Below are 72,089 nucleotides of genomic sequence, written 5' to 3' on the forward strand. Positions count from 1 at the left end.
CATTTTATAAATGCCAAAATTTTTATTACGATTACAATTTTTCTTTATAAATTTGAAAAAATTTAAAAATTAATAGAATCTTTCAGTCGGGGAACAAACTAGTTATGATGATATGTATATTGTGTAAACGTCGTGATCACATTTCTCCTTACGTTAAAGAGTTCCTCGGTTGTACCTTTGAAAGTTTTGTGAGTTTAAGGTCAATGTTGTTGTTCTATAAGGTATTTAAGTTGCAGACTCCTTCCTCTGTAGTTGATTTGTTTATGTTTTCTAGATCTGTTAGAAACATACAAATACTTGTTCCGCGTTTGTGTCCTTTATTGGAAAAAGCCTTTTTTGTACGAATTTCTAGAATTTTTAACACCTTACCGCCTTCTCTTAAAACATTTAACTCTTCCTTAAAATGTTATCGAACTCATTTATACGATTACTTCAACCTCAATTCATCTTAAATTCATAGGTTTTGCTTATTTGTTTGTGTTTTTATTGCATAACTGATTTCAACATTTAAATAAATTTAACTATAATATATTATATTTTTTTTTTATTGATAATTGTGATATAATAATAAGATATTTGAACCTGTAAATTTAATTTAGTGGTTGAGAGTAGATATAATATTGAAGTCCTTTGCCCTATGTGATAGGTCGCTGCATCAAATAATGGAATAATAATAATAAAAATGTTTTTGAAGTACAATGGTTCTGAAACCCTCCAACTGAATAGTCGTTAAGATAACATTAAGCTAATACACTGTTAGTTTTAAGCTTTTGGAGTAGTTTATATTTTGTTGTTTTTTGAATCGCTTTTGGCCCTTTGGGCTAGATTCTCGTTTATAAAATAAATTGAAATTGAAAAAGTAAACGAACAGATCTATTAACGATAGGATTGAAACCAACAAAAAATATCGAACTATCGATCGTTTTGCCATCACTAGTTGTTAGTTTTTGATAGAGTTGGGCAATCTAGTTCACGTAGCGGATCGATCATTCTCGTTTCTTTTTTAAAAAGGAACTAGTTCCTTAAAATTGTTCCTTTGAACTATGTAATTACTTCATAATTAAGAGTCGAACCACGAATGAGAGAGGGAACAACGCTCGTCTGTACATGGCATTAGACTTTTCAATACAAAAAGTCGATTAATCGAAAGTCGATTTACTTATCCCTAATCATAATTTGCCTAAACCTCATTCGTAAACAACACGGTTTCCATTTAGTCTCTATCCCACCTCATTCGTAAACTTTCGGTTATACCATTTTGAGTTCATCTTTATCGGCCATTTTGTCTTCTCCTCCCATTCGTTAGCAGGTGGAATGTTTTTCAATTTTTTCAGTCGTCGTTTTTATTTTAGCTCCGTTCCAGAACCTAAAAGAATCTACTAATTTTACAAGTTTTGCAACTTTTTACTCGAAAACCGTTCCTGAACCCATAAAACTGGTAAAGCATTGAATCAAATTTAAGAGAGCACAAAACAAAATGGCTTTCTCTTTGTAAACTTTTTGTTATGTTGATTTTGAAGTATTGGCATCTAATTTTGGCATATTTACTAGATTTGCGTTCCCGAACTTTTCAAATTATTTTGTACTCTGAGACTTGAAATGTTTCCCTTTTACTAGCTTTACTATTAAACAAGTGAAAAAGCGTTAAGTTCGGCCGGGCCGAACTTTGGATACCCTCCACCACAGGTATACTGACAGGTATTTGAAATGAAAAAGTGGACCGATATTTATAATTTTAAATAGAGATATTTGGTACCCAATATGAACCCACTGTACCAAATTTCAGCGAATTCGGTTGAAAATCGCGCGTAAGAACCTCAAAATACCGAAAATTTGGGATGCCCTTATATGGGGGCTACCAGAAAAAGTGGGCCGATATTTATAATTTTTAGTAGAGATATTTGGTACGCAATATGAACCCAATGCACAAAATTGCAGCGCATTTGGTTGAAAAGCGCGCTCAAGAACCCCAAAATACCGAAATTGGGGGGTACCCTTATATGGGGGATATCCGAAAAAATTGATCTATATTTAAATTTTTTTGTGGAGAGATTTGGTACCTGCTAAGAACTCAAAATACTAAATTACAGCCAATTCGGTGAAAAATACGATAAAAACCCAAAAAATACTGAAAATTAGGAGGTACCGTTATATGGGGGCTACAAGAAAAAGTGGACCTATATTTAAAAATTTTTTTGTGGATACATTTACTACAAATTCGCTTGAAAAACGCGCTCAAGAACCCCAAAATACCGAAAATTGGGGGGTACCCTTATATGGGAGCTATGCCTAAACGTGGACCGATATATCCCATCTTCGAACTTGACCTGCCTGCAGACAAAAGACAACCCTATGCAAAATTTCAGCACCCTATCCAAATTCCTTCAGAAGATAGCGTGATTACAACAGACGGACGGACATGGCTAGATCGTCTTAGAATTTTACCCTGATCAAGAATATATATACTTTATAGGGTCGGAAATGAATATTTCGATGAGTTACAAACGGAATGACAAAATTAATATACCCTCCATACTATGGTTGAGGGTATAAAAAGTACTGGAACAGACCATTTGTTGGCGAAGGTTTGCGTACGACGTCGCTTGAGTCTTGGCAGAACGACGATTAACAAGCGAATTTTACGAAGGCTGGAGTCTTGGAGGCTTCCCACTGTTCTTTTTGTTTTTTTGAATCTCTCTCTCTCTTTTATTATTTTTTTTTTCGTTTTTCCATATATAGTTCCTTTGCTCCATATAGTTCCTATGCTCCAAATAGTTCCTTTGCTCCATATAGTTCCTTTGCTCTTTATAGTTCCTTTGCTTCAAATAGTTCAAAAAAGGAACTGGATCAGAGAAAGGAATTATATTAATTAAAGAACTGGAACTAGTTCCGTTCGTTCCTTTCTCGGAATAGTTCCAATGAACTAGTTCGTTCCGGAACTACCCAACTCAGGTTTACCTGTTGATTTTATTTTTTGTTGTTGTGTAGTTTATGTAGTTTAGGCGTTTCTTATTTTTTTTTTCAATATTTTTGTTTGACTTAATCTCTTATTTTTATTATATACTGGGACTTTTTTGTGCCTATCCCGAAATATACCAACGAATTTGAAGCTATCTCTGCATCAGATGTTCGTGAGTTTTTCTGTTATTATTCGAAAAAGTGTTTTTCAAACATATTTACATATTTTTAGTTCATATTAAAATTAGTGCCATTTGACTTTCCCTTTTTTGACGTCTGCATTTACAGAGCGAATACGATTGACACACTTGTTCTGTAGACTAGACTGACTGCATGCATATTTGGAAGCTATTCAACCGATTTATTGGATTTTAAACCGACTTCCAATATATGTATCCCGAATAACCAATCTCTCTGAACCAAGAGAGATATCACTTAAGTATTCCAAAAATAATTTGTATTATTTGTGAGAAATTTGAAAATGGAAAAATCTTCTGGTGCATTCGATGATGATGAACAAGTTCCAAAAATTTCAAATAATTCCAACAATCGTTCCTGGTGGCTGGTGTTTGCAATTGTGGTTCTTCTAACATGTTGTACGAGATATTATAAAGTCACGGAACCGGATCATGTTTGCTGGGATGAGACTCATTTCGGAAAAATGGGCAGTTGGTATATAAATCGCACCTTCTTCTTTGACGTCCATCCACCGCTGGGAAAAATGCTAATCGCCCTGTCAGGCTACTTAACGGGCTACGATGGAACATTCCCCTTCGAAAAACCGGGTGATAAATACAATGGCACCCACTATGAAGGAATGCGTTATTTTTGCACCACCCTTGGTGCCCTAATTATACCAATGGCATATGACACGGTCCACGACTTGACACGATCCCTCGAAGCGGCAACATTATCCGCATTTTACATTTTATTCGATGTTGGTATGCTGACCCTGAACCAATATATTCTATTGGATCCAATTCTTTTGTTTTTTATGATGGCCTCCGTCTGGGGTATGGTGAAGATTTCCAAAGTTACCGCTGCCGGTCAGTCATACACCTTTAAGTGGTGGAGTTATTTGTTTTTCACCGGCACAGTGTTGGCCTGTACCATCAGTGTAAAATTTGTTGGTCTCTTTGTTGTGTTGCTGGTTGGTCTTCATACAATTACGGAACTTTGGTGCATCCTCGGAGATTTAAATAAGCCCATCAGGGAAACCCTTAAACAGTTGGGGTGTCGGGCAATGGGTCTGATCGTATGGCCTATTGCTTTGTACTTAACATTCTTCTATATACATTTGCAGTTGTTAAACCACAGTGGAAATGGTGATGGGTTTTACAGTTCGGCATTTCAATCTCGTCTTATTGGCAATTCACTGTACAATGCCAGTATGCCACGTGATGTGGCGTTCGGTAGTGTGGTCTCGATTAAGAACCACAAAACTGGAGGTGGCTATTTACACTCCCATTTACATTTATATCCCAAAGGAGTGGGTTCCCAGCAACAACAGATCACATCGTATACTCACAAAGATGAAAACAATGCCTGGCTCATTAAGCCTCACGACAGGGAGTCGACCGATAATTTGGTTTTGCTGAAAAATGGAGATCTATTACGTCTGGAACACGTACAGACCCGACGAAATCTTCATTCCCACGCTGAACCTGCACCCATTACGAAATCACAAATGCAGGTTACTGGCTATGGGGAGAAAGGTATGGGCGACATAAATGACATTTGGAAAATCATAATTATCGGAGGTAAACCAAATGAGGTCGTCAATACCGTTACAACACAATTTATACTGGTACACTATCTGCAAGGATGTGCCTTAAGTTCGTCGGGAAAACAATTGCCCAAGTGGGGATTTGAACAGCAGGAAATAACATGCAATTTGAATATTCGCGATTCGCATGCCAAATGGAATATTGAAGACAATAAGCATAGCGAACTGACTTCGGAAAGTGTGAGCGTGTATGCACCCGGTTTTATATCAAATTTCTTAGAATCACATGCTGTAATGTTCCAAGGTAATGCCGGCCTTAAACCGAAGGAAGGGGAATCAACAAGTCGACCCTGGCAATGGCCCATCAATTTCAGGGGACAATATTTTTCCGGCAGTGATTATCGCATATATTTGTTGGGCAATCCCATCATTTGGTGGAGCAATCTGGTGTTTTTGAACTTGTTTGTAATCGTATTCGTAACCAAGAAGATAAAAAAACGACGTCAGGAGGGTAAACTAAAGTTGCTGCTGCTGCAGAGTGCAACGAAGCAACAAAATATCGCAGAACAAAAAGATGACACGCAGGATCGTACCCTAATGTCGGCGGCAGTTTGGTTATACATTGGTTGGGCTATCCATTATTATCCCTTTTGGATAATGGGTCGGGTACTGTATTTCCATCATTACTTCCCGGCACTTGTCTTCAATTCAATGCTAACTGGGGTAATGTTTAATTATCTCATTAGGCGTTTGCCACAAAAGATACGTGGCGCGCTGCTTTTTATCGTTCTATCTATTGCGGCATATAGTTTTAAATTGTTTTCACCACTTGCCTACGGAATGACCGGACCACTGGCATCAAATTCGAATTCCTCAATGCACAGCTTGAGATGGTTATCAACATGGGAATTTTAAGATTTTTTTGAGATTGTCATCGATGTGCCTACTTATTAATATTAAAAAAACATTCCGTCCTTTTTTATAAAATATTAAAAAATTTATATTCTATTTATAAAATATCTAAACAAATAATTGTATTTTTTGTTGTATAATAAATAAAACAAAACAAATTAGTAAATTGCGTTTTATTGAATATTTTAATTTATTCAATCTTTTAACTAATCATGAATTTTTAGAGATTTTTTAACGAATATTTTTTTCAAAAATTCTCCTAGCAATAGACGTGGATTTTTATATATATTTTTTTCAAAAATTCTCTTAGCAATATACGTGGATTTTTTTGAAGAATATTTTTTTCAAAAATTCTGAGAAAAGGCGTGGATTTTTTAAAGAATATTTTTTTCAAAAATTCTAAGAGAAATAGGCGTGGATTTTTTAAAGAATATTTTTTTAAAAATTCTAAGAGAAATAGTTGTGGATTTTTTAAAGAATATTTTTTAATAAATTCTTCTAGGAAAAGGCGAGGATTTTTTTTAAGGATTTTTTTTCAAAAATTCTTTTTGATTTTTTAAAGATTTTTTTTTTTCAAAAATTCTTCTAAGGCGTGAATTTTTAAAGAATATATTTTTTTTTCAAAAATTATATGGGTAACATTTTTTTAAAATAGTAGTCACTAAAACAATACCTGCTTTTCATTAAAATACACAATCATAAAAATGTTTATTTAAAAAAAAGTAGTTTATAAAAATTATAACAAAAAACAATTATTGTAAAAGAGAAAAAAACGAATGTTTAACTATTCATACGCATACGATCGATGGGACGGCGAGGTTGAATACGAAAACGTTTCGAAGAAGTATTAAAACTTTCTGTTGGCGATGTGGCCTCAGAATTATGCAGTTGGGCCAAATAGGCCGAGGTTGATTGTTCGCTGGTTGTAAAGGTGCGTTTACGCTTCAAAGAACTTAATTCATTCTCATCAACCAATGGCTTAGAGCGGACCAAGGAACCTGAAATACAACACAAAACAATTTGTTGGCATTCATATGCGAATATAAAATACCTATGCAAGCCTTTACCTGCTATAGAAGCACATCGTTTAATAATCGAATTGGAATTTGCATCGGTGGTGGCCAGCATTGAAGATTCATTGTTTGGTGAACATTTCGACGGATTGGAGCCTTTGCGCGAAGGTAAACGCATAACCGAACTCATTATTGACCATATACCCGATTGATTTTGTTTACTCTTAATATCATCTGGAATTTGGTGGCTACTTTGTTTCTGTTTTACCACCGGCTCATCGGCAATAAATACCTCATCCTCAATATCATCATCATTGGCATCGAAGGTATCGGTTAAATTTTCAATGCGACTAAACGCCGTGCTGTGGGCACAATCTTTAAGGGATGTAGGTTTACGAATGGGTGGCGAAAAACGACCATTAAGATTTTGTGGAATTAAACGTTTACGATTACACATTTCCGGGGAGCTGCCATCTCGATCACGAGTTAAAGAAGATTTTCGTATGGGTGTGGCATTGGGCGTAAAGAACACATCACATGGTGAATTTTGAGAATCACGGGATTCACGCGACTCCAATTTCGGAGTTTCAAATTTAATTAGTTTCTTGTGTATGACGGCACCGGGAATCCGAGTAATCGGTGTGATTGGTGGTAGGGGATTGCTAATGACATTCTCCTCATCCACCGATTGTATTGCTTGTATTTGTTCGGTTGTGGCAGTTATTATTTCAACACTGCGGCAGGATTTGAATACTGAACCACTTGAGCTATTCGATCCAGCCGAATGGTATGAATTCGAACTGGAACTAGAAGAGGTGTGAGGTTTGATGGAATTTATACTGCCATTAGAGCTGGTGCCCGACGACGAGGAGGCCGAAGAAACGCTAGACATGTGTTCGGTACGTGTGATGACAATCGATTCGGTGGTTAGCTTTTGTGCTGACAATAGAATTTTACGTCTCATATTGGGTAAATCATTACGATGCATGCGATCTTCATCGGCAGCAGCATGCTGATAGTGTACAGAATCTTCTGATTCGCTATTTCTACGTCGTACCGCCGGCGAAAGGCGTAAATCAAGTGGTGGTGGTGCCGGTGATTGTGGCATCATAGCACCACCTCCGCTAGTGCCATCTAATCCTGGCGATGATGTGGTATCAAACATTTTCTTACGTTGAAAGGCAGCTGCCGAGCCTCGAACGGCAGTCGAAGCCGGTAGGCCATGTTCGGCAAAGGCTTTTTGTATACTTTTCGACATGACCTGTCGGAGGGGGGTTACAGCAGACATTCTAGGTCGTCCACTGCCTACTTTACGATAACGATTAAGGGGTTCAAGAGCTTGACTGTAATGAATTTAAATGATTCATGAACTTTAAGTTTGAATGGATTTGGATTTTTTTTTCAAATATCACAGCTATAGTCTTGAATTTTTTGAATATTTTTTTAGAAATTATCACAATGTGGATTTTTTACAGAATATTTTTTAAAAATTTTTACAGCTATAGGCGTGGAGTTTTCTAAAGAATATTTATTTAAAAATTATCTCAGCTATAGGCGTGGATTTTTTACAGAATAATTTTTTAACTCTGCTATGGGCTTTATAACTTGCGTAAAAAATATGTAACCTACCTGCTTGGTTGCGGCAATGCGGGGCTTATATCCGAATCACTATTATAAATGCTCGACATATGTCCCGCACCTGTAGCATTGAATGTCTGCTCTTTCGGCTTGGCAAAGACCATTTCCAGATGGACAGGTGTTGATGTGGAGCGAATAATTTTACCCTTTACTGCCGAAGCAACACCAACACTACGTCGTATTGAGGAATTACTTATCGATGATATATTCTTAATGGACGAAACACTATCACTAATAAATTCCTCATGCGCTTTACTTTTGGCCTTCCAACGCATATTGATGATCGATATCGGTGTCATGTGACTGTCATTGAAGTCATGACGACGCATTGGAGATATTTGGGTAGACTGAAGACCAGCTTTAGTAACGGTTACCTTTGAAGCTTCATCGGTGTAGCATGATTGATTAGCAGCAGTCGATTCCGCCGAATGGCATAATTCATTGGGACGCATACATTTGGTGAACTCCTTGAGATCTTCAATGTTATAGTACATTTTTGCACATTTCTCGCAGCGCAATGGCAAATGATGGGTTTCCAGATGGATTAACATTTCCGCATATATTTCACTTTGCAATGGCAATGGACGCTTTTCACAAATCGGACAAAACAAATAGATTTCTTCATAGGGTGGAGGTTTTTCCTGCTGCTGCTGTTGTTGATCGGTTCCTGTTACTGCACTTGCCTTATTGGCGGCCGCCTCACCACATTTAGCCAAGGACGAGGATACAATAGCAGCACCATGTTTATCGTAGTTTTCGTTGTTATTGTTAATCATAGCTGGTACCCGAACAACAATTGCGTGATTTTTTATCTCATGTTTATGACAGCACTTAGAGCAACAAAAAACAGCTTTACAAACGCGACAAATTGTCTGCAAAAAAGAAGAAAAATAGAAATTAAATTTTTAGTAGAATTTAATTTCAGTTGGACCGCATTTTACGTTCAAGAAAAAATGCAGCTTGTCCAGCAAAAATTGACTTGTTTTATATTCAACATCGGTAGTAATATTTCGGTAAAATCTTACATCTTCTGGTAAATGCATATTGTTAAGATAAACTATATATTTTTTACAACGTTTCCTTCAATTTATGTTAAAAATCATATTTCACACTTATTGCTGTGCTTCCTTCTTTCTTTTTTTTCGCATAACGGTTAATTCAACAACCATTTTAACACGATTGACATTCTGGCAAGAATTGCCGGCGACAGAGTTGTAAATAATGCGATCAAATTACAGCGTGCGGCGCATATGTCACACTGAAAGAAAAACAAGTAAACACGTCGTAAAGATCGACCGGCATGAAATTGTTTTTACCCTCCCAACCATGAGGTCTACAAGTCTAGTTTAGTGCTTGGTGGCGGATAATTTTTAAATTTGTAACATAGGTAGTTCTTGAGGCCCGTGCACAAAAAAAGGAGACCAGACGTTATCTGCCAACTATAGAGGAATAAGTTTCCTTCCCATCGCATATAAAGTGCTATCCAGCGTGCTGTGTGAACGACTGAAGCCAATGGTCAATGACATTTTGGACCATACCAATGCTACTTCAGGTCTGGCAAATCCACAATTGACCAAATTTTCACTCTGCGCCAGATATTGGAAAAACCCACGAAAAACACATCGACACACTCCACCTATTTTTCGACTATGAAACCATTCCTGCGTATGGCATTCAGCGTTCGAAAATAAACATTATGGTACCGTTCCATAGTGTTCTGTACCGTACCAAGGTGGATAGGTACACTAAAATAACGTACTGTACCGGTACACAAACACTAAAAATATTTTTAGCGTTACTGTTCCGGAGCACAACGAAAATCTTAGCGTACCTGCTGCGGTACACTAAAAAATCGTAGTGTACCGACAGCGGTACACTAAAAATCGTAGTGTACCGACTGCGGTACTGTGTTCCTCTGGACGGAACACTAAAAATGTTAGTGTTCCGCTTATCGAAACTCTAAAAATCTTAGTGTTCCACTTGCCGGAACACTAAAAATCGTAGTGTTCCGGCAGTGGTACACCAAAAATCGTAGTGTTCCACTGGTCGGAACAATACAAATCGTAGCGTTCCACGTCTGTTTTTTTTTTTTTTTTTTTTTTGAGGTTAAATGAGATCAAATAATAAAAAAAAATAATACTGAATATAAGTTTACTTGCAATAAAAAAAGTGAAAATGTCCATTTGAAATAGGTATTTTGGCCAGTTTTTGTGACAAAATTATACAGCTTAGGATAAAATTTTCATTTATTTACACAACGAACATATTTTCCATAATATTGGGAGATCTCCTTGTAAAATGCTAGTACGAAATTTTTTTTCTTAAAACAATTATACCTGCATCCATCTATGATTCATACTTTTAGGAAATTTTAGCAAAAATATTCAAAATTTGGTGATTGTCACACAATCAACATAATTATTACCTGTTTATTCATTAAAAGAAGTGTACAAATTACGCGGGTATGAAAAAAATATTTTTATGATTTTGGGATAAATGTTACAAAACCACATATTCTTTATGATTTTTGCACAGGTAGTCTTATGTAATACATTTTTCCGATCAGCGCAATCGATTATCAGCGAAAATGTAATCCAATGGAATTTTCAGTTGCGAGTTGGCATCAGATTGAATTTTCACTCGACGACCGTTTTTAGTTATAAAATATTTATTATGTTAAACTGTAGATGCTAATAAAATATTACTAATTTTTAATAAAATATAAACAAATACAAATTTAACAAGTTTTCTATTTATTAAATCTATTGAAAAAAATATATAAATTTTATTCATACAAAAAATAAAATATAATTAATACATCTTTTTGTGTTCCGACAAATGGAACACTACGATTTTTAGTGTTCCGGCCAGTGGAACACTACGATTTTTAGTGTTCCGGCAAGTGGAACACTACGATTTTTAGTGTTCCGTCCGCGGTACGCTACGGTTTTTTAGTGTTCCGACAGCGGTACACTACGATTTTTAGTGCACCGACCGCGGTACACTACGAATTTCGTTGTGCTCCGGAACAGTAACACTAAAATATTTTTTAATGTTTGTGTACCGGAACACTAACGCTAAAAATTTGTTAGTGTTTGTGTTCCTGGTACGGTACACTACGATAGTGTACCGTTTTTTTGCGAACACTGATGGCATTCCTGCAAAATTAATATGCTATGCAAAATAACTTTAACTGGTACAATGTCAGCAGTTAATGTAGGAAAGGACCTCTCGAAGCCCTTCAATACCGAACGAGCCTTCCGACAAGGTGACAGTTTGACATTGAATACAATGAATTGAATACAATGTCAAATAAATTCAAAGTATATTGAAATATATTCAAGTTCAATTGAAATAAAAATAAAGTTTTTAACACGTTCGTCTGGATGTAATTACTTTGTTATGGATGAAACAAACATTTTATGGTATTCCCTACTGTATTGTGGGAAGAAATCATAACCTTTCATTCATTTTTCGCGTTTTTAGTTTTGTGTTGAAAAATGTCGAATAATATCAAACACTTGTTGCGTATATTTATTTTATTTTTGGCAGAAGGGGCCACACGTGCATTGTTGCTTTTTTGTTATCACCTCAAGCTGCCCTACCTTGTTTTATTGTACCATGGGTACAGCCATAAACAAATCTGATAACATCAGCTTTGAGATCCGGAATAGAATAATGTTGGTCAACAGATGCTACTATGGTTTGAGTAATCAACTCAAAATCAAGGCCATCTCACGCCAGACCAAACCCACACTCTACAAGACGCTGCTATTGGCTGTGCTATTGTATGGATCTGAAGCATAGGTACTTGCGCAATCAGATGAGGCTGCTCTTGGAGTGTTTGATAGAAAAAATTCTTCGAAAGATCTAGGGGCCGATCTGCGTGGTGAATACCCCGTCGAATAAACCATGAGCTATACCATCTATTCTGGGACATCGACATAGTCAGACGGATCGAGCTGCAGTGACTACGTTGGCTAGGCCATCTTGTGAGAAGCGAGCCAAGTGATGGTTCACGCAGAAGGGTAATGCCACGAATCCGATGGAAAGATCAAGTTGAAGACAACATCTTGGAACATGGTATTTCAAATTGGATGAGATGCGCACAAGACCGACGCGCCTGGAAATCTTTTTTATGCTCAGCTTCTGTCATAAGCCAGCTAAGTAAGTAACTCATTCAAAGCCGATATTGGCCGTCGATGCAGATCGAAGAAGAATCTTTCTCTCAAACACTCCAAGATCTGCCTCACCTGCTTGCGCAAGTACACATGCTTCAGATCCATACACCAGGACGGGTAGCGTCTTGTATAGTGCAAAATTATCCTGTATAGCCGTATTAATTTTGAAGGGAAGTCGAACGCAGACATGGCTTTAAAGATCTCTAAGTGGATTGGGCTGTCGAATGCTGCTTTATAGTCAACGAATATGTGGAATGTGTCGATGTGCTTTTCGTGGGTCTTTTCCAGGATTTGGCGCAGTGTGGAAATCTGGTCTATAGTAGATTTGCCAGGTCTGAAGACGCATTGATAAAATCCTTTTTTTATTTGTTATTAAAATTCATTTTTTATCGTATTATAGGGCTAAGCAGAATGCTCGCGTTGAGCCTTCCGTTGCGTTATGTGTTATCGAAAATACAACAACCACAAGGAAACGATAACACAAACGCTCGAAGTAGTTGTGCGCTACGCTTCGGAGTTAAATATATTTTAACTTTTTGCGTGCGTTAATGCGATAACAAAAAACGCTCAACGCGAACATTCTGTTTAGCCCTTAAAAATTAGTAGATTGTTGCAGTACGTATATATTTCAAATATTTCCTTATTCATGTCATCAGAGTTTATTTTTTCAAACATTTGTTCCTTGTTTTACTTGGATCTAAATAGAAAAAAAACATCTTTCTCTTGACTATGGCAAGAACCCATATTTATTTTTATTTCATCTTTCTCAGTTTTTCTAAATATGTTGTTGATTTTAATACATTTTTTATATTTTCTCTATTGATATGTTACATATGTTTGGACTGATTGAATACAAATTATTCAGTTTCATTTTTGTACTGATATTCGGTCTGTTGCCGTACTGCAAGATTCTACTACTTTTTTCTACGATAACTAATTCTCCTTTATGATATCGACAAAAATAATAAAAACTAGTAGATTCCTGCAGTAAGGGAACAGACCAATTTTAATTACAAGTTTTGTTCTTGGCGCCCCGATAGGTTGCCCACAAAATGTAGTTATCGATTTTTCCCCTTATTTATCGATTGTCGACTTGTATATCCCTTGCTCTGCTACAGAAACCCGATTATTCAAAAGTCGACCTATGTATACCTATCACTGATGCCGTGTAAATCTGCAAGAAAAACAAGAAATTTGGGCGAACTTACATTAGGGACTTATATAGACATAGGAAACCGAAAACATTTCATAGCGGTCGTTCAAATTCAATGAATTACAATATGGATATTTTGTGTAATTGCCGAATTTGTTTACAAGCGATTGGTCATGAACCCATAAAAATGACACGATCTATCGTGAAATATATGGAACAGGAGTTACAATTGAAAAACATCGCACAAAAACAAAAACCTACAGACCCCACAAATCTTTGCGCCGCTTGCTTTAATAAACTTGCTGAGCTGCAGGATTTTCATGAACAGTGCAAGGATGCCGATGAGTATTGGAAAAATCAGTTTACCAAAGGATGTGGTGGCGATAACCCAATGGTTGTGGTGAATGCCAATAACATACCGAGTGTACAGAACGATAGTAAAAACATTTGCGTTGCTGATGTATCTTCAACAAGAGAACCCATGGAGCAGATGCAGTTGGATGGTGGGCTACATCAAACCAAACAGGAGGAGGAGGACGAAGAGGATGAACTGCTCCTAACATTACCCATTAATGACAATGATTATGCAACAGTATCTGTCCAAGGAACGCAGCAACGTGAACAGAATTCAGAGGATAACGTTATGGTAGATGAAGGTGATTACAATAATCGTATGGATGCTTCCGAGACATGGTCACAAGCAAATGATGACGATAATGATGGTGGTGTTGATCCCACGGCATTAATCATGGAGAAGAATAGCAAATATATCGACGATGAACAAGAGATACTAAATTATGAATATGAAGGAAATGGCGAGCAAACTGAATATCAATCCGAGTCGAATGCGCTGGAGGATGCAAATACTGAAAATGAAACATACGTATTTGAAGAAGAAGAAGCTGAAGAGGAGGGTGATGATAATGATAATGCTGATGAAGATGATGAGGATATTTATAAGCTTATACAAGAATCTATAAAAGAAGAAATGCGTACCTCATCATCAACTTCCTCCACCTCAAAATCGACATCGGGACAAAAAACTCGCAGCAGTACTACAAATTCTGGACCCTCCACAAACACATATGTAGTTACAACTGTTCTGGATGAAAATGGCAAAGTGAAAAAGTCATATCAGTGTCAGCATTGCGGTATGTAATATAATTGGTATGGGATTTTCCAAAAAGAGGTGTTATTTTGAGTTAAATGGTATTTCGCGAGCGAGCTGTCGCTTTTAACAAGTTAGAACCAGTAATAGGATAAATAGGGAACGAAAATGTTTAGATACATTTTAAGCAAATACAAATTAAGCAAAATAACATCTATTATTGCAAAACTCCGTACATTTAATTCAGACTTGATATCACAATCGCTCTTTTGCAGATCGAGCCTTTGATCGCATATACGATATTGAATCACATTACAACATACACAGCGATATTAAACCATTCAAATGTGAGGTATGCGGAAAATCATTTCGCCAAAAGAACATACTCACCACCCATCAGGCGCTGCATTTTGGCAAAAAAGTCGAATGCTCTGAATGTGGTAAAAAATTTGCCCGCCGTTCACAACTCATCTTGCATTTTCGTATGCATCGCGACGAGAAGCCTTTTGTATGCGAATATGAAGATTGTAATGCAGCGTTTCGTCAACGTCAACACCTAGTCGATCACACATTTATACACACAGGAGAGAAACAATTTGAATGTTCGACCTGTTCGAAAGCATTTCAGACACGTAAACGTTTACAGGATCACCTGTACAAGGTACATTCTAGTCATCGCTATAATTGTGATCGTTGTGAAAAGTCATTCCTCAAACCACACCTGTAAGTATTGACATGGATATAACGTATGTTTTATTATCTCATGTTTTTCTTTTTTCATTTTCAGTCTTAAAAATCATCTTTTTTCTGCACATAAAGTTGGAATTGACGATGTCTCACATTTAAAAATTAAATTATCACCATTGGATCAATTGAAACGCCAAAAGAAATAAAGTATAACTTTGTTGTAATTCGTAGTAAAAAAACTTACTAAAAGTATTTGGATGGATATTTTTTTGTTGCAACTCTAGATAATTTTTAGTTAGAGGTCATATATACAAAACTATGAATTTTGACTAGTAATAATCGAAATTATCTAAAAGGCTCATTGCGACTTGTTCTATAAAATCAACTCGATTTTTTAATTTGACGGATATTCATTTTTCCCGCTATAACAAAATGTGGAATTATAGGAACAACTCTTATATCTGATATATACGTTTGTTATACTTAGTCAGCTTGAAATTCTATGTCAAAATCCTCTTGGAACATTTTGAGTGCTATTTATGGATAACACCTACATTACGACCCCTCCTGATTTTACATTAAATTTATTTTTTTAATATTTTGATGGTTATTTGTAATTTGACTTTGAGGAATATAACTGAGAAAAAATAGGGGAGAAAAGAGAATTGAGAAGCATTCAAGGAAGTGTGAGAAGGTAAGTATGAGATAGTATCGATGGCTATAGAGATCGTACAGAAAATATATTACCTGTCAAGGCTGCTTTTTCCCAACCACTTTAGGTTTCAAATTATGCTGGAAAGTGATGTAAAGTGAGCACCCACTAGTCTGTGCCGTCTGTAGGCCAGGGCTGGGCAGCGACACAGGAGATGCTTAATTGTCTCCGTCTCTTCCTCGTCAATGCAGAGTTTACAGTAATCAGTAACATCATGGTCCTATTTACTGGTAATGGTCCTGATATTGAAATGACCAGTAATGATTCCTGTCATTACTCTTATTTCAGCTTTGCTCAGGTTCAGCAGTGAGTGTGTCCTTTTAGTAGACAGAATCGACCAAATATATCATGACACATTGCATCTGGGTTCGTCGTCTTTCGTCGAAGAACGCCTCGAAGTTCCGATAAAGATCACATATGGGTGGTTTGATTGAGCGATCAATTGCTAGATCTGTAGATTGAGATTCTCGTCTAGCTAATTCGTCTACTCTTTCATTGCCCATGATATCGCGGTGTCTTGGTACCCAACACAGCCGATAGCTGTTCCAAAACTGTTATACACTTGACGACGGCTTCAGATTTGATGTAAGAGGATTTGATGGCTTTAAGAGCCGCTTGACTATCCACAAAGATAGTCACCGGTTCAATGATCTCTCCATCCGCTGCCTTCCAAATCGCATAGATTTCAGATTGGAAAACACTACAGTTGCTATCCAGCTTGTAGGCAAGCTCGAGGACTAGCCTTTCACAGTAGACGCCAGCCCCATGTTCGCTCGATTTCTATTAAATTGTGCACAAAATAGATTTTTATCCGATTGAGATGTTTTGCACATGCTGTGCTGCAGAATACCGAATGCCGTCGGTCGGTTTTGTTTTAAATAGATCTTATATAATTACAATAATAAATATTCATTTTTATAAAAACAACAAACTGGGACATCATATGTTTTCCGATTTCATATACATAAATGGAACACAAAAATCTCTATGTCAACATGCTACGAACATGCTACATCTTGGCGTCTAAAAATGTTTTATATTTCCCAACTCAAAAATGCCTTATTTAAACATTGTGTTATTTCATTGTAATTACCAAATACCCGATGTCACATTACCAATGTTGTCAACCCCTTAAATACCCACCATTCCAGCGATTTTTAACACTCAATAACAAAATATTGTACAATTTCATAAAGTTGACAACATTGTCGAAACGTCAAACGTTTGTTGCTGCTTCATGGAAAGCAGGAGAAAACTACTTATTTACATCGGGAGACCAGGAAACATTCGATTGTTTAGTAGTTAGTAGTTGTTAAAAAATAAAAATGAGCGTGCAACCGGCTAGTACCTCCCAGACGGCAACAACATCACAGGACGCTTGCTATATCTCACTGCTGGGTTTGGCGGAATATTTCCGCACCTCTGAACCACCGAACATTAAGAAGTGTATACAATGTCTACAAGCTTTGTTTACGTTCAATCCTCCGTCAAAAGTGGAGGCTCGCACACATCTACAAATGGGCCAAATACTTATAACCTACACAAACAACACTGACATGGCCCGGGAACATTTGGAAACGGCCTGGAGGTTATCCGAGCCACTGCTAAATTTCGATGATGTGAAATTCGATACGGCATCGATGTTGGCGGAATTGTACAAACAAAACGATCAGATGGCCCTGGCCAAGGCAATGTTGCGAAAGGCCATCGAATTGTCACAAAACAATGTCTACTGGCATTGCAAGTTGCTACTGCAATTGGCCCAGCTGCATGCAAATGACAAGGAATATACTCTAGCTTCAGAGCTGCTTGCAGTGGGGGCCGAGTCGGCGGACGAATCAAGTGCTACATATTTAAAGGTGCTATTTCTGCTATCACGAGCCATGATACTGATGATAGAGCGGAAGACAAACGATGTGCTGGCGTTGTTAAATTCGGCGGGAGCAATAATCGATAATAGCATTTCGAATCCACATCAGAAGGAATATTTGAAAGTGTTCTTTTTGGTGCTACAGGTGTGCTATTATTTGGCCCTCGGCCAGGTGAAAACGGTGAAGCCCAGTTTAAAGCAATTACAAATGTCAATACAAACCATTATGGCACCAAATTGGCCAGCCGATGAAGGTGAGTCGACGAAGAAGAATTTTCTAAAAAATTCGCTTATTTTTTGTTTGCTTCCTTTGTTTTCCAGTGATTTTTGGACAAAACCCCATGGACATGTTTGTATGGCTACCCAAGGAACAACTTTACGTGCTGGTCTATTTGGTAACGGTGTCACATTCAATGATGGCCGGTTACATGGACAAGGCACAAAAGTACACCGAAAAGGCCCTAACCCAAATTGAAAAACTCAAAGCCCAAGATGACAAACCCATTTTGTCCGTTTTCAAGGTGATATTGTTGGAGCACATTGTCATGTGCCGCCTGGTTATGGGTAATCGGGAATTGGCCATTCGTGAAATAGCCATATGTCGTGATGTGTGTATGTCTTCCGGTCCCAAGGGTCAATTAATGCGTAGACATTCGGCGCAGCTGCATTGCTTGGTCGGTCTCTATTCCATGTCGACGAGTTTTTTCGAACATGCCGAACGACAATTTTTGAAATGTGTTAACGAAACGAGTGAGCGGGATTTGAAGCTATTCGCAAATCTAAATTTGGCTATAATATACTTAAGGACAAAACGTGATCAAGATTTGAAACAGATATTGGATGCCGTCTCAACGGAAAATACTCATACGTATAGTTCGCAGGCGTTGATGGGTGGATTCTACTATGTGCAGGGGCTGCATGCCTTTCACAAAGCCAGTTTTCATGAGGCCAAGTGAGTTCAAATGCATTGGTGGATATATTCAGAAAACTTATTTTGAAATTCTCATTACTTTTTTACAGGCGATTCTTGAGGGAGACCCTAAAAATGGCCAATGCCGAAGATTTAAATCGTCTAACGTCCTGTTCATTGGTATTGCTGTCTCATGTTTTCCTTAGTATTGGCAACTCCAAAGAAAGTATGAACATGGTAACACCCGCCATGCAGTTGGCCTCCAAAATTCCCGATATACATGTCCAATTATGGGGATCGGCCATCCTTAAGGATTTACATCGAATGTCCAAAGATGTTCTACACGAAAAAGAGGCCTATGCCAATCATGTAAAATATTCGGAAAATCTTATTGCTGATCAGTTGAGATGTGTTCAGAGTCCACATCATGCGTTAATCGATTGGTTGGACGGTCCACCCAATACAACATTGGCAATTACATCGGGCAAAGAGCAACAACATTTACCTCAAAATGTATTGCCAGCGACCACATCGACAACATCTGCAGTAGCAGCAACAACAATCACCGCGCCAGTGCAACAAATTCCCACGCAACATATACCACAAACGATGCAATTACCAAGTGCAACAGCAGCAACATCAGCTATACAATACGCCGCCGCTGCACCTGCCGCTAATATACCACAACCGACACCAACACAACCACATCAGTCACATATGCAACAATCCGTTATTGTTCCAAGCGTTGCTGCAGCCCATCCCATTCCATCAACATCTAACCAAATTCCACAAAACTTCCATAACATACAACAGGCAGTGGGGCCACAAGTCCATCAGCTGCCACCACAACAATATGGCCAATACTATTAGGTTATGTCATAATACATCATATAGTCATAGGTTAAAAAACTGTTTTTAAAATACAGGTTATTTTTTCGGTTAGATTCGAAATAAAGAAACGAAATGAAATCACTCCTTTTTGTAAAAAAAATATTTTTTTTTATTTCGGATGTGATAGAGCGAAAAAATCTCCATACATTGGTATATATCAAGCTCAACAGGATCTTCTTTTTCCCCTTATTATTCTAAGCCCGTTCCCTTAGCAGTGAACGATACGGATTACCTTTTGCTTTGCGTTTTTATACCCTCACCACACAGTAGTACTACAGGGTATCATGAGAATATGCATAAAACCAATTTCTGAGTCGATTCCGTCCGTCCGTCTGTATGTTAAATTGTAAACAAAGTACAGGTCGCATTTATGATCCGAATTGAATGAAATTTTGCACAGCTCATTAACTTGATCCAGGGACGAACCCTATTGAAATTTGGAAAAATCGGTTCAGATTTATATAGCTCCCATTTATTTCTTCGCCCGATTTAATGTAAGTTGTGCACCAAAGTCTTTCGATTTGGACGAAATTTGGTATAGCGTTCTGAATTGAGCCTAGAATGATGTGTGTTAAGTTTCGTGAAAATCGGTCTAGATATTAATATTGCTCCCATATAAATTTCCGGCGATTTTATGTTAATTGAGCACCAACGACCCTATATATCTTTCGATTTGCATGAAATTTCGCATAGCGTACTGAATTGAGTCTAAAATGATGTGTGTTGAGTTTCGTAAAAGTCGGTTCAGATTTAGATATAGCTCCCATATATATTTTCGTACGATTTTAGGTTAATGGAGCACCAAGCCTCTACATTTCTTTCGATTTGCACGAAATTTGGCATAGCGTACTGAATTAAGCCTGGAATGATGTGTGTTAAGTTTCGTGAAAATCGGGTCAGATTTAGATATAGCTCCCATATATAATTTCGTCCGATTTTAGGTTAATGGAGCTCCAAGGCCTCTAAATTTCATTCGATTTGCACGCAATTTGGCATAGCGTACTGTAATGAGTCTAAAATGATGTGTGTTAAGTTTAGTGAAAATCGGTTTAGATTTAGATATAGCTCTCGTATATATTTTCGTACGATTTTATGTTAATGGAGCACCAAAGCCTCTAAATTTATTTCGATTTGCACGAAATTTCGCATAGCGTACTGAATTGAGTCTAGAATTGTGTGTGCTAAATTTCGTGAAAATCGGTTCAGATTAAGATATAGCTTCTATATATTTATTTCTCCGATTTGATGTTAATGGAGCACCAAAGCCCCTATATTTCTTTCGATTTGCACGAAATTTGGCATAGCGTATGGAAATAAGTGTAGGATTATGTCTGTTAAGTTTCGTGAAAATCGGTTCAGATTTAGATATAGCTCTCATATATTTTTTCGTCCGATTTTATGTAAATAGTGGAACAAAGTCTCTATATTTCATTCGATTTGCACGAAATTTAGCATAGCGTACTGAAATGAGTCTAGAATGATGTGAGTTAAGTTTCATGAAAATCGATTCAAATTTAGATATGGCTCCCATATATATTTTCGTACGATTTTATGTAAATACAATTTTATTTTTTATATTAAAAAATAAACATTTTTATTTCTATTTTTTTTAAATAAAAAAGAGGGAAACAAAACAAATAATTCATATATTTATATGGTATAGTTAAAAAATTCAATTTTTACATATCTAAGGAACATAAAAAGTTTCAATATCTATTCATTTATTTTTTAGATTGAAAAAGGATCATAATCGTCGGCATTTGTATCGATGGGATTAAACGTTTGATAGCGATCTTTTTCACTGTCATCCGAATCTAGTTCATCGAATATGCGAGATTCATCAATATTTGGTGCATTCTCTAATATCGCCTGTAAACGTTGCTGCGGCATTATGTGCTCCAATTCCGATCCAGCAATTGCATTGTAATTAAATTTTAACCAAGAATATTTCGTGGATTCTTGGAGTAGACGGGGCCATGTTACAAATACATTTTTAACTAAACGTATTATGACATTTAAGCCCTTAATTTCATGCGATACTTGTTGGGGATCAATTGAGCCGAGTAAGTTGAGGAATACAACATATTCTTCGTCTTGTATAATGGTGTTGAAAAATACCGATTTTTGTGTTATTTCCAAGTTGTATTCGGTAATGTCAGGGGCATATATTGATATGATAATTAAGCAATCGGTTTCATACCATGTTGTCATTGGGCGTTTATAGAGGGCTTTTAATATTGGCGGTGGGGTTACAATGTAGGAACCATCATCATTTGATGAGCTAATGGAAATCGAGGATGATTTCTTATTATCCGAATCGTCTTCAGTTGTTGTACAATGGTCTTCATCGTCGTCATAATTTGGCAATTTCTTGGTGATTTCAGATTTCTTGGTTAATTCATTTGGGGTTTGCTCTGTTATATTTTTTACTTTATTTTTCTTACCCGCCTCCTCTTCTTTAGTGTTTTCTTTGATTTCTTCAATCACTGTTTTGGCCTCATCCAATAAATTATTATCAAGTTTATCTAATTCATGAGATTTTTCAATACACTCCAATAATTGTTCGAATGTATAAACATCACTAATATCACTTCCACTGGTAGAAGAATTCATTTGAACAATGCCAGATGCTGGCTGTTGAGCTTTAACATCCTCACTGGAATTATCATCATCATCGTCTAAACATAATTTATATTTTAAATAATGTTTATTATCCTCATCCACTGAGGTTATACCCTTGTCGACAAGGGTGCGATTAAACATTTCAGCATGCCGAAAATCACCCGATTTTTCACATTCATACAAAAGGATTTTGTACGAATAAATCGGAAGATTATTTAAACTTAATGACTGTTTTTCCTCCGCCGATCTTTGCTCCACTGCACATGCATACAGATATTCTTTGGTAACTTTATATCGCTTGGCAAAACGATCCATTTGTATGCCAGCCAATGTACAGTGCACAGCCTGATAGGGTATAAACTGGACAATTTCTTCGGTGGTTTCATATAGAAAATCATTATAAAGTTCACTGGATTTGGCATTGGTAAAACAGGCATAGTCACAAAGGAAAAATCGATATAGTCGTTTTTTAACACTATTACCAAATACGCCATGGACCTTGGCTCTCAAATACATATTATCATATTTGACAATACAATTGTGTAGTGGTTCAAAATCGTAAATACGCTTGGGGGGCTCCTTTTCGGCTATGGTCTTTAAATTGGCCACATGACGATTGATTAATTCGTTGAGGTCATCAAACATGGCCATATGCTTTTTATCGATGATTTGTAGGAAAATATTTTCCCAATTGCCATTTTCACTTTCGTCACCAATTTCGACTTTGGTCAGATCATTTAATGGCAACTGGGACCAAAGCTCCTCTCCTTTCGCTTTGTGTTCATTCTGATTGTTGGTGGATGGAGTTGTTAGGGGTAAATAAATCTGAGGAGAATAGAAAAAATTGAAATTAAATTACCATAAGGTGGGTAGTCTTCAAAATATCTAAAATGAGTGTGGAACCTTGCATAGACCTATGTTAAACATGTATCTATATTGAAACTGTTCCAACAATAGGAATTTTATTTTTCGAAAACTCGAAATGTTTACTTTCAAGTTTTTGATAATTACCGGGAAAATCCAACAGATTATGAAAGAGGGCCTAAAAAGGCGGTGTAATATTTCACCTTTTCAAGAATTTTGATAATTTTCGAATTATGATTTCTTGAAATCCTTGTATTTTGGTATATAGTGTCTTCGGCAATATTACTGATAAAATATCGAGGAATATTTTAGTATGCAACTTTAACCCTCAACTGACACATTGAAGGGGTCTTTTCCGTCCCCTTTTCCAAAAGTGATTGAAAACTCATTAAAAACGGTGTTAAAGCTGCTCAGAATATTCTACAGAAATGTTCGCCATAAAGTTTTACTATAAGTCTCAGAATGGACTAAAACTCAAACATCAGCGTAAGTGTGTACTCATGTATACGAAAAGTACTTAGCTGTACTAAATTTGGTACAGTTTGAATTTGGAGGTACGGATGGAGCTGGAAGCCTGAAATTTGAAACTAACATTATTGTCAGAGTGTAGGATAGCGATATGTAGGTAGTTTTGGAAATTTATACCTATGTGTACGAAAAGTACTAAATGGTATTACTTTTGGTACAATTTGGATTTTGGATTTTGAAATGAGGGTCACTGATGGAGTGTAGAATAGATGTAGTATCGGAAAAGTACTAAAGTGTACAAAATTTTGTACAATTTCGTAGCATGTGAATGGATAGAGCTAAAAACTTGAAAGTTGAAATGCGAATTAAGGTTGATAAGTAGAGTCGATATAAGGAGGTGGTTTCGGAAGTGTGTAAACATGTATACGAAAAGTACTTAACTGCACTAAATTTGGTACAATTTGAATTTGGAAGAATTGAGGTATATAAATAGTTTTGGAAATTCGTACTTATGTCTACTAAATGGTACTAAATTTGGTACAATACCGATAGGTCTGGAATCCTGAAATTGAGAAATAATTTCTATTGGATTGTATGATGTAGGTAGTAATGGAAATTTGTACTGTTACTAAATTTCGACATGGCTAAATTGATATAGTATTTTATTCTGATAATGAATAATTTGGTCTATATGGGGTTTTCGAAAAAGATTTCAAGATGTTGCAAACGGAATGACAAATTTAATATATTCTTCACCTTATAGTGGAGGATATAAAAATATATTTGAATAACGAATTTACCTCTCCACGTTCTTTGCCCTCAATTGGGTCCTCGCATTGTAACTCATCCCAATTTTCTTCGTTGTCAAACGATTCCTTTGTTGCACTTTTTGTGGCCTTATACTCCTTTGTATCCAAACTCAGCTTCTCATTTTGATTCCCCTTCGACACACTGCTGCTTTCCTCTTTCTTTTTATACAAATTTTGGTTGTAATTTTGATTTTCTTTCGCAATTCCTCCGCCGCCGCTGCTTCCCATCTCTTTCTCTTGTTTTGTTAGAGAATCATTTGTTACCGAATCAATACTGGTATTTGTCATAGCATCCCCCGTGGAGGATGAGAATTTTATTAAATCACTATGACACGACTCGTAATCTTCCAGGGTGGTATCAATAAGATTGGTAGCCTCACAGCTCATCATGACACTGCTGGCATTGGTCTTTAATAAACCATATTCCATGGCAATATCACGTACATGTTTTCGTTCACCTCCTTTACTGGCCAAGGCAAAGTTTCGTTTTAATAGCGACAACTTCAAATTAACATATGGCCTATAGGTGCCAAGGGTCGACAACTTTTCCATTACCACCAAATTGTTAACCCATATGGTTTGGGCAAAGGCAAATGTCACACCCACCTGGACCACATGATTTGCTTTGATTTCATCCATAATCCAATTTTGTACCTGCTTCGTTGTTTTCGAATCCCAGGTACGTTCATTATCGAATGGCACCACATTCATAAGTCGAATATCGATGGCTTGATAGGGGAATTCTTTGAATTTTTCATCACAAATGAATAGTTCACTACATTTGACGGAATTTATCACAATTCCAACATCGACTAATTTTAGGGTAACTTTTAAATTGGCCTGGACAATATTAAGGTTTTTACCAGCCAAATCGGGAGCTTCAAGGATGCGAGCTCTACGGAAATTATCACCATATTTGTACATACACAAATCATTGATGTATGGTGGCCAATGTAGCGATAGATTATCTTCGTTACGATAATGCTGATCCATTTGTACAGAATATGTTAAATTTTCCCCAGAGCGACGAATTTCCTGCCATTGTGTCGAGTTAGGTGCTTTGTGTAGTAAAAGGCGAGCAGCATAGTGGGTGGGGGAAAATACCTAAAAGAAAAAGAGATAAACATTTAAAAGAAATTTCAAATAAAATACCAAAAACGACGACTGGGCCAGAACTTTTTATAACCTGACACTAAAATCGGTGGACATTCTATATTTTTTAATATATAAAAGAGCTTAGTTATAAGTCAGTGACTGACAGATCATTGACCACGTGAAACGGCTGAAGCTTGAGTGTGGGTTGTTGTTGGTTTGTAGGCGTGAGATAAGGAAATTTTTGGAAATTCGAACCAGAAGGTTACGAAAAGTACTGTAGGTATTTGATAAAACATATATTATTGGACTTCTGATCACATTTGAATCTACATAATGGAAATAAGGAAGAGATTTCGAAAATAAATGCTTGTGAGTATGAATAGTACATGGTGACCTCAATCCCTCACCAAAATCATTTTCTATGGAGCCGAATTTCATTGGACGAGACAGTAACTACATCACGGAAAAGGAGTTCCTTTTGATCAAGAGGAACCACAAATTCATTTGAAGTTTTCTAGGAACTATCCGAATGATATTGCGAGGAATTTCTTGATTGAAAGGACTTGTTGTAGACGTCTAAGCCCTCAGTACCTCCCAAGAGTACTGAGACGTCTCAGACACCAACATCCACGAAGACGGAGGGTAAGGGACTGTCGAAGTAAGCCCGACGGAGAGCCCGTAAAAAGGCCTCCCCTTCTTAAAACTCACCCTCTGCCGAATTGTCGAATCCGATATCTAAGGTTGTAACAATTGGGCAGTTGTTGGTGGATGCGCCAAAGGTAGCGACCCGGGAGCCGAATCTCGATCACGGCCTGCTGCTAAGAGATCCACAAAGTCGAGTTTGCGTCGGTAGTAGTGTCGAAGGAGAAACCTGCTAAGAGCGGTGAGGGTGTGGTGAAAGCCAAACACGCTGCCTAGAAGCAGGTAGTCCAGAAACATATAACGGCGCCTAGCGACTCTGCTGCTCGGCAGGAGGTACTGGATGATCGGCCATTAGCAATCATGGATCGAGCTGACCCTGACGGGGTTGCAAGTCGTCAGTTATTTGAAGGACCTTTTCCTATGTTCAATTGTTTCTAGCTCTTCTTCGTCCTCACATAGACGACAGTAATCCTCTCCGCTGGAGTCCCATTTCGAAGTGAGAGATTGAATCCTGCAGTGACCTGTTATTATCCCCACAATGATTTTTATCTCTCTCTCTCTCTTATTATGTGAAGAAGTTCTTCGTCGAGAGAATTCAGGCCAGATAGCTTTAGAGATTCTGCAACTAGGTTCTCTCGACCATCTGTTACCGACTACCTCGCCGTAGAACAAGAGGATTTTGCCAGATCTCTCAATCGGAAGATTGGACAATTGCGCGCCCCCTCGAACAAGCTCGTCGGCTATCTCGTTTTCTTCTACTACTATGTCCTGGAACCCAACATAAATAAACTCTCCGTCGTATATCATGCAGAGCGGACTTGCAATCAAGTGAGGGGATCCCGTTAGAAGTGAGGGGATACCTGAGCTAACGAGAGCGGAATGGATGGTCTCTAGCTTTACATTGCTGAAAGCTCCCTGAATATCGAGGAACGCTGCCAAGGTGTAGCCAGAGGACTCTATATTCTTCTCAATGCGTTCAAACACCTCATTTAAAGTCATATCCACTGATTTACCTTTGATGTATGCATGCTGGGAGTTGTTAATATAGCTTTGATCAATAGTATTTCTAATTTCTGAGTCTAGTAACCTTTCTAAAGTCTTGAGTAGAAAGGAAGATTACCGGTTGCATACAGGGCAGGCAATCCTAGTCCCATACTGCGTATGTCTTGTGGTGACATCAATTTATGACCGATAGAAATTAAAGCGGATGTAATTTATTTGAAGCCCGTTCTTCTAATATCAACGGAAATATGTCAGATACATTAATATACACAAATCATGGCAATGGTGAGAAGAAAAAGACAAAATCATGGACCTCGTACTTACCTTTAAAATATGTATTCTCAATTCACCATCTGATGGTATATCATCACGATCATCAATTATATCGAAACGTGTCAATTCATGACGTTTATCACAGCGTGTATCATCACATTCGCCAAATTCGAGTAGCTGAGGACATAGCAAAATTCCCTTACACAAGCGTGATTCCTCACGTTCGATAAGAACACGTTTCGACACAGCCAATATGTCCGAATGTACCGATTGATTATGTTTACGTAAAAAGTCAACTAAACGCGGTAGCTGTAAACTATTATCTTCGTCTAGTAATATCATTGAGTGGGCCGAAGAGGTCGCATCTAGTGATCGTGGCGATGTAGCGGCTATTAGTGGCTGTGGCGGTTGTTCTTCGAATTTTTTTGATACAAAATTATCATAGGTTTGTGCCAATGCTGAGAAACGTGTTGTAAATTGTGTCCATGATGTTGGCATTGAATAGTGTATTAAATTGTAGACATTTTGTATTTTCAATTCGGGAAATCGGGCATCGGTGCAGACGAGAATTTGTGAGGAAACCTGTTGAATGAAGAGAAATGAAATAGAGGGAATTCAAATTCATATTAAAGGAAACTTTTTTGTATATATTCCAATTATTATTTATCCATGTATCCTACTTCCATACTCACTTTCTTCTTCCATTCATCCACGGTGGCTTGTTCGCTATCGGTTGAACGATTATAATAGGGCAAACAAGGATAACCACACTCCGTAATAAATTGCACAACATTGCGTACATCTTCATCACTATTGCACATAATAAGCATACGGCCATGTTCCAAATCTCCCTGTAGACTTTCCGTGCATTTCTTTATGAAACGTAAAATGGTATCATTTTTCTCCTGACTAGATTTCAATTTCACCGATAGTGCAGCTCGTCCATAGACAGCTGCCTCTAAGAAGTCACCAATCAACAGCAAGGGTTGATTTGATTTACGTATTAAACGTATCATAACACCATCCCAATCCCGCGATGTAACAATCAATTGTGGCTGCAACGTTTTAATTTTCGATTTTTTCGACAATTTAAAAACAATACGAACAGCAGACTCAAAATCTTCATGGGAACGTGATAACATAATATCCATATCATCAATGACAATATGTTGTAGGCGTTCACTGTCAAATAGAGGTTCATTGGCATTATCACGCAACAGCCGCAACAGGGATGAAGGTGTTGTGATTAATATACCACACCCATTGAGCAATTGCACCTTGGTATCGATAAAATTACGCATACCATATGAGGGTACACAACTGGGGGCGTCGGCTTTGAGGCCGCTCATTAAACGACGACAATAACCGTTAACCGATTCAACATGTTTCGAAGAGGCCACCAAAATGATGGCAACTGGACCATATGACTCTTTGACACGTTGATAACGACAACAGACTAAGCTACACAGTGCCGGTAGATATGACCATGTTTTACCACTTCTTGCCGGATTTACCACAAACAATGAGTTACCCCGCAAGACATGAGACCACGAGTACACCTGAATGCGATAGACCTTGTTGACGCGCATATTTCGCATTTCTTCATAAATCTCTGGCAGAAATGGGGCCTCTGTCACATTTTCTATTGGTTCCAATGGTACACTGGAATGGGCCAATACCAAATGATCAATGAATTTGGTTTGCATTGCAATTTCACCCTCGATTATGGGCAGATGTTCGGTACGTTTCACTTCCAAAAGAGTATTATAGTTGTACATATTTTTCATATGTTTATTTTCTGGTGATTTTCCGGCTGGTAGGAGAATTTTCTCATCGCTATTGGTAGATGATTTGGAACGTGTCTCGCTATCCGTGAAATCATTTGATGATAGCGAATTGTTGTTATGTGGCGTTCGTTCTATTCGTGTGTATGATACAGCAGATGTTTGAGATCGTTGTGGGCTGGTTATGCTATTCTTTAAATCTAGAATATTTGTATTACCACGTTCCTTTTCCAGCAGATGTTGTTGTAAAATTTCATCAATTTTGGAAATTTGCATTGATGGAGATTTCAATTGTCGATGCTGATGATGTTTTCGCTGTAAATGTTTTTCACTATTTGGCGTTGAGTTTGTTGTGGAGGAACTAATTTTAGGGAAGATAAGAGGAAAATAATAAAAATTGATGTGCGAAATGGGCTAAATGAGATGTGAAAAGTTGTAATCAAATGAAGGACTTAAAAAAAAATAAAAAATGCAGGTTTTCAAATAGACCTTGAAAATATTTAATATTTATTTTTTTATACCCTCCAGCAAAGTATGTAGGTATATTAATTTCGATTTTCCGTTTGTAACACATCGAAATAATCGTATGAAAGTATGGAGATATATTAATTTCGATTTTCCGTTTGTAACACATCGAAATAATCGTTTCCGACCCTATAAAGATCAGCGTAAAATTCTATGACGATCTAAGCTCGTCCATCTGTCTGTTGTAATCACTCTAGAGTCTAAACGATTTGAGATACATCGCCAAAATTGTGCATAAAGTCATCTTTTGTCTGCAGGCAGGTCATGTTCGAAGATGGGCTATATCGGCCCACGTTTAGGCATAGCTCCCATATAAGGGTACCCACCAATTTCTTGAGCGCGTTTTTCAACCGAATTTACTGAAATTTGGTACAACTAAAAATTATAAATATCGGTCCACTTTTTCTGGTAGCCCTTATATAACAGTACCCCCAAATTTTCTGTATTTTGGTTTTGATCGCATTTTTCGACCGAATTGGTTGTAATTTAGTACTTTGAGTTCTTATTCGCTGTAATTTGGTATTTTGTAGTCGTATATGGCAACAAATCTCCCTACCAAAAATTTTTAATATTCACTCCCTCTTACGGTAGTCCCCATTATTTGAATATCCGGTTCAAAAATTATAAAAAACCGGTTCTTTCTTCCTCGATTTTTTGTTTGCTTATTTGATCTAACTATATAGTTTTTAGCAAATAATTCTGACGGATCCGACAGTTCTTCATATTTACTGAATATTGATTTAATTTTTTTACTGAATATTGATTAAATGACACCTGTCATTACTCTAATTTCAGCATTGCTCAGGTTCAACAGTGAGTGTGTCCTTTTGGTTGACAGAGTCGTTGTGTCAGAGTTCATTGGCTCGTTCGTCGAAGAACGCCTCAAAGTTCGAAAAAGATGACAGATGAGTGGTTTGATTGAGCCCTCGATTTCTAGATCTGTAGATTGAGATCATCGTCTGCCTAATTCGTCTGCTCTTTCATTACCCATAATGTCACGGTGTTCTGGTACCCAACACAGCCCATAGCTGTGAGTGTTTCCAAAACTGTTCTACACTCGAGAACGACCTTAGATTTGATATTACAGGATTTGATACCTTTAAGAGCCGCCTGACTATCCACAATTCCAGACTTTTTATCAATTCCGCAGCCTTTTAAATAGCGAAGATTTCAGCTTGATAAACACTACAGTTGCTATCCAGCTTGTAGGTAAGCTCAATACCTAGCCTTTCACAGTAGACGCCAGCCCTTGTACTTTCTTCCATCTTGGATCGATCTGTATAAAAAAACCAGACCGTCCAGGGGAGGGTTGCTACGGTTCCAGTCGTCTCTACTAGTGATAACGACATCTATATCGTCAAATGGCCCACTGTCATACCTAGTTCGTTCAGCATACATCCATGCCCGTAGGTACAATTTCGCCATAGATTTTGTTCATGCAGCCTTAGGGCACTACGCGCGGCATGACACTTAATGCTGAGACACAGAGGCCTTAAGTTCAGCGGCTCTTTGTACCTTGTCTAGTTAGCTGGGTGTCGACTTGTGGCCAAAGCAGTGCAACCAAACAAGGGAACCATAGAAAGGATGGGCTTCACAACCGTGTTATACAACCAGTGTATAGTCGATGATTTTAGCCTCAACTTTTCCCAATGGAGTTCTTGCATGCATAGAGTGCAATCAGCCCTCTTTTCGCTTGTTCCTTAGCGTTCCTATTTAATCGTAATTGACAGTCCAGATTGTGCCAAAGTATTTTACTTCGGGCGACAGATGAAGCTGCACTCCTTCCAGTGTTGGTGGAGCAAAAACGTCGAGCTTACGTTTTCTAGTGAACATTACTAGTTCTGTCTTTGTTGGAGTTACTCCAATGCGGTATCCCCCACATTTGAATTTATAATTCTTCAAATTGGCATTTTATTTATCCAGCAAGTAAGGGTTTCAGGAATGATAACTTTTTTAAGTGAGTGGTTTTCCGACTCAAGTTTAACGTCATTGAAAGCTTCTTCTATATGCGTGCTGCGAATTGCTAACAGAGGTGGTGTCTACATGACGACTCCTAATCTCCAGGTCGATTAATCTTTCGAGAGTCTTGAGGAGAAAGGATGATAGGCTAATGGGGTCTATAGTCCTTTGGTGCAGAGTGACTTGGTATAGATCTTCTCAAGGATCAGATATATACTTGGCAAGGCAAATTGAAGCATCGCCGGTCTGATACCATCTGGACCTGGTTATTTATATGTTTTGAATATGTTGACTGCCCAGCGTATATTATTTCTGCTAACCAACCACCTTGCCAATGAGATCCAAATCAATAGACGCAAGAGGTAGAGTGTCATCACATTCAATGTTGATGGTATGCACATCTTTTCAACCTGGGAAATGAGTCTGAGCTAGGATATTAAGAGTCTCATAACCGGAATTCGCCCACGTTCCATCTTGTTTCTTTATACTCCCGATGGATTTCGGATCTTTGGATAGTAATCTTCGAATTCTAACAGCGTCGTTGACATCTTCTATCGACTCACAGAAATTTATCCAAGACTTTTTCTTTGCACGCTTAATCTCACTCTTGTATTTGTTGAAACTAGCTCTATAGAGGAGTTCCAGTCAATATTGAGTTTTGATTTATGCGCCCTATTGTACAGTCGTCTGGTCGCTTTCCTCAGTTCACCAAGTTCCCTATTCCACCACAATGGTTGAGATTTTTTCCCAGGGTATATAAGAGGACAGGATTCCTTATGGCCAACTGAGAAGGACGTCCGTTAGATTGTTGACGGCCCCATTGAGTACCACATCTGTTTCTAAGTTTGTATTAAGAGTCAGCTGGGAGTTCGTTAGATTCGTGTATTTCTCCCAGTTTGTTCTCCTCGGATTTCGATAAGGCTTTTGTTTACCGCCGTCAAAAGAGACCTCGAAGAAAATCTTTAAATGACCCGAAAATGAACATTCATCAAATACTCTCCAATTGCTAATGCTAGATTTGAGAGGGTTAATGCAATTACCTTCTCTCTATCCCTAATTTTAAATGTCGGATCGCTACCTCTATTACATATACGTAAATTATAGGATAGAATAAAATTGAAAACAGACTCACTTCGTTTCACGATAACGGGTGGTCAATATATGTCACTGTTCGCATCTACTTAATTTAAAATTTAAAAGTGAAGTTGGGATTCATTCATATTAATTAATTAAAATAATTATTAATTAATAAAAAAATAATTTATAAAAATTAAAAATAAATACTGATTCCACACATCCAATCATCAGTGGATTTCTTTTCATCTTCTTTTGGCACGTGCCTTTTATTTCAAATGAAGAAGAAAACATTTTCAATTTCCCCATACCAAGGACACAAATTGCAAACAATAATCACAACAACATTTAAAATAAAAGGCACATTTAAAAGATTCGGTTATGAAATGAAATATTTATTCATAAAAAATAAAGCAATAAGGAACATTGGTATTCAATACCACACAAAACAAAAATTATGAAAAAAAATCAAATATAAAATACTTCAAGCTAAATGCATACAAAACTAAAATGGAATTCACTTTTTTTTTATAGAAAATAGTGTTTATATATAAAATATATATATTAAAAAAATACATTATGAATACTGAAGATTTTTGTAGTAAGACTTTGACTTACGTCGAAATTTCACTGCTATAATTATTGACATCATAGGTGGCCGCCGCTTTGTTAAAGCTATTCTTTATTTTCGGAACTTTCACTTCCCGTTGCTGAGAAGAGTATTTAAGTGGTTGTATTACATTATCGGTATCAGGTATACTGGGTATAGATTGATCAAGGATAGTTTTAATGCTGCCATCTACATTTGGATTTTCGTTTTCTTTACGTTGCATACCAGCCAGTGGGCGAGGAGCTAGACGTTTTGAATTGTGTTTCTGTTTTATAGCTGGTGGTTTTATTTGAAAGAAATCAGATGAGGAACCACTTTCATCATGTTTTGTACTCCTGCCATCATTGGGTATTAAAAATTCTTCCGATGATGATACAGCAGTCTGGTCATCATGCGGCAAATTTTCATGGCGTGTTGTCTTTTTACGATGCCAGTGATTTTCTTCATCACGATATTTTTGTAAACGTGTTATATCAAAACCGGCCGGTACTAATGTCAAACCATCATAGGCACTTTGAGATTCCTGCGTTGGAAAGCGAAACAATATTAGCAAAATATATTTACCACAAAACATCTAATTCTATATTTTACCTTGTCACTACTATTTACAGAATTCTTTGGTTTAGTTTCAAAATCAATTGCCTTGAATATATCAAAAGTATTTCTTGTTTCTTCTTTGGTTGGATTTTCATTAATCTAAAAATAATATATAAATTATTACGTTTTTGCAAAATAGTCAGGCTTAATCCCAGTTTGTTGTTTTTATACAAAAAAAAATATTTCACAAAATTTAAAATTTGGTTTTGAAATAAATTACCTTGAAGCTAGACATTGCCCCAATCAATGAGTTATCGGTGGCGCTACTAATTGTAGATGATAACAATTTACGTCCCATTTCACTGAATTGTTTGCTACAATTATTTCCCACCGACGAATCCTGAGTATCCTTTCGAAAGAAACGACATATTTTATTGGTATTATGTATGGAATTTTGATTTTTGTACTTACTTGTGTTTTATCGAAATTGGAATCATCAATGCCGGTGGCTGTAGATTGCTCCAACCGTTCATATGGATTAAGGGTTGATGGACTTTCTATGGAATGTGGTGTTGTATCGTGCAGTTGATACTGAAATGAATAACAAAACATATATTTTATTAAACAGAAATCGACTCTTTGGTGCAACATAAGCTAAAAATCGGACGAAAATATATATGGGAACTATATCTAAATCTGAAGCGATTTCAATAAAACTTGGTACATGTTAGGCCATCCTTACTTCAGTACGTTGTGCAAAATTTCGTACCAATCGGCCTAAAATTGACTCTTTGGTGCACAAATGGTTAAAAATCGGACGAAAATATGTATGGGAGCTATATCTAAATCTGAACCGATTTCAATAAAACTTGGCACAAGTTTGGCTATCCCAACCTAAATTTGACTCTTTGGGGCACCATTTACTAAAAATCGGACGAAAATATATATGGGAGCTATATCTAAATCTGAACCGATTTCAATACAACTTGGCACACGTTAGGCTATCTCAACTTCAGTATGTTGTGCAAAATTTCGTAACAATCGACCTAATTTTTGACTCTTTGTTGCACCATTTTCTAAAAATCCGAAGAAAATATATATATTTAAATCTGAACCGATTTCAATAAAACTTGGTACATGTTAGGCTATCGTAACTTCAGTACGTTGTGCAAAATTTCATAACAATTTTCCGAAGAAAATATATATGGGAGCTATATCTAAATCAGAACCGGTTTCAATAAAACTTCAGTCTTTGGTGCATAATTTGCTAAAAATCCGAAGAAAATATATATGGGAGCTAAATCTAAATCTGAACCGATTTTAATAAAACTCTATTTTTTATTTTACAGTTTTGTAAATTAATTTAAATCTTACCTTCTGTCGCATGCCAAGTAAACGTTGGGTGCGGGAACTAATCGGAGTACGTGTGCCACCTGAAGGCAAATTCACTTGAGCAGCAGCAGCAGGGACATTTGAAGTAACATTATATGTCTCATCGGAAAATGATTTAGATTCTCGATCTTTTTGCGAATATTTTTTACGTAAATCAATTAAACGTTGCTGGCGCATTGAAATTATACTATCGCCATCGGTGCTACCACCTCCACCGGCTGATACAACAGAAGTGGTTCCGGCATTAGAATTTACCAAATCACGTGGATTTTGTTTCTGACGTTGTTGCTGCTGCTGTTTTCTGGCCTGTTCCAGACGTACATCCGCCAATTTACGTATACGAGAGGAAACATTTGTGGAATTCGTCGATGTGGTAGAAATTATGGTTGGTGCCGCCGGCATGGAAACTTTTGGCTTCGGGGGATTCAGCTGAAACATGTCATTATCATCACCCTGATCTTGCGTGTTCATATTAAATGCAGTTGATTGGGCTCGTGGTGGTAAATTTTGTTTCGAATATTTTTGCTGTTTGATTTTAGTTAATTTACCCGCTTTGCCTAAATAGTTAAGCGGTAGTTCATCGGGATCTTCCTTACGTTTATGTTCATGATGATGATGATGTTGAGCTGGATATTTGGAATCCTTTCTATTCTTTTCATGCACCACGGATACAGAATCATCAAATGTTATATCATCAATGTGATGATCGTGACCACTCTCGGTTCCAGAAGATTCTAAATTTTCCGAGGACGAAGCAATATCAGCAGCAGCATGTTGAGCCATGGCATTTCGGGCACACCAATCTTCAACCTTACGTTTGGCACATTCATCAATAATGGCCGAAGTCATTTTATTATTATGCTCAGCCATGTTGTGTTTAATAGAATTGATTTTGAATTTCGTATTGCGATTATTCGATAGCCAAGGGGCAATATTGGTTGTCTTCAATTTGACACACATTTTAGGGAATAGTTGCGGGTCCACATCGATGGCAAATTTGGCCGCTTGTAAATAGGAGTGAGCATTAAATTTGTTGCCTTTGTGATTGGTTATAAATAGATCGCCCCAATGGTGATCGTCGGCCGTTTGAAACTGATCAACAAAAACAATGCACGAAGCATCGGATAATAGTTTTTCCATCATATCACACGACCGCTGTATCCATTCATCCTGTTTTGCCAGAACAATATTACTTTGGATATGATCATATTCCAGCACAGCTGGTTGTATATTGGCCACGCCGCCACGATATACATGACCGATTCGATTGGCCAAGGCCTCAGGTAAATAACGTAAATGCTGACGTTTGGTTAGCAACGGAAAACCGTAGTCTATGGCCCACACGATATACTCTTCTTGTTGCAGTTCGGCAATTTGTAAAATTTCAGCGCGTATGTATTTATTCCAGACGACGAAATTCACGGCGACTATATCGCCCACGACAAGGCGACAACGGTCTGTGGCCGGTTTACCGCGATAGAGAATTTGAAGTCTCTCCTCCATTGTGGACAGGGCATGAAAATTGTCATCTGGTCCGCCAATTTTACGATACCAAAAAAGGTGAGGATTAATGAAATGGGTTATAGCAACCGTATGGTCACCATTTTCAATATTCGTTGTGTCCATCTTCAGATATTTCTTCACTTGGGGGTTTATCCCAAGAGGAATGGCTAGAAAAAAATATTTACGATATAAAATTAAGTATGTATGTAGTTAGGTTAGGTTTGGAGATGAGTAGTCACTAATGTGGGTGCAGCACTCTGAGACCGTCAGGTCCATTGTGATCATTCACGAAAAGAAAAATATATGGAGAGATCTATGGGAAGAGAAGAGAGATGAGAAGCTTACAAGGAAGTGTGAGAAGGTAAGTATCAGATAGCATCGATGGCTATAGAGTTCGGACAAAAAATGTTTACCACAGTAAATGTTTTAATTCTGTGGCCACCACTGTATGTAGTTAGGTTAGGTTTGGGGATGTGCAGTCACTAATGTGGCTGCTCTGAGACCGTCAGGTCCATTGTGATCATCCACAAAAAGAAGAAAGAAGAAAAGAAAGAAAAATATATGGAGAGATCTATGGGAAGAGAGAGAGATGAGAAGCTTCTGTGAGAAGGTAAGATGATATATTACGTGCCAAGGTTGCACTTTCCCAACCACTTTAGGTTTCTACTGATGCTGTAGATTAGAGCAGGTTACGTTGTTGAGAAGAAACTAAGACTCGGTGGAAAGTGAGCAACCACTAGTTTGTGCCGTCTGTAGGCCAGGACGGGGTAGCGACATAGGATATGCTCAATTGTCTCCGTCTCCTCCTCGTCAACGCAGAGTCTACAGTAACATCATGGTCCCATTTACTGGTAAATGCCATGGTATTGCAATGACCTGTAATAATTTCTGTCATTACTCTTATTTCAGCTTTGCTCAGGTTTAACAGTGATTGTGTGTCCTTTTGGTAGACACAGTCGGCCAAATAGATATTGATACATTGCACTTAGGTTCGTTGTGCCAAAGTTTATAGGCTCTTTCGTCGAAGAGCGCATCAATGTTCCGATAAAGATAACAGATGGGTGGTTTTATTGAGCCTCGTCTAACTAATTCGTCTGCCCTTTCATTACCCATGATGTCACGGTGTCCTGGTACCCAACACAGCCGATAGCTGTAAGTAAGTAATCGGACGAAAATGTGGCGCAAGCATTGTCACCAAACAAGAGAACCATTGGAGAGGTGGGCCTTACCACGGTGTTATACAACCAGTGTGCAGTCGATGATTTTAGCCCCCAACATTTCCCAATGGAATTTTTACATGCATAGAGTGCAATCAGCCCCCTCTTCGCCCGTTCCTCAGCGTTCCTGTTCCATCGTAATTGACAGTCCAGTATTGTGCCAAGGTACTTTGCTTCGGGTGAAAGATGAAGCTGCACTCCATCTAGTGTTATTGGAGCAAAGAAGCCGCGATTACGAGCTTCATTGTTAACATTACCAGTTCCGTCTTTGTTGGGTTTACACCAAGGCCGTTAGCCTTGGCGCAACATATTAGCGTCAATAAGGCTCTTTGCATAAACTCCGAGATTGTTGCGCACCAGACAGAGGGACGAACATTTGAAAATCGAATACAATATAATCGTGTTTGGCAATGTCCGCTATATTTACTGCGAAAAAGCCGGCAGATGGTTTAAGCAGCCTGGGTGCAGAAATTCAATATCCAATTGGCTAACCAGTAATAAAGTCGGACTGGGCCGACTATATGATGTCGTTCATCATTTTGGGTACATTGTACATAGTCTCCTAACAGACGTCGCCTTTTCGAAAGAACACTGACATGAAATTGAACGAAATATATATAACAACGTTGGCGCGCCATTTACATAAAATCGGACGAAAATATCTATAGGAGCTACATCTAAATCTGAACGATTTTCACGAAACTTAGCACACATCATTATAGACTCAATTCAATACGCTATGCCAAATTTCGTGCATATCGAAAGATTTTTAGGAACTTTGGCGAACCATTTACTTTAAATCGGACGAAAATATATATGGGAGCTATATCTAAATCTGAACCGATATTCAAGAAAATTAGCACATTATTATTGACTCAATTCAATACGCTATGCCAAATTTCGTGTATATCGAAAGATATTTAGGAACTTTGGCGCACCATCGGACGAAAATCTATATGGGAGCTATATCTAAATCTTACCCGATTTCCTCGAAACTTAGCACATATCATTATAGACTCAATTCAATACGCTATGCCAATTTTGTGGATGTCGAAAGATATTTAGGAACTTTGGTGCACCATTTACTTTAAATCGGACGAAAATATATATGGGAGCTATATCTAAATCTGAACCGATATTTACGAAACTTAACACACATCATTTTAGACTTAATTTAGTGCGCTGCACCAAATTTCGTGCATATCGAAAGATATATAGGGATTTTGGTGCACCATTTACCTTAAATCGGACGAAATTATATATGGGACCTATATCTAAATCTGAATCGATTTTTCCGAATTTCGATAGGGTTCGTCCATGGACCAAATAAATGACCTGTGCAAAATTTCGTTCAAATCGGATGATAAATGCGACATGTACTTTGTTTACAATTTAACATCAACAGACGGGCGGTCATGCACAAATCGACTCAGAAAGAGAAAAGAAAATCGAATACAATATAATCGTGTTTGGCAATGTCCGCTATATTTACTGCGAAAAAGCCGGCAGATGGTTTAAGCAGCCTGGGTGCAGAAATTCAATATCCAATTGGCTAACCAGTAATAAAGTCGGACTGGGCCGACTATATGATGTCGTTCATCATTTTGGGTACATTGTACATAGTCTCCTAACAGACGTCGCCTTTTCGAAAGAACACTGACATGAAATTGAACGAAATATATATAACAACGTTGGCGCGCCATTTACATAAAATCGGACGAAAATATCTATAGGAGCTACATCTAAATCTGAACGATTTTCACGAAACTTAGCACACATCATTATAGACTCAATTCAATACGCTATGCCAAATTTCGTGCATATCGAAAGATTTTTAGGAACTTTGGCGAACCATTTACTTTAAATCGGACGAAAATATATATGGGAGCTATATCTAAATCTGAACCGATATTCAAGAAAATTAGCACATTATTATTGACTCAATTCAATACGCTATGCCAAATTTCGTGTATATCGAAAGATATTTAGGAACTTTGGCGCACCATCGGACGAAAATCTATATGGGAGCTATATCTAAATCTTACCCGATTTCCTCGAAACTTAGCACATATCATTATAGACTCAATTCAATACGCTATGCCAATTTTGTGGATGTCGAAAGATATTTAGGAACTTTGGTGCACCATTTACTTTAAATCGGACGAAAATATATATGGGAGCTATATCTAAATCTGAACCGATATTTACGAAACTTAACACACATCATTTTAGACTTAATTTAGTGCGCTGCACCAAATTTCGTGCATATCGAAAGATATATAGGGATTTTGGTGCACCATTTACCTTAAATCGGACGAAATTATATATGGGACCTATATCTAAATCTGAATCGATTTTTCCGAATTTCGATAGGGTTCGTCCATGGACCAAATAAATGACCTGTGCAAAATTTCGTTCAAATCGGATGATAAATGCGACATGTACTTTGTTTACAATTTAACATCAACAGACGGGCGGTCATGCACAAATCGACTCAGAAAGAGATTCTATGCATATTCTCAAAAGGAACCATGGGTCTGTCTTGTTTCCTTTTGCCTGTTACAAACATGTGCACAAAGACATAATACCCTACAAATGGAATCTCAATATTCGGAATTGATAAAAAGTCTGGATGCAGAGATCGTTGAACCGGTGACTATCTTTGTGGATAGCCAAGCGGCTCTGAAGTGTCGATGAAGAATTTTACACTTATTTATTATATACTTTATACGATCTTCGACCAATGTTATGGTGGAGGTCTTCAAATAAAATGTACTTTTAATTTGAGTCCCTAGATTTTTCTTGTACTTCCCCGAATGTTACTGGTTGTCAGCAATTTGAAATCTGCAATGGAAACCTAATCTATACAATATTTGCAATAAGTAGAATAGCAATTGATTCTTATAGATATATACAGTATATATATATATACTGTATATATTAACGTATGTATGTAATTGGATAACATATGAATCAATCCAGTTGATATAACTGCACATACAGCACGTGTGGCCACCACCACATTCCTGTGAATTGACCGGCAATTGCTAGCGACGGTTTAGAAAATAATGTACAATTGCCGGTATAGAGACCAATGGGACGGACGTTATTTTCCCGTTTAATTGCAAAGTTCTAATATTCAAACAATTATTATTACAAGATGTCTTCTTGTGTGCTTGATACTACATATATCAAAACATTGAAGGATAATTAATCAAAGAATACAATTACAACCGCCAAAACTTGCTTGCAGAAATCTAAATACATTCTATATAAAAATTATTTAAAACAATATACATATATAAATTTAATTGAATTATATTACCTTTGATTCTTATTGGAAAAATTTGTTGATATTTTCAATACTTTTGGCACAAAATTCAATCAAACAATCGATTCAATTAAAAACCAATCAAAATCAAGCGAAGTTGGCCGTGATGCTTCGAATATTTTTGTGAACCAAGCGCATTTAAAAACGTTCCACATGCTGTGAATAAGGTGTAGGCGGCAAGGAATAAGAGATAAATAAAGATAAAGAAGAAACTCAAAACAAAATGCTGTTGTGTTTACGAATGAGTGTCATACATAATGACCGATATTTGGTAGAGAAAGATGTTAATGGAACGTGAAAAGTGGAAATCAGCTGTTAAAAAATTACAGAAAATTGTAGTGTTTGGCAACACTTGTAATTTGTATTGCCAACGTGTTTTTACAGTGGCTTGGTAACACATTATAAACCGACCTTTAAAATTAGGGATAGAGGTCATTGACTTAATCCTCTCATATCTAGATGATTCTGTCATCAGCAATTGGAGATTATCTGATGAATATTCCTTTTCCTTAATATAACCGTACCCCAATTTTCTGAATTTTGAGAAATTCCCACATGTTTTCAGCCGTGAGTGTTTGTGTCCTGATCGATGTGAGATTTTTGAATCCGATTGAACTAAACGACTTTTTAATTTGTTTGGGCTAATTAATTTCCCATTCCATATGACATTAGCTCTGTCTCTTTACTTGATATTTGGTAACAATTGTTACTAAATGTTGTCTGTTTACCAAAAAACCCAGTAAAAGACAGTCAAGTCAGAGAGCAAGTTTGACAGTTGAACAACAACAAACTTACTGGAGTTTACTGAAAGAATTTTATTCAGTAAGATTTTGCAAACTCAGCCAATTTCGGATCAGCTGTTTTGTGACCAAACACAAAAATTATTCAAAACATTTTTAATTTGCAAAGTCCAATTTCAAGTTAAGTTCTATAAAAATTACAGAAGATGAAAGAAAATTTGTAAGTAATGCAAAGTTTCATTAAATTAGAAAGTAATTCCTTATATATTTTAGGCAAGATGGCTATGTATTGATGTAGAAGGCTTCAATGTTCCCGGGAACATACCAAATCAATTTTCCTTTATTGTTTATTTTATTTTTAATAATAAATTCAATACAAATAATTGTGTTCGTCCTTTGTTTTTTGGTTATTTTGACGCAAATAAAATGTTTTCTTGAATCAGCTGTTTATTTGCTAAATCTTAGTCTGCTTTTCCACAGGCAAATTTTTATTTGGCAAATACTGAGTTTGTAGGCGAGAGGAAGAAAAACAAAAATTTGCCTGTTCAGAATTTGCCGTACACGCAAATTCTGATTTGCTCTGTTCGTTGAAACAATTTTGTTGACATTTCCTTTTCAACCTATTCGCTTTACTGACACACAGTCGGCTTTTGTTTACAAACCTGTTGCTTTAATTTTTGCAAGTGAAATTTAATTTTTAATTTTTGCAATTTATATAATAAAATATATAAAAAATAAATAAAATATTAAAAAATCTTTAAAATGCAAACACTTTTGACGTTTTTTTCTTTCTTTTGTATTTTGATTCGCAAATTTGGCAAAGAAAAATTTGCTAATGGAAAAGCAAGCGAAAATTTCAAAAGAGAAAACAAAAAATTTGCCAAATAAAAATCTGCCTGTGGAAAAGCGGACTTACTAAATGTTGCTGTTTACTTTTTTCTGTATTGTCGCAAAAGAGAGTAAAAACGGCTTACTCTCTGAACTAGAACTTACTGAATAAATGTTACTGGAAAAGTAACCAGACACACCTATTGTTTGAAACGGCAACTCTCTCACTCTTTCTCTCTAATGACAATAAGCTTTGCGTTACGTCCTCCACTAATTCCATGTAATTGTACAATCAGCTGTTCTATTTGACAACATTACGATACGTGCGTCACTGATCCATTGAATTTGCAATTCTACGCTAATTAAAACGGGTAAAACACTGAGTGTCGGAGTGAAAATTGTGAAAAAATTGTAAAAATCGTGGTTTAATCTAAACCAATTCAATTAAAATTGCTATAAAAATGAAGATAACATAGCAGAGTATGGAATTCTTTAAAAAATATAACAGAAATTCGATTATTTTGCTTGGAAAATTCACATTTAATTCGTGGACTTTATGATGACAACGACGGAATAGATTTGTCGACGTATCGACGTCTGAGAATGTTAATTGAAAAAATGAAATACCAATGAATATTCGTGGCAATTGTCATAGGAAATGCTGCGATTTATAAGAAGAAATGAATTTGAAATTATTTTGTATAAATTAAATATTTTATTGACCGAAATTTAATTGAGAAAAATTATGATTTGTGGGGCTTGTCACAACAGAAGAGGAGGGTCAGCGAAAAAATCTATAAATCTAAAGTGGAGCAGCAGCAGAACAGCAGAGAAAAACAAGTGAAAAATTGAGACCGACCCCCACACACGCATAGCAGGGTAGTGAGAGTGATACACAATGGAATAATGGTAGCAAAACAAAAACGACAAAATTAGAAAATAAACAAAAAAAGGCCTGCGAAACAAATAAATAAAAACAACAAAAAGAAAATGTATGAAAAAGGAAAATAATGACCGGCAAAGTGTTAATAAATAGACTATTTTTAATGTTATTGTAGTAGTGAAAAATTAAATTGCACGACGGGACATGCATGGATGAACAAACGTGTCATTGTTGTGTGGTTGTAGTATGGACGACTGTCACAGAGAAATCGTAGAAATGGCTGAAGGTGGTGGTGGAGATACTGTTGGTGGCGTTGGCCATCAATTTCCGCCACCGGCAACAAGTGGTGATGACGAATTTCCAGACAACAACACAGAAGCCAATGAAAACAACAAACATCAACAACAACAGCAAAGCATGCAAAAGAGCAATGACAGTAGCAATGCCGTGGCAGCAGCAACTGCGCAATCATACAGTAGCAGCAATATTAAACAGCAACAACAACCAATTCATGTAAACAAAGAAACAAGAACAACCACAACGCCATCCTCGTCATCGCAAAACTCTTCGCCTTTGAAAATCAATAATTTTTTCATTAATAAAAATGAAATTAATAACAAAAACCTAAAAGAAGAAGAAAATATTTATTTAGATGCTGCGGACTCGAATATTATTGCTGTCAATACTAATGACCACGATGGCGATGACGATGGCGAAGATGAGAATAATCAAACATTTTATGAAGCTACCGGTGGTGAACCGGAACTTGTTTTGACATTTGATGGGAATACAATGAAAATAGTGAATGATGTCATGACAACAGAAGCTACAGCACAACAACAACAAAAACTAGAAACAACAAATTATGCTGCTGATGGTGCTGGTGGCGCAGCTTCAATACATATTGAAGGCGGCGAATATGATGAAGATACCACCAAACAACTGCCACATAGCATGGATGTGAAAAAACTCAATACTCAACAACACAGTTTACCATCACGAGCCAATGCTATTGTTTTGGATGAGGATGAGTGTGAAGGAGCTGTTGGTCTATCCACATCCAACATTCTTAATGATGTAAATGTGGGCTATTCATCCCCATTGTCATCGTCGCCGTTCGACAATGATCTCATTAGGGTTCAAAAGGTTCAACAACCAGAGCAGGAGTTTCGTATCGAGGGTGGTGACGAGGAGCCGTTAGTAGTTTTACGCAAAAAACGAGGAAGAAGTAAGTTTTTTATTGTAATTAATAATAATCCGAATTTTTATTGTTCTTTCTTTGTTGTGTTAATTTTAGTTTCTTATTATCGTCGGTTGGTCTGTCATGTTGGTAGTAGTTGTCAATAAAATAAAGATAATTTGGATAGGATTTAAGAAAAATTTTTTGACTAGGAAAGTTATGTTCTAAGAAGATAAGCTGTACTTTACTTAGCTGTCTTGTGCGCATCTCATCCAATTTGAAAGGCCATTTTCGTAGATGTTGTATTATATTTGATTTTTCCATCTTATTCGTGGCCTTCCCCTTCTGCGTGATCCATCAACAGGTTCGCTTTTATATGCCTTTTCGGCTGGGCATCTTCATCCATTCTCACAACATGACCTAGCCAACGTAGTCGCTGCAGTTCAATACGTCTAACAATGACGATGTCCGAGAATAGCTGGTACAAATCATGGTTCATTCGATGGCCATATTCACCGTCAACGCAGATTGGCCCTTAGATCTTCCGGAAATTTTTTCTCTCAAACACTCCAAGAGCTGCCTCAGCTGCTTGCGCAAGTACCCATGCTTCAGATCCATACAACAGCATGGGTAATATCAGCGTCTTGTAATGAGTTTGGTCTGGCGAGAGGTGGTTTTGCTTTTGAGTTTGCTAACTAAGATTATAGTAGCATCTGTTGGCCAACACTATTCTCCTCCGGATTTCAAAACTGATGTTATTTGTTTTATTTATAGCGGTACCGAGGTATATAAAATTGTGTGTTGATACCATCAGCTTGGTCTTTTCGCCATTTACTACCAGTCCCACTTTGGCAGACTGTTACCGATCGCAATGTTCGGCCCATTATGTCGATGTCGTCGGAGTAGGCGAGTAGCATGAGTTGTTTGGTGTACAGAGTACCATTTCTGTTCACATTTGCATCTCGTATGACCTTTTCCAGCAGGATGTTAAACAGGTCACACGACCAACTGTCACTTTGTCTGAATCCTCGTTCGGTATTGAAGGGCTCTGAGGGGTCCTTTCCTAATTTAATTGCTGACATTTATATACGCTCTATACCGTAAATACTTATTGGTTCTGGGGTATCTTCTTCACTGCCACTATCGGATGTTTCTACATAGAGGCTGAATTTTCAGACGGTGGGACCAAACATATTTTCCCTTCCGATTTTTGCATTAAATCTCCTAGCAGAATTTTAATGTCATGGCCAGGGCATTGGTAATATACCGTTTTATAGGCGCTCGTAAAATATGTCTTTGGTCTGTTTATCTTTATATTCGGTCGGAGCATTGGCGCAAATGAGACAGATGTGACAGTGGGCAACCAAACCCGACTTCCAAAATCTAGTCGTGGTTTTTAAGAGGTCAAATTTTTAAAACTGGAAGTATTCCGTGAAGAAATTCTACAGGAATTTTGGAATGACCTTTAAGCTTTTGACAGCCTTTAGAGATTTATCACGGTATTGTGTCAATAGTAAGAAGCCAGAATGTGAGCTCTACAACATTACTTCCTACAGAAAAAATCGAAATCGACCCTAATAACATGATGTGGGCTCATAGCTAATTAAATGTCAGATTCTTTAAAATAGAGGTATTCTATGAAGACCATCCATAAGTGCCTCTTCTAGATAAAAGTCCTACATTTTACCATTCTGTATTACTGTGTCTTCAGAAAGATATCTAGGTATTCTAACGAAGGCCAGGAACTAGAAGAGGGGATTTGCCTATTGATTTTTTTTTCAAATCGTCTTTAATAACATGTTGTGGATATTTAGCTAATATAAATGTCAAAAAATTATTAAAAAGATATTTTGTTATATTCCGAGTTTCGAAATCTTCAAGATGTCTTCTTAAATATTATAAGTTAGCAACAGTTGAATATTTCTGATGCATCATGTGCATGTTCCAAAAAAATGTAAAGGGACAGGTGTTCAATGAATATTACATAAGAAGACCAAATGCCTCTCAAATTAATATAACGCTCATGATCGTGCTAATTTAGAGTTTGCAGCTACGTTGTAAATAAATATGAGAATCCATCCCTTTGGTGAAGAACATAGAAAGTTCGACTCGGCCGAATATAAGTTATTTTTAATTCTATCCCATTCAATTTAAGATCATCACCAACAAAATTTTATCTAACAAATCTAATTCATATATACCTTTTTAATTTTCAGATTTAAAAGATTACAATCACATTAATCAACATACAACATCGTCGGCCCCCGAAGATGAACAGGCACTGAAACAACGTCAACAAACTTTGTTGACGACGAAGTCATGCGAAACTCCAGCCTCGGCTACAACATTGTCACCGACAAATTCCTATAATGGCAGTATCGGTAGTGATGGTGGTGGCAGTGTAGGCGGTGGTGCCAGACGCAAATCATGGACCCTATCACCACAAAGTGGTACTTCGACACCATTAAGTGGTGCTAGGAAAAAAGAAAAACGCTCCAGTGTAAAGTCGCCAGCCTCGTCAACACCAACAACTTCAACGGCAACGGATTCATTTAATCTATGGATAGCCCGTGAATGTTATGAAACCGTGCCGGCTGAGACAGTTTTCGAGGTAGATGATGGCAGTCAAGGTCTGGTGGGTCCAGCAAACTTTACCATCGACGAGGAAGCGGATGAAGAAGCGGCGGCTGTCGAAAGCTTATTGGGTGCCGCTGCTGCCTTACACGCCTCCGCCAGTGCCAATAAGGAGGCTCAAACCCAGAGACGACAAAAACATTTACGCCAGCCACAACATCGTCCGTTGGAACGTTCATGGCCACCACGTGCCATGGGGAGAGATTTTCGCTTGCAGGGCGATGTTTTCAAATTCGATATTTTGGACACGGATGATACAATTGATATTTATGGGGGTGGTGCCGGTGGCATGATTGGTTCCAATGGTTATGGAAGCAATTCGAATAGCACCAACAATTCTCCACTTTATTTGCTGAACAGTGCCAATTCCAGTAACTCATCCAATTCCAGTCCACAATATGAACTGAGTGCCACACCTTCACCACCCGCAATGAAATTTAAGCCTTTAATAAAAAAGAAAATCGGACCCGATAGTTATATAAATACGATTACAACCAAAAAAGTGCCCGCAAGTGAGACCTACGAGTTTCCCGCTTTCCCCACAAAGGAAAATGCCTCGAATACACAATTCCCCCAAACACCTTCGACATCGTCCGCAGCGTCGTCGCTACGTCAACATAGACCATTGACTCGGACCCTGTCTAATGGAAAGTCTGCCTATGAGGAGCGTCAAGCTCATTCGCCAAGTCGCCTTATGTTGTCTCCGAAAAGGCATCGTAGCCCACCATCGGGATGCTCAACACGTAGTGCTTCCCCATTAGATTTTCAATTAAGTCCTGAGGCCCAGGTGTTGAACACCAACAGTAGCCAACAGCAGCACCAACAACAGGTGTCAGCTGTGGGTGGTAACGCCAGTGCCAATTTGGGCACTCCCAGTTTACACAATCGTCCTCAGCAGAGGCTGCTGAAACGTGTGGGTGGTGTTGGAGCTGGTGTGGGTACAACTAATCTCATATGTCCACCCACTCCGACACATCATGCCAGACGTCATGCACGCATGCAGCAACAGGCAGCTGCAGCGGCCGCGGCTATTGCCCTGAATAATAATCTCGACGATACGTATATTGGCACAGGGCCACCAAGTGGTGGTGGATCGGTAGCTGCTGGAGCCCATGCTAGTCATTTAGATTATAATTATTTATCGTCACGTACGCCACCATCTTCGCCAGCATTCCATGGTTCTTCCAACAATCGTAGTGTCGATGATCGTCCACGCGATCATTTGGTGGGAGCTGCCTGTGCCGCCGCCACAACATCTTCATCCGCAATAGAGGTGATCGATAATGACGATGATGATGGCAATGCCTCAGATGATTTGGGTGTGGTCCACATCACCAGCACACGTTTGCCTTCGATACCGGAGAGAGGTGCAGCAGGTGGCCTTTTACGCACTAGTGCCATATTTTCGGCCGAAGCTGACGGCCAAACAATAAATGCTGCCACTGCTGAACCTTTACCTCCGGCATGGGAGGCTAGAATGGATAGCCATGGTCGTATTTTCTATATAGATCATACGACCCGCACCACATCATGGCAAAGACCCGGTACTAACGGTTCGGCCACACTCAACGGTCATGGCGGCCGTGAACAACATCATCGCCAACAACTGGACAGACGTTATCAGTCTATCCGACGAACCATTACAAATGAAAATCGTTCCAATGCTACGGCTGTTAGCCACAACGATAATACTCAAGCCTCGCAATCTCCACATAACTCCTCCAGCCATCATCCTCACCTGGGGCACAACAACAATCATAGTGCACCATCGAATTTCCAGCACGTCTCTCTGTCGGTACACCCAGCTGTTCTTATGCTATGCCGTCCTGATTTCTACTCTATGCTGCACACCAACGAAGATGCCTTGGCCATCTATAATCGCAATACTGCCCTAAAGCATATGGTAATACGTATACGCAGAGATCCGTCGTGTTTCCAACGTTATCAGTACAACAAAGATTTGGTAGCTTTGGTAAATTCATTTGCCCAACTGAATCGTGATTTACCCTCCAGCTGGGAAACCAAGCTGGATCAATCAGGTAAACAGTTCTTTATCGATCACAATAATCGTCAGACGTCATTTATGGATCCCCGTTTGCCCATCGATTGTCCAAGGATAATTCGCCACAGACAACCACCACCACATCAACATCAATTGCATCATTCTCAATTCGATGCCATTGATGGGAATTGTATATCTGCCGCCGGTGGTAGTCCACATCCGCCACTGCCACCACCCAGACCCACATCAACCTCATCGTCAACGACGACCAATCCGCGACAAAGTCAATTTATGCAAAACGATAATATGCCTCATTATACATCATCGTCATCATCTGGCACATCTTATAATAATGGTCCCAGCTCCTCAAGTGCAATATCATCTAATAATAGTTATCATGAGATTCCAGTGGCCTATAATGAAAAGGTAAGTTTTCTAAAAGGAGATTTTTTTATTTTAAATTAAAGTTAATTTTTCTTGTGGTAATTTTCAGGTTATTGCCTTTTTACGTCAACCCAATATAATAGAAATATTACGTGAACGTCAAGGCCAAAATAATGTATCGCGTTCTTTAAGGGAGAAAATTAATATACTTCGTGTCGAAGGTGTTCCTGCCTTGGAGAGAATGGCCCATGATTTACAATTGACTATTTTACTGAGGTAAGTAGATCACTTTATTTTATATAAATATGTTTTCTTTGAAAAATATATTGTCGTGGTCTTGATAACAGCTGACATGGCCCTAAATCTGTAAATTTATAGGGAGATTATTCTACATCCTTCCGACCCTATAAATTATGTGTTTTCCTGATCAAAATGTAGTCATTTGGGTTTGTCTGTGTAAAAAGATACAATTTTGTCTATGAGGAGCATCAAGCACATTCGCCAAATCGTATTATGTTGTCTTTGAAAAGACATTGTGACCTACTATCGGGATGCTCATTTTTTAGTGCTTCAATTAAGCCCTGAAGCCCAGGGGTTGAGTACCAAATGTAGCCAATAGCAGAAGTGTCAAATTGAACATGTGTCTACTATTGGTTAGAGGTGCGGGGTTGAATGTGAATGATGTGTGTGGGAGAATGTGGTAAATTGAGAGTGGTTATTGTATTATGTGTGGATTGAAGAGATTGATGGGAGGGGTGATACAATTTAATGTTGGGAGCTGCGAAAAATTCGCCACTTCTATCGGCCTCAGATCAATGGGACGAAGATACGCGGGTTGGAGTGGACATGAACATAAATGACCTGTATCATGCAGGCAGGGCAAGTGGGACAAATGTCTTTGATCCCTGCGACTCTCGCTTGATACACATTCAGGATGACTGGCCATCCTGACCGAAACTGCGCTAATATGGTTCTGGTTCTTCTAGGCAGGGTCTTCCCAACTTCGGCTACCGCTGGAGGTTGACAATTAAGGACACGATTTGGTTCATGCTCATTGACAGCTTGCTGGACTGCCTGAGTGTGAACAGTTCTCAGCGATGCAGCTAGTGACAATCGGTCGATGTCAGATGGAATGACTACCTGGGTGTCGTTGCTGTATCGCTTGATGCCTTCCGGATGTGTCGAGGGGATGGATCATGAACCCCTATATGGTGGTTGGGATGCGTGGGCAGATGGTAAGCCAGCTGGAACTGTCTGGCGAGCAACATATTATGTTGCGGCACTGACAGTATCCTTGCCTCCTGATGCAGATGCATCCACGCTCGTCATCTGGACACATCCGGTTGCGGTGCGTAGATCATTATTGTGTGCGGTTTGAAGCATTCTCCATTGCGAATCGGTGATGAACGAACTCCAAACTGGGGCATCGTAGTTAAGGGCAGATTTACTTACAGCTTCGTATGTGGTTATGTCCTTGCCCCATGCGGTACCAGAGATGGTTATGAGCACCTTGACGAGTTTAATACCATCTAGAGGGGAGGGGAAAGTAGAAGTTGAATAGCAATTGTGAGATGACACCTCCTTGCGGGACACCCATTTTTATTTTGCAGCTGTTCGACTTCTGTCCCCTGAATTCAAAATATGCCTGCCTGCCGTTTTTGTAGTTACATAGCCATCTTTTGATTATGTTTGGCAATGTAGAGTTCAATATGTCGTTAATAAACGGGGCATGGTTGATTGTATCGAACGCTTTGGACAGATCCCATGCCAGAAGAATTGTCCGCTCGGCAGGTCTTGTCTTTTTGAGGCCATTGGCAATGTATTGTGAGTGTTGGGGCTATTGTTGGGAGGTGTGGTGGGAGATATTGCAGACGATGTTGTGTTAGGCGGCGTACAGAGAACGACCATTGTGTAATGTGACACACGGAACCGATCGTTATCGTGACCTCAATAATAGCAGGATGCCAGCAATAATAAGCAGGATTAAGAGCAAAGCTGCTGCCATGGTTTGCTCACCTGGTGGAAAAACGGGTTGATACAGCTGTTGTTGAGTTGATTCCTGTGCGAAAAGATCGTGGTAAAAGAGCGGTGAAGCACCTAAAACGGTGGCCAAACCAAGACTAACGGCCAGGACGGCTTAGCTATGCATTTGGTGGAACTGGAAGGGGATTATTTATTATGAGTTGCTTCGATATGGCCAAACGCTAAATTCTGATCTCTACTGTCAACAACTGCACAGTTTGAAGATAGCAATTGACCAGAAACTGCCAGAATTGGCCAGGCCACACACATCTAAAGTGACTCGCCAGAATTTTCGGGAGCTTGGTTGGGAAGTTTTAATGCATCCGCCATACGGTCTGGACTTGGCACCAAGTGATTATTATTTTTTCTTGCATTGCTAAATTTCTTTAATGATAAAAAATTGCTATCTACGGAGGATTGTGAAAATTGACTACTAGAGTTTTTTACAAATAGAGAGCAGCAATTCTTTAAGAGAGGCATTATGAAGTTACCTTTAAAATATCAACAAATCATACAACAAAACTGTACATATTTGGCCCAAACGGACATTTCGAAGCATGTTAAATAAAGTCCTATAGTTCATATACAAATAATGGATTCCTTTTTCCCCAACCTAATATTATTGTGGATTACAATAACAAATCTTTGTATACCTAAATAGTCGGCACCATTAAAATATTGTCTATTCCTTGCTGAAATTAAAACAAATTATCAAATTTATTAAACAATTAGCAAAATTATTTTAAAAATAAAACAAAACGATAGATGCACAGTAAACTACATATAAAAAAATACTAACACCTTGTGTACTTCAACGGTATTGAATGTGGGTGGGAGTGTTTTTTATCTCAAATTCCATTCAGTATTAATTATTGGCGTTAATTTGGCGACGTCAATAAGTAATGTATTGAATTTAAATGAAATTATTTTATGCCGGCAACATATTTAACTAAACATGCATGCATGTATCGTTTCTAATTATATTGTCAATATTTTGACAAGTTAATTGCGATAGTTTATCGTGATGGTGCGGGGTTAAAAAAAGAAAATCATATCAATTTGATGTGAAAAATATTTCTACAAAAAAAGAGAATATAAATTATTTAAAAATTAGAATATGAAGATAGATTACAGTCGGAATCGCTGCAATCTATGTACATTCGAAAATATAACGACGGATCGGCGAAATTGGTCGCTATAAGCGATAGTCTTTATGAGCCATACATTTTGAAGCTTTTTTCGGAACTCTGGAATATCGCTATATTAAATAAAGGGTATATTTTTCAGAACTATTGGATACCGACGGCCAAGGGACTTCGAAATAGGTAGTTATAAGCGTTAGAAGAAGCTTTATCAAGTTTCTTCGAAAAACTGTTATAACCTATGCCGTTAAAAAAAATTTTCGAAAATCTTTATTGTAAAATCTATTTATCAGACCTCTATATTTAATTTTAATTCATCCACATATACAAACATTTGCAAAAAATGTTGTCTTAAATTTCTTCTTATCTTTTGATGACTGCGAATTATTATTTGCAAGCAAACAGTACACGCCTCTATTATTCTCTCTCGCTGTGCGGTATGTATGTGTGTATTTCTTTCAAATATTTACCTTCGATATGACAACAATAACAAACAGCTCTACAATTATAATCTAATTAAATGGAAATCAACAAGACGTTGACATCCCAACCCACCACCACTAGCCTGGGAATATTAAATATTTATTCATTACACATTAGAAACGATTAAAATAAAATCAAGACTCGAAAATGCGGCTCATTTTATCGCAAATGAGGAATTCTTGTTTCATGGAAATGATTCTGTCAGGTCTTCGTTGCATTAGAAAAATAAATCAAATAACACGTAATCGGAAATTATTTGTAAATATTGGAATAAAACCGAGCCACCACAGTCATCATTTGGCGGATCAATGGAAAACAAATTGCAATTCATTATTTTGCTTTCTTTTGAATTTTTATCAGAAATTTAATGATGAGATAAGCTTGAATCATTATCATATTTTAAAAATTTATATTATATTTTTAATATATTTATTATTTATTAATATATATTTGTAACATTTTATATTTATTTTTTTAAGATTACCGGGTTTAATTTTTTAACCACTGTGGGTTTCTTATTTATAAAATAATTAAAATTAATAAAAAATTTGAATTCTAATTTCAAATGCATAGTTCATTGGCCCGCTAATCGAACATTGTAAAAGGTCATTATTTTAAATAAATATTTCCTGTCATTTTATGTAAAAAGTCAACAGCAATCAAAATCTAAGGTTTACCACAACAAATTTACACAAATTAATAACACTTTACAAATTAACCTGAACTCCGCAAAACCACCTCACACATTTGATTTTTATTTTTTTTGTTATCACACCAAAATAATCTCTAATTTACACTAAGCATGAAATATTCGTCGGACTTAATCGGTTATTATTAGATAGGCAATTAGTTAGTCACTTTGGACAGTTTGTTTTAAGTGCAGCCCTGCCAAATTGATTCGCTGTTAGTTGTTAAGTAGGCGGCGGCGGCTACGTGCGACCAACTTGTGGTTTAGTTAGGTTTTGCTTTTTTCATTATTATTATTTGTCCTGCTTCAGTGCATTTAAAGTTAGATTTTTTGTTTTGATTTGATAAGAACTTTTTGATGGATTTGACTACGACGACGACAAAACAAGGTCAATTTTAATTTCTTTTTTTTTCAACTAATATTTTAGATATCTATCTATTTTGTACTTCGTTCATATATTTCAAGGTTAAAAAATGGAGATTTAAAATATGGAAAGATGGTTTTATAGACAAGCTGGAGAAGGGAGTAGTCTAAATAGGAGAGCGGAAGAAGTCTTTACAGATTCTTTCTCCAGAGCTGAAGTGAGTCTTTATAAATGAATTGAAGTTGAAGCAGGGAGTCTTTATGGCAGGGCGAAAGGGAGTCTTTATAGACGAGCGAAAGGGAGTCTTTATAGACGAGCGAAAGGAAGTAGTTATAGACGAGCTGAAGGAGGGAATCTTTGTAGACGATCTGTAGCAGGGAGTCTTTATAGACGAGCTGAAGGAGCTGAATATCAAAATCGGATATGATTAATATTATTATGAATGGAATCGAGCTGAAGCAGGGAGTCTTTATAGACGAGCTGAAGCAGGTAGTCTTTATAGACGAGCGAGAGGGAGACTAGCGAAAGGGAGTCTTTATAGACAAGCGAAAGGGAGCCTTTATAGATGAGCTGAAGCAATGAGTCTTTACCCAGTGGGAAAATGTTATTATTATATTTTATAATTACAAATATAACGATGTTACATATAGTTTTAAAAAGAAAATTAAACGTCACGGGATATTTTTGGACACAGGCAATACAAATATTTCCGTTGTTATCTGAAAAAATTGTTCCAATAACAAAAATAAAAAATTGGAATATTTTATTATGATTGATTACTTACACTTTTTGAAGATCTGATGCATAATTTATGGGAATGCTGCCAAAGGACTGGATACCTTACATTATTTTTATTCACTTCATTTGCAGAACGTTTTAATTCTTTTTTGCTAATAATTTTCCACCGACTTTAAAAAAATTACGTCTTTATTGGTGCAAGGCACAAACAAAACTGACAAATTTATGTTCCGACATGGGAGCATCGGAAGATAACGGGACTTCAAAAATAGAAATCAAGAAGAAGTAGAGCTTTCCATTACCTTATCGTATCCTTTGGGAAACGAGAAGGTAATTAGTATGACTTTTTTGTCAATTGAAATACCCTCTCGTTACCTTTGGTATATATTATAAAAAGTATCCTCTATTATGCCTTTAATAACTTAAATTTTTGTTCAATTATATTCTTTTTTCGATTATATGTATCGCCATAGCCCCGGCGCTACGCTTCTGTCAACGCGGATATAATTTTCCACTGTAAAATTGGGCTGAATTGACAAGAAAAAATATCAATTATGAAGTCAAGCTGAAAAATAATAGCAATAATTTTTATCAGTGGCATAACAGTTCAGACAAAGGCAAAACGAAATACAAAAAGACTCGCCATTGATACAGTACAATTAAAAGATCTTATGACGAATTCTTCAAAAAGAATTCTCTAAGCGAGGATTTTTAAAAACTATTTTGGATTTTTTTAAAATATTTTTTCAAGGGTTATGTGATACGTATACGTAGCAACTATCCAAGACGTAGATTTTTAATAAATATTTTTTTCAAGTTCCAAAAAATTCTCTAAGCGAGGATTTTTAAAAAACTATTTTGGATTTTTTTAAATATTTTTTCAAGGGTTATGTGATACGTAGATGTACCAACTATCCACGACGTGTATTTTCAATAAATATTTTTTTCAAGTTCCAAAAATATGCGTGGATTTTTTAAAAATATTTTTTTGAACTTCCAAAATTTTTTCGAGTTCCCAAAATATTGTATTTTTTATATTTTTTTTTTTAATTTAAAAAAAGTTCTCATATCATAGCCGGTTAGTATTCGTATTTATTTTTGCCCGCGATAGCACTGTCTATCATTATTTTATACCATTCAATGGATCGATCCATCGCACCTTTGACACCTCTGTGTAACAGTTTTTTTCCCCTGTTGCTACATTATATAATGTTATAATGCATTACTAAATCGATATAGATCCATTTTTTGACATAGGTTACATATAGAGAAGTACCTGTCTCATTTCGGTATTTTGAAGAATTTTCCTCATTTTCAAAATGGGTGTCAAGTGTTTGCAATGTTGTTAATATATCCATCGCTACAACGGAAATCTGCTTTGAAAAGGGCTGTTTTTAGAATGAAGACAAATGTCGAACCTTGACAAATTTGAATTTAATTCGCATATGCATGTTCGCATCAGGGCGAAATAAACACAAGTTATCAACATACGACCTTTGTAAAGCCACATTGTGGGGAGAATAAAATGCCGCTTTTTACTCGTTTTAAGGATATTTTCCTAAACATTGATTGTTGACCACCAACGTACACAGGATTTCATTACGGGGGGGCCTGGTAGTACAAAATGAAAAAATTCGCTGTTGCAAACATAAATTTACTGCGACAAAAATTCATTTCGGGGGGGGGGGGGGGGGCAGGTCCCCCGGGCCGCCCCCCTGCGTACGTCCCTGTTGTTGACACTTCGTTGCCAAAATTCTATGTCTACAATATTTTGGTTCAATATTTTAAGAAGCTATTCCCCCTCTATTAAAATTACGACTGGTGACGTTAGGCGCTACATTATTTGGACATAATAAGAAACTAAGAAGAAAATAGAAACAATAGTCCCAAACAAATATAGGTCAACGTTTCCCTCATACATATAGTTTCATACACACACACTTTTTTTACAAACACACATATGTATTTACAGATGTTATTACTTATGAAGAATGTTAACACATTACAATAACTTCCTTATCAGTTTGCTAAAATCAGCAATTTCGCCTTAGATGAGAACTAATCCCCCTCCATAAGTAACATTGAGGCAACATTAACGTCATCTAATCGTCATCAGCACCACCATCGCCATCACACACATACTTCACAAAGTCATCAAGATACTCAAATGAAAACAAAATGAAATAGAAAACAAAACTAAACAACAACATTCCATACAAATATGTTTATTATATATGACAAATCCAATAGAAACAACAACAATAACACCAGTAGTCGTAATATTCATAAAAAGATGAATATATTTTTAAAACTCACACACAACTCCACGTCTAAGTTCGAATATTGAATTGATGATAGCTACAATTAAGCCATCATTAAATGTTTTACAAAAGAAAATTGAAATTTTTTATTCACAGCAAATAAACAAAACAACCCCAAAATATACAGAATCCTAAATATGTTCGACGGAGAACGTTTGCATGTTTACGAGGTCAGTTCGCAAATTTCTTAGCCTAGCAAATAAAGCGCGATATAACCAGAAAAAAGTTAAGTGTTTTGAAAACTTCCATCTCTGTTATAAACACATGTTAAATTTTGTTTCGATCTGGCAACTCTTTCATATAGAAGCAGGTTTAAAAAAAGAAGCATCTGCATTTTTTTTTTTAAATTGAAAAAATAGAAATGCGTGCTTTCATTGTAAAAAAATTGCGGATACGTCTGTTTTGATCATCTGTTTCTATATGAAGGAGTTGGCAGATCGAAACAACATTTAATATGTGTTCATAACAGAAAAGGAAGTTTCCAAAAAACTTAACTTTTTTTGTTTATACCGCGCTTTTTGTGCTAGGCTAAGAACTTTCCGAACTGCCTTCATAGGTTTTTTAACGAGGGTAGTTTCAGAAATAGCGATCGATTTTATAGTATTTTATATTTTTTACATATTTTAATTTGTTATTATTTCTGCAAATTTTTCGAGGCTTCAATTTGGCTTTCCAGGATCTTGGAGGGTGAAAAATAAATCTTCAGAAAATTAAAGACTTCTTCCCAAGAAATTTTATGTATAGGAACGTTGAAGTTCCTAACTCAGTCTTCCAACTTGAGGGTCTCTAAGCTTAGTTAAGCTAATGAACAATTTATTGCTTTGAATTTACAAAAATCGTGAGTCAAAAATATTCTTAAAGACTCCCTGCTTCAGCTCGTCTATTAAGACTCCCAACTTCAGCTCGTCTGTAAAGACTCCCAGCTTCAGCTCGTCTATAAAGACTCCCAGCTTCAGCTCCTCTATAAAGACCGCCAGTTTCAGCTCCTCTATAAAGACTCCCTGCTGCAGTTCGTCTATAAATACTCCCTGCTGCAGTTCGTCTATAAAGACTCCCTGCTGCAGTTCGTCTATAAAGACTCCCTGCTGCAGTTCGTCTATAAAGACTCCCTGCTGCAGTTCGTCTATAAAGACTCCCTTCAGCTCGTCTATATAAAGACTCCCTTCAGCTCGTCTATATAAAGACTCCCTTCAGCTCGTCTATATAAAGACTCCCTTCAGCTCGTCTATATAAAGACTCCCTTCAGCTCGTCTATATAAAGACTCCCTTCAGCTCGTCTATATAAAGACTCCCTTCAGCTCGTCTATATAAAGACTCCCTTCAGCTCGTCTATAAAGACTCTCTACTTCAGCTCGTCTATAAAGACTCTCTACTTCAGATCGGCTATAACGACTCCCTGCTTCAGCTAGTACATAAAGACTGCTTTCAGCTCATTTTAAAGGGGTCGTATCATTATACTTCGTACATTGAAGGAGAGTAAAAAAAGATGCATATTTTTTGTATTTTTCTATATGAATATTTAAATCATCGTTTGCCACATTTTCTTCCTATGACCGGCTATGTATCATCCGAGGTTGGCCGATAAATGAGGGAGTGAGTGAGAATATGACACTATATGCTATAATGAATAATATCAACATCGCTGATCATGTTTTATTCTGCTTCAATCGTTCATCGTTGTTGAATGTTTGACGAGAATGACAGTATTTTGTTGTCATTCTGTTGTTATTGACTCAAAGAATGACTTCAATGTATGCATATGATTTGTTTGTATTTTTGTTGTTGTTTCTGCAGTTGTTGTTAACAGAAGTGGGGAAGTGGAGTGCTGATCTTCAAAAAAAAAAAAAAAAGTTTTTCTCACAAAAATACTTTTTGTTGAAGACGTCGTTACTTTTTTAAAATTTGAGGATGATTAGAATTTTTGGGTTATTTGCATATTTTTGTAATCGTTGAAGCAAAATTGGATGGAGTTGTTGTTGCATTTGTTGAGTTTTATTTATAGAACATAAATTAAATTCCGGGAATTTGTTTTGGTAGAGAATGGGAAGGCTTTTGAAATGTCCACTAGAAGTAAATTGTTTCAAACGTTTTTATTAGACAAATACAGGAGATATAATAAATGCAATTGGGTAGTATCCGATAAGTTATTTTTTATACTTCTATCATCTGTTGATAAAGTGAGGTGATATGTGCCGCGAGTTCACCCATAAGACCTGTAAAAAGTGGGTTGAGGCGTCGGGTTAGTTGCCCACACTCGGAAAACCCCTCCTATAAGGAAGAAGCATGTGCGCACATTGTACAGAACAGGCGCAGTTTTCGTTTTGGTGGATGTACTCAAGAAGTACAAAGCCGATAAGTCCTGGCAAATACACCATTGACCACATTTTCACTCTGCGGCAGATCCTGGAAAAGACACATTCAAACTATTCGTCGACTATAAAGCCGTATTCGACAGTCTTATCCGTTCGGAGGTGTTTAAACATGTCTGCGTTCGGCATTCCTGCAAAATTAATACTGTTATGCAGGATAACTTAAACTGGCACAAGGTCAGCAGTTAAAGTCGGAAAGGACCTCTCGGAGCCCATTAATACCGAACGAGGATTGAGACAACGTGACAGTTTGTCGTGTGATCTTTTTAACATCCTGCTGGAAAATGTCATACGAGAGGCAAATGTGAATAGAAATGGCACTCTGTACACCAAACTACACATGTTACTCGCCTACGCCCATGACATCGACATAATGGGTCCAACATTGAGAGCGGTAACAGCGATCTTTGAACAAATTGAGAAGAAGTCTGCCAAAGTAGGTATGGCAGTAAATGGCGAGAAGACCAAGCTGATGGTATCAACGCGAAAGACGTCCAGTAGACTTGGAACTTAAGAGCTACAGCTTCGAGGTAGACAACGATTGTATATACCATGGTACCGCAATGAATAAAACTAATGACATTAGTCTTGAAATTCGTAAGAGAATAGTGTTGGCCAACAGATGCAACTATCGTCTAAGTAAGCAATTCATCTTGCGCAAACAGATGAGTCAGCTCTCGGGGTGTTGAGAATAGTTCTCCGAAAGATTTGTAAATCGACTCCAAATTTTCTGAAACTGTTTTGGTCCAAAGAAACCCATATTTCGATGAGGCACATTTTTGTACCGTATCAAAGTGTATATAGTCATAAGGCTGAGGGTATGTATAAATGTGAAATATAATGCTATATTATTTCCTTTTTTTCACTTCTTAACGTTTAGATATTTTTCTTTTAAATTAAAAGAAAATGAAAAAAATTTTTTTATTAAATTTGATAAATATCTGTGTCTAGATACAGTTTGAGTACGCAGACTTCTTTCTAATCAGGGTACGTTCAATTTCTTTTTTGGCGAATGAAACATTTATGCAAATATTGTTTAATAAAATTAATGTTCTTAATATAATATCAAATATTTTTTTTCATATTTGGATAGTAATTAAGAACCCTTTCATAGTGCCGGGGTCTTCATTTACTTTCTAGTCATACGTTGTTGGCGCCACAAAGTTTTTTTTTTTTTGCGAATTAAACAAGCATTGTTATTGTTAGTACATATAAGAAATGTCACTATATAAACAGTTAATTAACATTTAATTTTTAATAAAGCCAAATAAGTTTCAACAGCAAAAAAAGTAAAATTTCCTAAAAAGGTAATAAATACTTTAATTTTGCGTTCCACTTTTGAAGAAATTTATGTTCTTTCTTTGGCCTACACAAGTATACATATTTCTCAGTATTGAATGCAAAAGAGTATTTTGAGAAAGTGATGAATAAAAAAAAACGAGTGATTAACCTACACCACTATGTAATGTGAAAATGTAAGTCCTCAGGGGATAAACTCATATCACAATCATACAGAGATATTCTATAATTAAAAAAAATATATATATTTTAAGAAATTTCCCATATTTAGTTTTTCTATGTGATTGAAGTACTCATTCCAATATAAAAGTCAGATTATATCGGAAACAATAACAGAATCGAAATATATGCAGCACATTTCTGGGAAATTGATGGGACCTTTCCTATTCACTTTAACCACAAGGACATTTTGAAAGCCCATGGGGTATTATTGTAAATTGCAATATAGAATTCCAAATTCTTTTTGGAGCTCAGGGGTCTTTGTGGGCAAATTGACAATATATCTCCATGTTTTTAATCATACAGCCAGATGTTAACTATTTTAAAAGTGCTTTTTAATCCTATATGGCTATTATTTTTCATAACTTTGTCATTTCGAGGGACCAACAGAAGTGGTTGTTTATAACGACGGCATCATAAAGTCCCGAAAAATTCCATAAAAAAATTCCCTGTATTTTGAAGAATATCACATAATGTTCCCACTGAGGTTGTGCATATTTGAAATTCTGAGATCTCAGAGAAAGTTTTCTTATATACAGTGGCGAAAAAAAATAAGAACGGGTAAACTAAATTAAGGGGACCTCCCCATTCTCGGGGTCAAAAATTTTGTTGATATAATTCGAATCTACACTAATTAAAGAATGTCCCTACAAAATTTCAAATGAAAATCTCAAGAACTCTTGAAGATATAGATATAGATTTATTGTGTCAGCATCAAGAGACGGCTGAAGGGCTTCTCAAACTTTAAACGCGTTTTTCTCTAAACATTTTTTTGCGAATGGCGGGCACGATAACTCAAAAACTAATAACCCAATCGATTTCAAATTTGTACACGTTTCTCTGTGAGTGTATAGCTATCGTATGAACTAGGATAACGCCAATCGGTGAAGTTCTTCCTTATTTTTTAACTTGGGTTTTGGTAAAAAATCGGTGATTTTCCAAAATATTTTTTCAGAGGTCCGCCATTTTGTTAATTGTAGAGCGTAGTCAATAATCCTAGTTCATAGAGAGCCAGACATGTACTCTTTCTAACACCGTTGGAATTTTTGGATTCCGATGTTCCAGTGAGGAGTTATCATGCCCGCCATCAAAAATAAGGACTTTTCTTTGATTACAAAAAACAACAACATTCTAGATTTCTTTTAAATGCCAAAAATGTTAGAAAAGTGTCAAAAGAAGGTGCTAAAAATGTATATAAAGAAATTTACTATTTACTATAGTTTACTATTTTTGGAAATATTTAAACAGGTTTTAACATATTATTTTATTTCCATAGAATACTGCATATGTCAGAAAAACTAAGCAATCCACACATTAATATCGACAATAAATTAAATTTGAGTACCATTTGGTACCAAATTTCATGATTTTAGCTCGAAAGGTTCACCCACATCCAAATATTACCAAATTTAGTTTCATTTAGCACACTTCATTTCCAAAAGTACCCACCTAAACCATCCAACAAAACTTCCTGCATACCTCGATCCTCACCCCCACAATGATTCCAAATTCAAATTTCAGGATTCCAACTCTATTGGTTCACCCACAAAACTTGTTAGCAGTAACAAGTTTTGGAAATTGCTACTACTATGAATAAATTTGGTACAATTTGAACTGTTGGGTTGTAGGATTGGATTGTGTACTAAATTTGGTACAATTTAAATTGGATTTACGAAAGAATGAGCCAATTTCCAAATTGTAGAAAAGAATAATGGGTTGTAGGATTGGATTGTGTACTAAATTTGGTACAATTTAAATTGGATTTACGAAAGAATGAGCCAATTTCCAAATTGTAGGAAAGAATAATGAATGTATACCGCAGAAATTAATTTTTATTTAATAATGTCATGTTAGACGGGCCGTCATATCCTTGACATCTCAAAAATGTTGGATCCAAACTGATTACTATATTACGGTCGAAAATTATTTTACTGTTATCATTCCAATTTTACTTAAAAATAAGATTTATACAATAAGATAAGATTTTACAAAAATCACCTTTTTTCTAAATCTGAATATGCGATACAAGAAACCTGGGGCCGGGTATAATTAAAATTTTACAAAAAAAGACATTTTGCTAAATCGGAATATGTGATACAAGAGACCCGGGCCGGGCCGGGTAAAATTAAAATTTAACAAAAAGCTCCTTTTGCTAAATCTGAATATGCGATACCAGAAACCCTGAAAGATTATAAAAATCACATTTTGCTAAATCTGAATATGCGATACAAGAAACCAGGGGACCGGGCCGGGTATAATTAAAAGGTTACAAAAATCACATATTCCTAAATCTGAATATGCGATACAAGAAACCAGGGGGCCGGGCCGGGTATAATGAAAATTTTACAGAAAAAAACCCCTTCTACTAAATCTGAATATGCGATGCAAGAAACCCTGGGCCGGACCGGCTATAATGAACATTTTACAAAAAACACCTGCGATACAAGAAACCCTTGTACCGGACCGGGTATAATTAAAATGAAAACAACTCAATTCGAACACTTTTGCACATATAAGAAGCGATTTTTAATATTTTATCCAATTTAATGAAAAAAATAATTTCGGGGACCCGGGCTATATAATCTTTTCTCTATTCTTCGTTACATAAAGTAATGATTATTATGCATTACTAAATCGATTCTCAATGTAATACGTTCTCACTTTCCCACTGGGTCGTTATAATCCCACATTCAAGCATGATGGCGGCTCAGTGATGGTTTGGGGGTCTGTACCTGAGTTAAACTCCATTTTGTTGATGAAGTCATAACAGCAAAGGACTATATAAACATTTTCAAGCTAAACTTGAAGCAAAGTGCAGTCATAATGGTGAACTCGGGAGACTTTAACCTTCAACAGGCATTTGAAACGTGAAGTGTCTGAAAATAGCTTTAAATCGGGGGTCATGAAACAAAAATGATATCCAACAAAATACAAATTTTAATTGGAATATATAATACGAAAACAACTGAATAATAAAATTGACGCACATACGTTTGGTTTTCTTCCATAAAAATAAGAAAGCTGCTTATTCATGGAATACGGATTTTTCATACTGTATGTACTTTATGGGGTCCCCGATGAATATTTCGAGGGGTTGCAAACGTAATGACCAATCTAATATACACTTCACCTTATGGTGAATATTACAAATTTACCACAAGGACAATTAGAGATTTGAATCGAATTATAACTAAAACGTTTTGTTGCTGAACGCAAGACTTGATTTGCTATTGACACAAATCTCCATATTCTAGAATCTAGATTATTGTTGTTGTTGCTGCTACCTCGACCCTCTAAGTGTTATTTTGTTAATTCCATAATGTCATATCTTCTAAAATGAGACTTTAAACTTCGACATGCCGCGGCAAATGACAACAGCAGCAACAATCGCAACAACACCATCACCAAAGGCGCGATAATGAATGAAGCTGTTCATATTTCGTGCATTTAATTACCATCGCAACAACAACACCAACATCAACAACAAAAACAAAACAGAAGCTCCAAAATGCCTTAGAAAAATAATTCTTCTCACACATGGCTTGCCTGCCGGGCACTCCGATTTCTCATGCAATGCATGTGTCATTTTTGCTGAGCTCTCTCTCTCTCGCACTCTCCTTAAGTCTGTCCTTTTTGTTGAACGCTCTAACTGCAGTGAGTCAAATGTGTTGTCCATCAGACGGACAGACGACGACAATCATCCAGTCTAGCCATGCAAAGCAATCAACCAGCTAAACAGTTCATGAAAGACCACAGACCGAGCTTCGCTTAGAACTTTAAATGTGTGTTCGTTCGTTTGTTCGCTGCTTCGCCCGATTGCTTTCTTTCGCTGCAGAACTGACAGATAAACAAAACGATTCGCGATTTGTTTACAATCAAAATGTTGAATGATTGACTATCAACTTTGTTTTCCGCTGCTGTTGTGGCTCTGCGGTTGCCGCGCTATTGCTGCTGCTGCAGATTAAGTGGTTCCCTTGGCTTGGCTCCCTGTCTTGCAATGGGAAATCAGTCACTCGGCGGTCGTATGGGGAAGGGAGTGTTTTTAGTTGTTGTTTTTTTGCATTCATTGTTTAACTAAACTAACTGCTAATAACAATTAAATAATAATACCACAACATTGGAGCTAGGCTAGGAGGTACTGGTGGTGCTTAGCCGGACTGCTGCTAGCGCTGCCGTTTAGCTGACTGGCTGTTTGGTCTATTTACTGCTGAATTTTGTGTGTCTCTTGCCGCAGTTCTTTTGCGCGCTGCAAATGAAAAGTGAATTTATTTATCAGTCATTGTTTACAACAATAAAGTCCATTCACAAGTAATAACTTCATCGGAACGAACGCGAGCACGCCTGTTGTCTACTATTTCGAGTGGCCGTTTTGTTTTTTAAATCGGAAGTTAAAAAATATCGTTAATAATATTTTGATTATCGTTGGTATTCGGTCGCTCGGTGCTACTGTTCAAGTCGTCCAAGAAGCAATCGAAGAAGAACTTATCCTCAAGCTATTTGTGTGGCAAAAGTGATGGTGGTGGTGGTGGTCACCACTTAATATGGTGGGAACCCATATAAATATATTTCTGCTTTTGTGCATAAATTAAATACTATTAGTAATGATTGCGAACTCCCCCAAACCTCCCGCGTTCTGGCTCTCCCCAATTCGCATAAACGATTTTTTTTTATTTTGCTTATAACGGTCATAACCGAAGCCAATGAATAATTAAATGAATAATAGATAAAGTAATAATATTTATTTATATGACATGGCATGGCAAGTGCAAATAACCACTATTCTAAAAGTGCTCCGAAAGAAGAAAAAAACATGATTTTAAAATAAACCGCCAAGAGTTATTGTGTCAAAGTGACGTAAAAATTTATTTATGCTTTATGATCTGCGGTGCTTAAGAAAAGTGTGTGTAAATAAAATAAAAGTGCAGTATGGTACAGTGTTTGGAAGTGAAATTAAAAAGGAGGGGCCAATATAGGGGTCACATTCAAAATACGATCTGGACCTTTAATTGGGAACTATAGCATTGTAAATTATTTGTTAATTGACCGTTTATGATATGAGAACACTCAGGTTAGACTAGGAACCTACCTTAACATGCCGAAATGTAGTGGTAAGGGAATTGTGTACAAAACATAGATGGTGATTTTATCCTCCAATAACACGGAAATCCATAACGTTGGGAAAATACAGCCAAAACCTAAAAATATCAAATATGGGATTGGGTTTTTATAAGGGATATATCAATACAATGACCTACATGGAAATTTGTCTTTGAAGAAGTTTTTTATTCATCAAATATCCAGAATACCAGCCGTATCGATGAGAAACCTTCAAAATATAGAATATGTTTCGGGCCGATTATAGGAGAAAATGTCAAAACGAGCTTCTGTATTAGAAAATGCTTTATACTTATCCATGTGTTAACTCATTCTTGACATACTGAATTTTCAATGTTTTCCCAACGTCTAATATTATGGAATTTTGAAGTTATTTTCTACAAAAGTGACTGTAATTTGTAATTATAGGTTCATGATGGGTGCATACATCCATCCTGACAATTCCGTTTTGTTGTATGATTTGTTGTCATTTTAAAGGTAACTTTATAATGTCTCTCTCATAGAAGTCCTACTCTCTATTTGCAAAAAAAAACTCTAGTAGTCGATTTTCACAATCGTTCCCAGATATCAATTTTTTTTATCATTAAAGAAATTTTGCAATGCAAGAATAAGTTGAAAATCTCCTAGTGTCAAATCCGAACTGTATGACGGATGCATTAAAACTTCCCAATGAATTCTGGCGAGTCACTGTAGATGTGCGTTGTCCTGGTGGAACACGACACCTCTCCTGTTAACCAATTCTGGCCGTTTCTGGTCAATTGCTATCTTCAAACGGTCCAGTTGTTGACAGTGGATAGCAGAATTTAGCGTTTGGCCATATGGAAGCAACTCATAATTAATAATCCCCTTCTAGTCCCACCACATTCGTAGCAGAACCTTCCTGGCCATTAGTCCTGGTTTGCCCACCGTTTGAGGTGCTTCACTGCTCTTTGACCACGATCGTTTTCGCACAGGGTTATCGTTGGTGATCATCTACAGTCATCATCCGTTTAAGAAATGGGTCTATCTCATTCCGTTTGGCCAAGGCTTCGTAGATGGAAATTCGATCCATCCATTTTTTCTTTTAATTGGTGTGGCACCCAAACATCGAGCTTCTTTTTGAATCCAGCTTTGTGTAAATGCTTTAAAATAGTTTTATGGTCGATTTAAGCGCTGTCGGTAAACTTCGATCATTTTCCCATTTCCCGGCCTAATGAATTTCCTCAATCCTCAGACGAACATGATGATTTTTTTTTTCTATAGAAAAACTGTCCTCAGACCTCATGTTTTTTCTATAGAAAAAATAGTCCTCAGACCTCATAATTTTTTCTATAAAAAAATTGCCCTCAGACGGATGTGAGGATTTTTTTATAGTACTCTGACGGACCTGAGGATTTTTTTCATAGAAATAGTCCTCAGAAAGATGTGGAGAATTTTTTTTATAGAAAAAATAGCCTTCAGACGAATCTGAGGATTTTTTTATAGAAAAAAAAATAATCCTCAGACGGACCTGATGATTTTTTCTATGGAAAAAATATTTATCAGACGGACATTAATTTTTTTTTTTTAGAAAAAAAGTAGGACCTGAGGATTTTTCATGGAAAAATAACGCTGAGTCCTTTTTCTATAAAAAATAGTCCTCAGACGGACAGAGGATTTTTTTCTATAGAAAAAAATATTCCTCAGACGAACAGATGCATTTTTTCTATAGGAAAAATAGTCCTCAGACGGAGCTGAGAATTTTTTGCATAGAAAAAGTAGTCCTCAGACGGGCCCGAGAAGTTATTGTTCTTCTAAATAAAAAATAATCCTCAGAAATAGTCCTTGAAAAGGCACCCATAGAAATGACCCCATATATCTTCTCGCATCGACCCATTTACGTATTTAAAGATTCAACAAAATTTCCCTACCTACGTGGCTGCAATGTGGTTTTTCGTTTTTTCAGAGGATAACATTTTTTTCTAGTAGAACATTTTTATTATAGGTCCACATATCCTCTTTTAAAAAACTCTGCCTTCAAGATACCAACATATACAATTTGAATTGGAACTAGTAAAATGCCATAATTACGGTCCGAAAATAGCGAAATTTTACATCGGAAATGGGATGTTTGAAATGAGTTCTCAAACATTTATAGAAAAGTTCACTAACAAAACCTCTCCAATCGAGCCGATTTTAGGCAAGTCCATTCCTCAGTAAGGGGATTTTTTTTTTTATCAAAATTAGGTTTAAAAATCAGAGGGAAACATAAAATGTTCTGCTAAAGCTAACAGCTTATTAAAAGATCTCTATTAGCCTTCTATAGGCAGAATACCTTATATATGTCTTCCGAAGATGAAATATCTTCCCTATATATTCTATAGATAGAAGTTTCCATTTAAGCCTCTTACGAAAAACTAAAGATCTCTAAAATCTTTGACAAGAGGTCTTAGCTTTTGTATGCAGAATATCTTCTACCTTTTGTAAATCTTCCGTAGATAGAAGTCGGCTTTTATATCTCCAAAAGATCGATGACCGTCTATAGGGCTTCTGTATGTATAAGAACCTCTATAGATCTTTTAGGGATAGAAAAAAAATGTTCAGGTATAGCTATAACAGCTAAACAAAATATCCATAAGACCTTTAACAATAGATTCCTAAGACTTGAAATTTTATAGGCAGTAGATTTACTACATGTCTTCTTTAGATGAAAATCCTATTTACATCTTCAAAAATATGTTCAGCTATAGCTGACAGCTAAAATATATATATATATATATATATATATATCTACAGTAGAATTCTAAGACCTGAAATTTTATAGACAAAATATAGAAAACCCACTATAAGTATTCTGTAGATAGAATAACTTGTGTGATCTTTCATAAATATTAGGTTGGGGAAAGAAATCCACTCGATAGCACTCGTAACATCGACCAGGAGCTTAAAATCGACCATATCTGTTTTAGACCATTTACACAAAAAATATAAATAATGGATTTCCCTTTCCCCAGACTAATATTTGATTTTTGTGGATCTTCTTCAGATAGAAGACCTTTTTCAAGTCTCTAAGAAATTTAACAAAAGACTCCTAAGACAACTGCCATCCATTAAACTTCTATAGACAGAATACCTTGTACATCTCTTATTTAGATATTCCAAAAGTAGAAGTTCCCATTTAGATCTAGAAAGAAAGCCCTCTCCAGGTAGTTATTCTATAAATAGAACCTTTTCTGTAGATTACACAGTATGAAGGCTTGAGTCAATTATCTAAGACCTTGAAGAAAAGATTCCTAAGGCATCCTCGCCCTATTGACTTTTCTTCAGAGGGGATGATATCTGTTGATTTTCAATAGATAGAAGTTGAATTTAGGTCTTCTAAACATAGAAGGCCTCATATACGACTTATGTATGAGGAAACCTCTCTATAGGTCTTCTAGGTATAGAAACCTTAAACTAAATTTTTAAAAAGTTCCATACATAGGTAATAGCTTAAACATTATCTTTTAGTCCTTTAAAATCTCCTACAGATAAATACTCAGAAGGATCTCTATAAGCCTTCTGTATTCAGAAGTGTTCTATAGGTCTTCTATAGGCCGAAACCACTTTGTTCTTCCATAAAATATATTTAGAAAGACCTCTATAGGCCGTCTATATATAGAAGGACGTCTATAGGGCTTTTATATTTAGAAGGACCTCTATAGGCCTTCCATAGACTAAAACCATTTTGTTCTTTCATATAAATTTTTGGGTCTTTTTAGATAGAAGATCTTCTTCAGGTGAGAAAACGAATCGAAGCCCAATTTATGGATTTTTGGCAACAATTTTCTCTTAACAGATACTTGTGAGGGTTTCAGTCCTTTAAAATCTCCTGCAGATAGATACTCAGAATGATCTCTATAAGTCTTCTGCATTCAGAAGGGTTCTATAGGTCTAATATAGACTGATACCACGTTGTTCTTCCATCAAATATATTTAGAAATACCTCTATAGGTCGTCTATATTTAGAACGACCTCTATAGGGCTTCTATATTTAGAAAGACCTCTATAGGTTTTCCATAGAATAGAACCATCTTGTTCTTTCATATAAAAATGTGGGTCTTTTTAGATAGAAGATCTTCTCAGGTGCGAAAACGAATCGAAGCCCAATTTATGGATTGTTGGCAAAATTTTATCTTAACTGATACTTGTGAGGGTTTCAGTCCTCTAAAATCTCCTACAGATAAACACTCAGAGAGATCTCTATACGTCTTCTGCATTTAGAAGGGTTCTATAAGTCTTATATAGACTGAAACCACTTTATTCTTTCATAAAATATTTTTAAAAATACCTCGATAGGTCGTCTATATTTAGAACGATCTCTATAGTGCTTCTATATTTAGAAAAACCTCTATAGGTCTTGCAAAGACTAAAACCATTTTGTTCTTCCAGATAAAGTTGTGGGTATTTATAGATAGAATATCTTCTTCAGGTGCGGAATGGGATCGAATCCCAATTCACGGATTTTTTTGCAAAATTTGTGAGGGTTAAAATTTTAGACACAAATGCTCGATTTTAAAATACCTGTAGTATGTCACCAGTCATATTGGCTGCCTTCCATTGATAGGAGGAGGCCTGTAGAAGTTATTCAATCCATAAAAGCGCTTTGGAAATTTTCCAATACCAATTCACAGAATTTTTCTATGAGTGTATGAATCAACTGTTTTTTTATTATTTATAAACAAACTACTTTTATCTTAGCTAGATGATTTCTAATGCAATAAACCCTTAGCAGTAATCAATTAATATTTTTAAACACTCACACACACTGACTGACTCACATACGGATGGGGGACCCCATCAGCCGATATTTTTCAGCGATACCGACCATGTAATTAATTATAACAGCAGTCTCTTTTCGTATTTGTAAAATTTTTTCGGCATACATATGAGTGTGGGAGTGTGTGCATCTGCATGTGTGTGTGTGTTTTTTTAAGTTTCGTTATTGAAGAGTGTTGAAAAGTTCTATCAGCAAGGTTGGGTCTTCTTGGAGCGTATCTACAATTGATTGCAATATTTTAACGCATTACTATAAAAACATTGGGGAGAGAGAGAGTGGGGAATAAGAGGGTGTGCAGGGGAGCGTATGGAGGCTAAGTTGGCTTACCAACCATCAAATCGATTTAGTGCTATTGTGAAATCATGAAAGACCCCTCTATTATCTATATACCGTCATTGTCAACAAAAATTAAAAATAACTGAAACTGAAAAGTAA

At 36.8% G+C, this 72,089-nt stretch overlaps 6 protein-coding genes across 6 annotated transcripts; 4 read left to right on the top strand and 2 right to left on the bottom strand.

Moving 5' to 3' along the window:
- The first annotated feature begins 3,439 nt into the window (after positions 1 to 3,439).
- Positions 3,440 to 5,599, top strand: LOC133324092 (protein O-mannosyl-transferase 2). The gene has a single exon (XM_061532977.1). The coding sequence runs from the start codon at positions 3,440 to 3,442 to the stop codon at positions 5,597 to 5,599; it is 2,160 nt and encodes a 719-aa protein (XP_061388961.1).
- A 777-nt stretch (positions 5,600 to 6,376) lies between these two features.
- On the bottom strand, positions 6,377 to 9,023 carry LOC133324084 (mitosis initiation protein fs(1)Ya-like). The gene is made up of 3 exons (XM_061532970.1): positions 8,239 to 9,023; positions 6,664 to 7,952; positions 6,377 to 6,594 (listed from the first exon to the last, which is right to left on the bottom strand). Exons 1-3 carry the CDS (start codon positions 9,021 to 9,023, stop codon positions 6,377 to 6,379), a joined length of 2,292 nt encoding a protein of 763 aa, XP_061388954.1.
- A 6,150-nt stretch (positions 9,024 to 15,173) lies between these two features.
- On the top strand, positions 15,174 to 15,582 carry LOC133324085 (zinc finger protein 69 homolog). The gene is made up of 2 exons (XM_061532971.1): positions 15,174 to 15,412; positions 15,477 to 15,582. The coding sequence occupies exons 1-2, from the start codon at positions 15,174 to 15,176 to the stop codon at positions 15,580 to 15,582; spliced, it is 345 nt and encodes a 114-aa protein (XP_061388955.1).
- A 1,831-nt stretch (positions 15,583 to 17,413) lies between these two features.
- LOC133324086 (MAU2 chromatid cohesion factor homolog) lies at positions 17,414 to 19,738 on the top strand. Its single transcript, XM_061532972.1, has 3 exons — positions 17,414 to 18,212; positions 18,280 to 18,910; positions 18,979 to 19,738. The coding sequence occupies exons 1-3, from the start codon at positions 17,414 to 17,416 to the stop codon at positions 19,736 to 19,738; spliced, it is 2,190 nt and encodes a 729-aa protein (XP_061388956.1).
- Positions 19,739 to 21,484: 1,746 nt separating this feature from the next.
- LOC133324087 (uncharacterized) lies at positions 21,485 to 37,041 on the bottom strand. The gene is made up of 9 exons (XM_061532973.1): positions 35,398 to 37,041; positions 34,495 to 34,614; positions 34,304 to 34,432; positions 34,078 to 34,182; positions 33,495 to 34,009; positions 28,227 to 29,679; positions 27,586 to 28,116; positions 24,514 to 25,626; positions 21,485 to 23,206 (listed from the first exon to the last, which is right to left on the bottom strand). Exons 1-9 carry the CDS (start codon positions 37,039 to 37,041, stop codon positions 21,488 to 21,490), a joined length of 7,329 nt encoding a protein of 2,442 aa, XP_061388957.1. The 3' UTR covers positions 21,485 to 21,487.
- A 7,152-nt stretch (positions 37,042 to 44,193) lies between these two features.
- On the top strand, positions 44,194 to 50,468 carry LOC133324088 (uncharacterized). The gene is made up of 6 exons (XM_061532974.1): positions 44,194 to 44,392; positions 44,549 to 45,145; positions 47,314 to 48,078; positions 48,148 to 50,159; positions 50,227 to 50,393; positions 50,465 to 50,468. The coding sequence occupies exons 1-6, from the start codon at positions 44,194 to 44,196 to the stop codon at positions 50,466 to 50,468; spliced, it is 3,744 nt and encodes a 1,247-aa protein (XP_061388958.1).
- Positions 50,469 to 72,089: the final 21,621 nt, after the last annotated feature.

Source organism: Musca vetustissima, unplaced genomic scaffold (assembly GCF_032173495.1).
Source record: "Musca vetustissima isolate MV318-11 ecotype Yass unplaced genomic scaffold, APGP_CSIRO_Mvet_v1 utg27302, whole genome shotgun sequence".
Lineage (NCBI taxonomy): Eukaryota > Metazoa > Arthropoda > Insecta > Diptera > Muscidae > Musca > Musca vetustissima.

What these genes read in the sequence shown, in the direction of transcription:
- LOC133324092 (XM_061532977.1), top strand. Translation starts at nt 3,440, where the DNA reads ATGGAAAAATCTTCTGGTGCATTCGATGATGATGAACAAGTTCCAAAA.
- LOC133324084 (XM_061532970.1), bottom strand. Translation starts at nt 9,023, where the DNA reads ATGATTAACAATAACAACGAAAACTACGATAAACATGGTGCTGCTATT. An exon ending in GCATTGCCGCAACCAAGCAG is followed by an intron (nt 7,953 to 8,238) that starts GTAGGTTACATA and finishes AATTCATTACAG; the next exon opens with TCAAGCTCTTGAACCCCTTA. An exon ending in ACGATGTGCTTCTATAGCAG is followed by an intron (nt 6,595 to 6,663) that starts GTAAAGGCTTGC and finishes GTTGTATTTCAG; the next exon opens with GTTCCTTGGTCCGCTCTAAG.
- LOC133324085 (XM_061532971.1), top strand. Translation starts at nt 15,174, where the DNA reads ATGCATCGCGACGAGAAGCCTTTTGTATGCGAATATGAAGATTGTAAT. An exon ending in TCATTCCTCAAACCACACCT is followed by an intron (nt 15,413 to 15,476) that starts GTAAGTATTGAC and finishes TTTCATTTTCAG; the next exon opens with TCTTAAAAATCATCTTTTTT.
- LOC133324086 (XM_061532972.1), top strand. Translation starts at nt 17,414, where the DNA reads ATGAGCGTGCAACCGGCTAGTACCTCCCAGACGGCAACAACATCACAG. An exon ending in AAATTGGCCAGCCGATGAAG is followed by an intron (nt 18,213 to 18,279) that starts GTGAGTCGACGA and finishes TTTGTTTTCCAG; the next exon opens with TGATTTTTGGACAAAACCCC. An exon ending in GCCAGTTTTCATGAGGCCAA is followed by an intron (nt 18,911 to 18,978) that starts GTGAGTTCAAAT and finishes ACTTTTTTACAG; the next exon opens with GCGATTCTTGAGGGAGACCC.
- LOC133324087 (XM_061532973.1), bottom strand. Translation starts at nt 37,041, where the DNA reads ATGGACACAACGAATATTGAAAATGGTGACCATACGGTTGCTATAACC. An exon ending in GGGCAATGTCTAGCTTCAAG is followed by an intron (nt 34,183 to 34,303) that starts GTAATTTATTTC and finishes TATTATTTTTAG; the next exon opens with ATTAATGAAAATCCAACCAA. An exon ending in AGGGCAAAGAACGTGGAGAG is followed by an intron (nt 23,207 to 24,513) that starts GTAAATTCGTTA and finishes TATTCTCCTCAG; the next exon opens with ATTTATTTACCCCTAACAAC.
- LOC133324088 (XM_061532974.1), top strand. Translation starts at nt 44,194, where the DNA reads ATGGCTGAAGGTGGTGGTGGAGATACTGTTGGTGGCGTTGGCCATCAA. An exon ending in CACCAACAATTCTCCACTTT is followed by an intron (nt 48,079 to 48,147) that starts ATTTGCTGAACA and finishes TGAGTGCCACAC; the next exon opens with CTTCACCACCCGCAATGAAA. An exon ending in CAGTGGCCTATAATGAAAAG is followed by an intron (nt 50,160 to 50,226) that starts GTAAGTTTTCTA and finishes GGTAATTTTCAG; the next exon opens with GTTATTGCCTTTTTACGTCA.